We start from the raw sequence: 72,089 nt of genomic DNA on the forward strand, positions 1-72,089 counted from the left end.
TCTTTTATCCCAGTCAAAGTATATATCCGATCTGTTTGAGCGTGCTTGTCTTACTGATAATAGAGTCGTTGATACTCCTATTGAGACTAATGCTCGATATTCTCTATCTGATGGCTCACCTTTATCGGATCCTAGTTTGTACAGAACTATTGTTGGAAGTTTGGTTTATCTCACTGTGACTCGTCCAGATATTGCGTATGCTGTTCATGTGGTTAGTCAATTTATCGCTGCACCAACTACAATTCATTAGGCTGCTGTTCTTCGTATTCTCAGGTATCTTCGGGGCACTCAATTTTAAAACTTTTTATTTCCTTTTACTTTATCTCTTGAACCGTGTGTATACTCTGATGTGGATTAGGCCGGTGATCCTAAGGATCATAAATCTACCACTGACTTATGCATTTTTCTTAGTGATTCCCTCATTTCTTGAAGAGTAAAAAGCGAGATGTTATTTCTAGATCTTCCACAGAAGTTGAGTATCATGTCATGACCTCAAATACTTATAAGATAGTTTGGTTGCGTTGGTTGCTTACGGATATGACTATCTCTCTTCATCAGCCTACTCGGTTATATTATGATAATCAACGTGCTATTCAAATTACATACAATTTAGTTTTCTTTTGTTCCTTGAAAGGTATAGATTACAGATATGTTTACCAAGTCACATTCTGCTTCACGCTTTCGTTTCTTATCTGACAAACTCTTAATACTTCTAGTTGTCACATCATGAGTTTGAGGGGGATATTAGATTATATATATTTATTTGTTTATAACTTTTAGGTCAATTTAATTTTTTTCCTTTTTATATTTAGAATTTATTGTTTCTTAACTAAACTATATAAGACCTTATATTTTATATTTTTAATTATCAATTTTAAATTTAATAATATGACTATTTTTTTTCTTAATTTCTACGTATACGGCTACTTCTTTATAGATCTCACAAATCTATAGATCTTGAGGGTGCCAATTTCTAAGAGTTTATAAGTTCTACTTTCATTCAACGTCCCACTAAGTCTTTTTATGTCCTTTATTATTATTATTTTGCATTTCTATAGATATGCACACCAACTTTGCTCCAAGACAACTTTGAGGAGGTCCCTCCTCAATTATTTATTCGATCGATAATGTAACTAAAGCATAAGGACAATCATGTAGTGAGTTTGAACTTGGTAAAACCGCTTTACTGGTTCACAACCCTAATCCAAATGAGCAAAATGATACAAAATCCTTTCTTAAAAAAGACAATTTGTGCTAAATTAACTACTTGTTGATAATTTTTTTTTTTAAAAAAAAAACTCGATGCTCAGTCAACTTTACCAACCCTAACCCCAATGAGTAAAATGACAAAAAATTTCTTTTTTAAAAAAAAAGGCAAAGTGAGATTGTGAAACTTTGAAGATCCAAATATTAATGTTTTTTGTTTTTCATTAGGGACATCAAAGTAGTGAATCAAAGGAGAAACACCATGGATGCAATCTACCCTAAAAATTAATTTCTAAATAGTTGTTCGAAAGGGGCCGGGGGCACTGCCACTAGTCCGATGAAAGTCAAATCACGCATTCTCAGACCTAATCACGCTGGGCCTCCTCATCTCCCACTGAGCTTTCTACATGTGCTCATGCATCACGGAACAGTTGCATCCAAAACAAGGAATCGGGATTCCATGGCAGCAGTAGTGGCAGTGGAATCAATTATATACAGTAAGCACAGTGAAGAAGAAGAAGAAGAATTAGGCTCAGGTTCCTTCTTCTTCTTCTTCTTCTTTCTTCTTTCTTCTTTCTTCTTTCATCACAGGCCATCTTCCACTAGATGGTCCCCCATGGCCATCGATGAAAGAGACAACACAAGATGCTCTTTACAGCTCTACTGTTGCTATCCATCTTTGTTTACAGTTTACTGCCCAAGTTTGGATTTTAAGAAGCTAGCTGAGTGGCCACCCAATTTGCAGTTTTTCTTTCTTTCCTTTTTTTTTTTTTATCCGGATCAGGTCAATGGAAACCCTCGCCTCTTCCTTCTGGTACGTAGCTGCCGAAGCCAGCTCCTGGCTCTTGATCTCTTTGATTTCTTGATTTGTCGGGGGGAAGGAGATGGAGTTGGGGCACGGAAGATCTGACGGGTTTTCCATCACGACGAAGCAGGGAGAAGTGTGGAGGAGGCAGCGGGGCCCTTGCGAGCGGAAGGGAGGTGCAGCAGCGGGTTGCTGTTGGGGCGTGGAGATAGAGCGGATGTTCGATAAGGTCGTGACGCCGAGCGACGTGGGGAAGCTCAACCGGCTGGTGATCCCCAAGCAGCACGCCGAGAAATACTTCCCGCTGGGGGCCGGCGCCGATCGGAGCGGGGTGCTGCTCGCCTTCGAGGACTGCTCCGGCGAGTTCTGGCGCTTCAGGTACTGCTACTGGAGCAGCAGCCAGAGCTACGTGATGACCAAGGGGTGGAGCCGCTTCGTGAAGGAGAAGGGCTTGGGCACCGGGGACACCGTCTGCTTCGGCCGCGGCGTCGGGGAGTCCGGCCGCGACCGGCTTTTTATAGACTGGAAGAGGAGGCCGGATAGCCGCCCTCTCCGTGGCCTCGTCTCCTTGGGCCAATTCTTCATGCCGCATCAGCCGCCTCCGCCGCCGCCGCCCGCCGCCGTGGTACTGTACAATGTGGTCGCGCCCACCGCCAACGTGCCGCAGGTAGTTTTCTTTCCATCTCCCGCCAACGTGCTGCGGCCGGTCCAGGTGCAACCTGGCAGCATCTTCGGAGGCGCGGAACCGGCTCACGATCGCCCACCCAGCGACGGCGGCCGGCAGGCAAGGGACGAGAAGGGCGTATGGCTTTTTGGGGTAAACCTCCTCGCCAGCGGCCGAAGGGACGTCGCCGGAGGCTCTAGCGACTTCACATCGTCACTGGAATCCTCGGAGGCCGCCGCTCTCAGGCCCCACAGCGTCGAATCCTCAGAGGGCTCGTCGTCTTCGTTGTGATCGTCGCCTTGTGGATCAACTGAAACTGGAAAAAACAAACCAAAAAAAAAAACAAAATCTCGGAGAGGTTCTTTAATTTTCTCTCTCTCTCTCTTTTTTAAACAAAATTCAGCACACTTTGCATTTTGATGATGTTGTGGAAGAATATTAGAACAAAATTAAGCTCAATTACTTCTACTTAACTATGCTGAAAGACTCCATGAGATCAATACATACATGCATGCATAAGAAGAAAAGCTCTGTGGGGGTGTTTCTTACTCGCTCTCTCCTTTTCCTATCTTTCTCAACTTCCAACCAATGTTAGTTGTTCTAAAGAGCATGCAATCAGGTTTTCTCAGCTTTATCTTGCAGCAGAAAAGAAAATCATAGCAAGGCATACATGCAGTCGATTTGGATGGCAGAGAGACTAGCTAGAGCATTAATATATAAAGGTTAGTTTTAATCACTATGCATGGCCATCCATCTAGCTATTTCATGCACTTGTGATCGGTTTATCCCATCAACAACATATATGCTTATCACTAGCTTGTTCATGTCTCACAAGTGTCATTTAGTACTGGCAGTCGATCAGGGAGAACTTAATTTGCCTAGCTAGAGATGAATTGAATTTTTAATAATCTTCAAGTACATGCTTGCTGTGTTTGTTAATTGGTGCGTGTGGCATAGCTGATCACCAGCTCCTGTGAACAGCAGTACCTGTAAGCAGACTTGTTATCAACAGAACTGGCGATTTGACTTGCACTTGTTGCATTAATTCTTGGTCGGCACACACGCTACTATACGACACTTGTTTTAAGAAAGTGACATTAGGGCGGTAAATTAATCAAACAGATTGAAGTTTTACAGTATTCAAATGATTGACTTTACTTTTTTACGAGTTTGAACTTGATTACATTTAGATAATATCGAACTCTCAATTCAAGTTTGTTTGAAACTTTTATATTTTAAATTTATTTGGTTGGTTATCGAGTTTGATAATACAAATTTATTTATTTAGCAAGCACTAAGCGTATTTATGAATGTTCGATTCATTTATTTATAGGCACCTTATCTTTTTGTAAAATATTGATTGTGGATTAGAATGAGTGTTGCGGCCTACTTAGTGAAGCAATTTGTGTACAAACTGATGGATCACATAAAATTGTGTAACGAGTCATGTAACAAAGAAAACCTACAAGGTGATCAGCAGAATTTCATGAATATACACTTGCGTTCTTGAAAGTAAGTTTTGTTGTAAGCAATAGTGTTCATTTTAATTAATCAGTTCATGGTATTGAAATAGTAAGAATAGTAGTTGTATTTAGTCTAAGAGACTTTATATTTAGCTTGATTGTGATCTCCTTTGATGTGATGATAATACCCTCTCCTTTTGGTCATACAATTTATTTATTTTTGTCTCTATATATATACTTTTACTTGATTCTTTAAATGTATTTTCTCTGTACATCCTTTAATTCTCACTCCACTATATAGATGATCTTAATGAAAAATTTTCAATATTTGTCTCACCTATTTGTATAAATCCATATTTTGATCATGTGTTTCTCTTCTTTATTTCTAATTTCTTTTATTCATGTAGTGCTCATGCTCAACATGCCACCACTAATTTACTGATTCCTTTTATCCTGTAGTCACTTTTAGACTCTATTCATGAGAACATACTCACAAACTCTGAGACTCTAATAGATTTTCCTTCTAAAATAGATAATTAAATTTCTAGTCACATTATGGTCATTTTAGAAAAATGGATTAATCTCCTTTTTATATCCTCTTTTATTATCTCTCAATCTCTTTATTTCACTTGTCTTAAAAAATTATCATTTCATCATCTCAAAAGCAAAGAAATTAAGATATATCCTACGGAGAATTAAGGGAGAAGATGCATGAACAGTTGCAATTTCATTTTATGAAGAAGATATTTCTCTGGAAGAGCATGCATCATCAAGGTTATTTGTTAATTCACTACTTTTCTTTAATTACCATTTAATAATAGATAATGTTTTCACTAATTCATCATCTTCTTCTCTCTTTCTTTGTCTGAAAAATTAAATATTCTGATCGCTTGCTCTGTGATGCAAATCAACTTCATCAGGAGGGAGAAGTAAACACACCATTCAATAATCTCTGGGAGTTCAGTTTCCATGTATGCTTCCAATTAGGTATGTTTTTTTTTCTCTTGTCATCAAACAAATATAAATCAATAACTTAATGGATAAATTTACATTACTTGAAAATACATAAGTTTGTTAATCAATAAAGAAAACAACACATATATAATGAATCAAATGATACACAGACTATTTTTTGTAAACATCTCAGTAAACAAAGTTCCACTGAGAACATCATGTTCCAATTGTAGTCAGAGCTACTTTTCTTCCATCGATCAGTTGGATCTGAAATAATGAAGATTAAATAGTCAGTAATTGCACTGAGAGAATGAATGCAAGAACATGCAGTTTGAATGGAGAATTAGCTAGCTAGCTAGCTGCTTCTCCAATTAATGCAGTGTCCCATGATGATTAATGAAGAACTCTCTGTCACCCGAATACCAACTCGGCCAAGATGATTAAGCTGGGGTTTTGAGTGGGCGTAGGGAACTGACCAACTGCAGAGGAGAGGAGAGGAGAGGAGAGGAGGGGAGAGGGCAGACAAGTGGCCTGGTTTCAAGCTGCTAGCTGCAACATGCCCACAGCAAATGGTACGTACAAATATATATACAATCTGTTCTAATCTTAGCTAGTTAGCTAGAGAGCATGCCAGTGCGTGCTAGCTGCAGTGGTCCTGTTGCTACTGCAGCAGTAGCAGTGCTGATAGGTGAAGATTTTAAGTAGAGTACAATACACATCTCTAAGGCATTCTTGTGATGGCAATGGCGATGGCAATGGCAATGGCGATATGGCTGGGCACGGCACGCATCTCTAGACTGTGCTCGAGTTAATGAGAGTTGAGACCACCGGCAGTATGTACGTAGCTCCTCATGTCCCATTGTGGTGGCCACTGGCCACTATACTGGTCCATGGCAAAAATAAACAAGGACGTACATCTTTAATTATTAGAATAATTAAAAGATTGAGAACTAGTGCATGCACCTCAATCCTCCAAATTTTGACCCCTACCCTCACCTATGGTAGGTCATGGGCTACAATTATCCGTCTGCTCATTGCTACACCAAAATCTATTTATGATCATCCATCTTAAGTTTAATTTGACCTCATTATGATTATCCTCAGAGCTACAGTTCAGTGGAATGATATTAAATTATTACTTACGTATTTGTGATTCAATTTTTAGTTATGATATATATGTAGAATTTCTTTTTTTTTAAATAGAGTGTGTAACTATGACATGTTTAGCTTCTAAGCCGCTCGCTGCTAGCGTTTCCTGATTTACCCTAACGACCGGTCAAAAACTTCCGTGAGATCGGATTGATCACGTCAAGTTCGATGTTATCTGGTTCATTATTTCATGAGGTACACTTATCTTTGCTCCACTAGTTCTTGAGATCAATTCTCAGCAGGTACAAAAATTTTAATTGAGTGTCGTCTGATCTTCTCCATGCAAAGTATTACTATGCTAGGGTAAAATACTCCTATGATTTACCTGCTTATATCTAATCAGGGGACCGATAATACTATACTGATACACTTCTCTGATTCACAAAGCACCATGGTTCTAAACACAACTTAGTTTACTATGAATTTTTTGGCTATGGAGGTCGGCTAGTAGGCGAATTGCCTTAAGCATTCAAAATTTACTCGGTGACAAAACTAAGAAGGAAGATCTCTTACTTTCAAAATTAATCGGGTCCATAAAGGTTTGGATAAAAGGGTATTGCTTATCCATCTCAATGCTCTGTCAAACTCTAATAATTATCAACATTAAGTTTAACCTCAACATTAATGTTCATGAGTACAACTATATATCAATCTCTTTGGATGGGTCTAGTGGTTAACACATGAGATGTTGCCACCATAAGATCTAGGGTTCAAATCTCGACAAAGTCGAGGTAAATGCCTCCTTTATGTGCTAGTCACTTTTCCAAAGGCTAGTAGTCACCTGTGATTTACCTTCTCCGTGTTGATCCTAGGACGGATTGACGGGGGCGCCGGGGGCGAACGTATTCACCTTGTGCCACCATAAGTACAACTATATATCGCTCTCACGGACGTAACTAAATTGGTACTTGAGTAATAGATTTCTACTATAAAAGCAAGGGTCAATTCTCTTGAGGTTAATTCCCAGCCGGATTAAATGATCTTCCCACCTAGGAGGTCGCTTGTACAACTATATATGTCTCATTGCTACACCATGAGTACAACTATATATCTGTTGTCCCATCGGGATGGTATAGTGGTTAGCACATAAGGTGTTACCATCATGAGATTTGGAGTTCGAATTTCGATAAAGTCGAGGTAAATGTCTTCCTTATGTGCTAGTCGTTATTCAAAAGGCTAGTAGTCAGTCACTCATGATTTATCTCCTCTGTGTTAATCTTGAGACGGATCTGTCTTGTTGCTACACCAAAGCTACTTTGATCACCAACCCTATGTTTGACCTCACCAATGATCATGGGGGGGGGGGGGGGGGACAATTTCCGTCTCATAGCTGCACCGAAGCCAAATTACCAACCTCAAGTTTTATCGCACCCATCATCTTGACGTATGATTCGATATCATATCACCAAGATCAATATGGTCAGTGTTTCAGATTTAGTACTAGATAGCTGATCAGGAGAAAGACCCTACGTTTATTTCTAGAATTAATCGGGCGAAGTCCGAACATCTAAATTATTAAAAATTAAAAAAAAATAAAAAAAAAAACTCATAGTCTTATTGTGCATTAAATATATCAACCTTAAAATTGATCTCACCAATGATCTTAGGGTATGACTGTGTTCCTTATTCTAGTTAATTAACTTTTTAATTTGTCCTAACAACGATGGTAATAACAGATTATAGTAGGAGCCTACTTGTTTAGTTTTGAGTGAAATAGGGATAACTAGACTCTATGGAAATTCATTTTTTTTGAAATATAAGATGAAAATATTTTATTTTAGAAATATAAAAATATTTCATATATAGTAGTCTCTCCGGCGTGCTCAATTTCATAGACGGGCCTGACGTCGATAGAAGTAGAATGTATGGAAAAATTAAAGACCGGGGATGCTTTTATAAATTAAGTTTGAGAAAAACGAATATAAATTGATATAAAATTATTATAGTACCTTTATATATTTTTTAAATTTTATACATAAATTATAATTAATAAAAATTTTACGCAAAATTTTAAACATAAATTTTGTTATTATATTTTTATTTTTGTTATGTGATAATTTATATATATATATATATATATCTGACTTTTATCTCCAGAGAGAGTAATACTTAATATTAATGGATTATAAAACATAATAAATTATATTAATTAAATAAAATAATTGTTTTTCACAACCTTTATCATCAAATAATTAGTATTAATATACAATGACTTAGCTTATCAATGAAATATGAAGTGTAATTAATTTTATATGAAAAGATACAAGGATGAAATAAAAAGATAAAATTAAAAAAATATAAAACTACAAAGTGGTGTAATTTTTTGAAATGAAATAAATATAAAATTAAAGGATTAAGTTATAATTTTATATTAATGTTGTTCAAATGATAAAATGAAACAATTATGAGGGTTAAAATGAAATTCAGATAGCCAAAAACAATTAAAGATTTTCAAGGGAAAAATTATAGTTTGGTTTAAAAACATTAGGGATGAAATGGAAAATTATAATATTTTAGTGGATATAAAATATGAAAAATTTAAGGTAAGTATCAATTTGAAAACTAAGTTAAAAATTCAGAAGAACAATTAATATTTTGATTGTAGAATCATAAAGAATTGACTAGTTGAAGGGGAGAGAGGATGAGGGTAGAAAATAAGAAAAGGAAAAACTTAACTATATTATTGAATTTAAAATTTATAGTTAGAAATATAGAATTTAAATTCTTATATAGTTAAGTTAAGAAATCTTAAACCTTAAATAGAAAAGAAAAAAAATTATATTAATTTAAAAGTTATAAACAAATAAACATATATAATTTAACATCTCCCTCAAACTCACAATACTACAACTAGAAATATTAAGAAACGAAAGCGTGAAACGAAATATACCTTGATAAATATATCGGCAATCTGAAGATTTGAAGGAAGAAAAGGTAATGTGATGGTGTCAATCTAAAGATGATGATGAGTAGTGTGACAATCAATTTCAGTATGTTTCATCTGCTAATGAAAAATTAAATTACGTGTAATTCACAAAAACTGATGTCAGGACGACCCATAGTTACAAGAACAATTTGAGGCAGAAAAGGATGTCAGCGTCGAAATCGGCAGCATAGGGCGTTGGCGCCAAAATCAGTAGATAAAAAATATCGACGTCAAAATCAGCAACACAGGGCATCAACGTCGAAATCTGCAGAAAAAGATGTCGGCGCCAAAATCGACAGCAACAATAGGAATTAGCAGCGACAACAGAATGTACTAACAGACAACGTTATTGAAAAATTAGGTCAAAGAAGAAGAATCATTCTGATACCATATAAAAAATAAGAAAAGTAAAGTCATATTATTAAGTTAAGAAACCCCTAAACCCTAAATAGAAAAAGAAAAAAGATCAAATTATCCTAAAATCTATAAACAAATAAATATATATAATCTAACAATGAGTATAAATGGTTTATAAAAATCTAACGAATATAAATTCAAATCAAACAATTAGATTAAGTGCACATGCGTGATATGTAATCAAGGTGTATAAAATGTAATGGAAACTATAAATAGTAAAACAATAATAATAATAATTTTAACATGGTCCTGACACATTTCTTATTCGATGATTGTGCCATATTTGATCTGATTTTTCAAAGAAAATACTATAAAATTGATCAAGCAAAAGTGCTTTTACAAGTCTAGTGAATCTAGAATTCTAGATTACCTATATACAAAATTCACTCTTAATTGATCTTAAAGAATTACAACTTGTAGATCAATGCTATATAGAATCTATTCGATTCACCATAGATGATTACGACTTCTAGATTAACTTTAGAGGATTACAACCTCTAAAGAACCTTTGAGATCTTACAATCTCTTTCTTTTGCAAGTAATAACATAAAAGAAAATCACAAAGTTAAAAAGGTTTGGAATACATAAAAGTCCTTAGAAAAAAAAATTGATATACACGTAGAAAGGTAAGGTAAGAGTGATTTCTATGCTATTTACATTTGAAACGATCAAAGATCCTTCTTACATTTTTAATTTAAGAGTTATTTCTTGTTGTCATATATACATATATAGCAAACATTTATTTTATACAACCTATTTATTTTGTATTCTTATTATCTTTCCATAATTAGTGTGTATGAGAGAAATCAATCATGATTAATTTGTATGACTGTAAAAATATAGTGGAATCAACATTCATATATATATCCCTGTAAATCAATCTTTAATTGTTGTGTATTTATCTATTTATTCAAGGAAATAAGAGACAAAAGACATCAAGCTATTTAATCAAAATTCTATCAAGAAAAGTTATCATGGTATCAGAGCCCTAATCTTAAGAGTTTTGGAATTTATGTTTATTTTTCTTATCATTGAACTTTTATAGGTCACTACAAATTGCAAGCTTAGTTTGGTTATGTTAGTATTTTAGTTGAGATTGAGGCTACTCGATATTTGAGAAGGAGAGAAAGCTCAATATATTTGATAATTTTTTTGAGCCATAACTTGTGTTGATTTTGAATTTCTTGTTTGTTAAAATGGTTGGTAACAACTTTGAATTTTATGTTAAAACTTATTCAATATGAGAATTTCAATTTCGATTATATGTTACTGGAAAAGAGTTGTGGAGACATATTGATGACATTGATATAGCCCCTATAGATGCTACTCAATTAGTCCAATGAAAAATTAAAGATGTCAAGGGATGTCTTAGATTATTAGGTCATGTGATACTTAAATTATGCTTAACTTATGCCCCTATAAGACTGCTCATGATATAGTAATATTTTTTTTTAAAAAAAACTTTACAATCAAACAAATTCATCTAGACGATTTCAATTAAAATACGAGATTATAAATTATACACAGGGGAGCACATCTATTCATGAACATTATTCTAATTTTTAAAATTTATGGGCTAAATTTTCCGATATAGTTTGTATTAATGTGTCTAAAGATTCTACAACTTATATATTAGTTGTACATGAGATTAACAAGCATGATCAATTTTTTATAAAACTTCGATTATATTTCGAAAATGCACTTTTTAATTTGATGAACCATTATGCTCCCCCTATCTTGGATGTATGCTTCAGTGAATTACTCTATGAAAATAATATTTTCTTACACACAACTTTGAAAAAAAGAAATGACTACAACACACATGACATTTTCAGCTCAAGCAAAAGGCAAGGGCAGAGATATGAGTAAGACTTAATATTTTAGGTGCAAAAAATTATAGGCATATTGCTACAAATTGCATTAGAAAATTTTATAATAATTGTAAAAAAGAGCACATCATCAAAGAGTGTTCGATTCATCCTGAGAATTTTTATACTACTGCTTTTTAAACAACTATTGACAACTCTTCTACTAAACCAACTCAACCGAATCCCTTAATCGCGACACAATCAATTAAAATACTCAATCCATTTTTACTTCTGAAATGGGGCAACAAATAATAGTTACAACCCTCTCAGCATTGGGGCTTTAAGGTAATAGTTATTCTTTATCTAAGTCTTGGCTTGTTAATTTTACGACATCAAATCACATGACTAATTCAACTAATTTGCCAAAAAATATTTGCTCATATTATGGTTCAAAATATATTAAAGTTTCTCGGACATCTAAGGTTTAAGTCTCAGCTTCGGTGAATTAACGGATGAATTTTCCTTAATGAACGATAGACCAAGAACGCTGGGTTGATAAGTCATCTACTATGAGCGCTTTTCAATTTACTTTGATCAATAGTGGAAAACTTCCGTGAACCTGGGTCAATCATCCCAAGATTAGTCAGCGTAAGCTAAATATTTGGTGTCAACTAAAAAAAAGAGAATATATTAGAATTGCTAATGGAAATAATTTACCCATTACTGTTATTTGTGATATAACTTCAATTTCTAACAATGTTTTTGTAGCAATGTTCGGAAACCATAATAGAGGAAATCTAGTTCAACACAATATCAATCATCGGGCAAACTCAGATGTGGAGGTGTGTGACGATGAGGAGGACGTTTATGATGAGGATCGGAGGTTTCCCTTATGCATCATAGAGTAGTAGTGGAGGAGGATTGCAGGTGTTGGGAGACAAGTATGAGAACTAAATTTATTGAGTTTCATGGCAACATAGAACTAGAGGAGTTTCTGGGCTGGTCAGCCTCAATAGAGGAAATTCTAGATTTTAAAGAGGTGTTAAAAGGCAAGTATGTGCCTTTAGTTGCAGTGACAACAATTGAAATTGTCTCAAAATAGATTGGGTAAGAGAAAAATTATCAATTGGGAGAAGATAAAGAAGCACATGAAGACAACTTTTGTGTTGTACAATTTTCAGTGATTAATGTATAAAGGTTGTAGAACTTGAAGCAATGCACTCAATCAGTGGATGATTATACCACTTATTTTTTTTCAAGTAATTGTTAGGAACGAAATTCAAGAAACTAAAGATCAGTTGGTAGCACGGTATATTGGGGGTTTGAACTATCAAATTCAAGATATTGTGAATATGTTTGACCTCATTTCTATATTTATTGCACACCAAAGAGCGTTGTTGGTGGGAAAATAGCATGGCGTAATAGTGGTTTTTTCCCTATAAACACTATGATTGGAGGGCCTAGTGGCGTGATTGCTGGGATTAGTAAGGATGTCTATCAGTTTAATATAGGAAGGGGTAACAGTGATGGTATCAGGTGTTTCTTCTATGCAGAGATTGAGCATAGACAGTTAGAGTGAAAAAAGACTTCAAGAAAGAAAACACTATTTGTTAAGAATGATGACTGTGAAGAAGGCGTAGTTGAATTCATCGGAGACTCATCGTATGATAAGGATGTCATAAACGAAGTGCTATTGGAAGGAAATATTGGGAAGCTATTAGTAGTTCAGTGTTCTTGTTTGACGCAAAAATCAGTAGTGGATGATGATTGGTTGTGGAGTAATATGTTTCAATCGACATGTATCATCCTTGGCAAGGTATGTCATTTTGTGATCGATGCTGGAAGTTGTGAAAATATTATGTCAACTAAAGCCATGGAAAAATTAAATATGCAGATTGCAAATCATCCTAAGGCTTACAAATTGGTGTTGCTTAAGAAGGGTGGTGAGGTATCAATGTTTAAGAGGGCTCTCGTTTCATTTTTTATTAGTTTGAAATATAAAGATATGGTTTGGTGTTATATAGTAGCTATGGATGCTTATCACCTATTGTTAGACAAACCTTGGTAGTATGATAGAACTGTGCATCATGATGGACAAGACAATACTTATAGTTTTATTTTTGAGGGAGCTAAAATTATGCTACTACCTTGTAGACAGGTAGTGGAACAACCTAATCTTGCAGGTTAAGTTTCAACTTTATTATCTATAGCTCAATTTGACTAGGACAAGCATACTACAGACCAAAAGCACTGACACTTGGAGTTTGATGTTGAAGATTTTGTGTGGGGCAGTTTTAATTAAGGATTATTTTACCATTGAGGAGTACACCAAATTGTTAGCCAAAAGTGATCGATCCTGTCGAGATTGTTGAGAAGATAAATTCCAATGTCTATCATTTGAAGATACCTAGCCATATTTGCACTGCTGATGTTTTAATATGAAGCATTTAATCCTTTTCCAAGATGAGTCTTTTGATGATGATGTGGCCAGCAATTCGAGGATAAATTTTCTCTATTATGGGGAGAATGATACAGAAAAACAGAGCACGCTTATAGATGTCATAACTTTTGATTCAAGTGAATCACGGGATGTACAATATATCAAATTGAAGCTCATTTAGAGACATATAGTTGGTTAAAGCTTTTTCGGAGATCCAAAAGAATTTTTAGTCTTCTTTTGTTATCTTTTTCCAAGTTAGAGTTTGAGGGCATTTTATCTTTTGTATATTTAGAGTTTGAGTTGATTAACATTTGTTTAGTTAGGTTTTTTAGCAATAAGATTTTGGTTGTCTTTTCCCCAAAACTTTGAGTTATGAATCAACAGATTTTTAGAAGATTGTTTTTGATATTCGTGTTCGAATTAACGAAATCAATAGTTTCAGCTACATCACAAGCTTATTAGGTGTAAGTGAGTGCACTCGATAAAATTTCATTCTGACGACTCTAGAATGCTATAAGGTGAGGTTCGTTGCTCTAGGTAATCAACAAGAGTATGGTGTTAACTATAAGGAGACATATTCTCCCGTGGCTAAAATGACTATTGTGTGAATAATCTTTACCTTTTTAAAAGAGAAGGTGACCAACTCGGCTTCACAGAAGTTTTCCACCGATCATTAAGGTAAATCTGGAAGTGTATGTGGTAGTTTACACAATGACCCGACAATCCTAATGGTTCAAATATGGGAGGTGAATTTCTTGTGCTCCTTAGGTTTTGAACCCTCGATGCATGGGAAACCCCAATGTGTGCTAACCACTACACCATAGCCTAGGGGCCTGAATATCCTTACCATTATTGCTTCTCAAGGTTGATCAATTTATCAAATAGATATAAAAAAATATATATTTCTTCATGGTGATCTCTAAGAAGCTATCAACATGACACTTCCTCCTATTTTGTTTTCCTCTTCCACTTCAAAAGTGTGTAAGTTAAGACACTCATTATGTGGTTTAAAATAAGCTATCCGTGCTTAGTTTGAGAAGTTTCATTCTGTTGGTGCGAGAAGCATCAGACGATCGAACATGAGTTTTGATTATGTCAAAGTTGTTGGTGCAATCATGCCCTGGAAGTTTCAATGTATTGACAATTATTTAAGTTTAGGTTAATACGTTGGATTTGACATGCATTGTGAGTTTGCAGGAGGAGTTTCTTGCAGGTCGGAAGACCAGATGCAAGAGAAGTCCAAGAAGGTCGAGGACTGGATTCTTGGCAAAAGGAAGTTCTTGCAGGTCAGAAGACCAGATGCAAGGCAAGAGAAGTCCAAGAAGGTCGGGGACCGGATTCTTGGCAAGAGAAGCTCCTGCAAGTCAGAAGATTGGATGTGTGTTAAGCTCACTGTCAGAAATTGATTTGTAAATCGATTCAGACATAACTGTGAGGCAGAATGCCTCTGAATCGATCAGCCAATCGATTGAAGGGAAGTCAATCGATCGGCCGATCGATCAATAAGGTTCTGTGCGAAGCACATAATCCTCCTGAATCGATTAGCCGATAGATTCAAGGTATATCGGTGAACGATTTGTGCGAAGCACAGATTCCTCCTGAATCGATCAGCCGATCCATTCAAGGTATTGAATCCCATGCATGATTAGGAATCATAACTTTGATAAAGCTTTTTGTGATCTAGGAGCTAGTGTCAATCTTATTCCATTTTCACTGTGTAAGAAATTAAACTTGGGTGAATTGAAAATTACAACACTAGCTTTGCAACTTGCTGATCGCTCTGTGAGATATCCTTTAGGTATATTGGAAAATGAACCTGTCACGGTTGGGAAATTTGTCGTTCCTGCAAATTTTGTTGTTCTAGAAATGGATGAAGATCCATACATACCTATTATACTAGGAAGACCTTTCTTGGCCACTGCAGGAGCCGTAATTGATGTTAAAAATCACAAGCTGTCGTTAGCCGTAGGTAGCGAAAAAATTGAGTTTGATTTGTCTAAAGCTATTAAACAACCCTTCCTGCAGAATGTGTGTTGCAGGATTGATGAGGTGCAGATGGTTGAAGAAGAGGAAGAACCGTTTCTCGGATTCAGCGATACACTGGATGCATACTCGGATGATGAAGACGTTGCAAAGAGCAGTGAAGATGGAGGACAAATCAACCTTGTGCGGCATATGACTGAAGAAGCGAGGTTAGAACAAAAATCATTGGAAAGTGAAAACCATGAATCACCGCAGGTAGAACTTAAACCTCTTCCATCAACCCTCAGGTATGAATTTCTTGGTGATAATTCTACATTCCCCGTGATTGTAAATGCGAGTTTAAATGAAGTAGATACTGAAAAGCTGCTCCATGTGCTTAGAATGCATATTAAAGCCATAGGATATACCATTGAAGACATAAAAGGGATTAGCCCTTCATTATGCATGCATAGAATTTTGCTCGAGAAAGATTTTAAACCTTCAGTTGAGAGACAGAGGAGGCTTAATCCTAACATGAAAGAAGTGGTCAAGAAAGAGGTTTTGAAATTACTAGATGCAGGAATAATTTATCCAATCTCTGATAGTGAATGGGTAAGTCCGGTTCATGTTGTGCCAAAGAAAGGTGGGATGACAGTAGTTAGAAATTCAAATAATGAGTTGATTCCCACTAGGACGGTTACGGGGTGGAGAATGTGTATTGACTATCGGAAATTAAACAAAGAAACTAGGAAAGATCACTTCCCACTTCCATTCATTGATCAGATGTTAGAAAGGTTGGCAAAACACTCCTATTTCTGTTTTCTAGATGGGTATTCTGGTTTTTATCAAATCCCTATACATCCAAATGACCAGGAAAAAACCACGTTTACATGTCCTTATGGTACCTTTGCCTATAGGAGAATGCCTTTTGGTCTTTGCAATGCACCAGCTACCTTTCAACGTTGTATGATGGCTATTTTTTCTGATATGATTGAGAATATTATGGAAGTTTTTATGGATGATTTTTCAGTCTATGGTACTAACTTTGATACTTGCTTGTCCAATTTGGTTAATGTTCTGCAGAGATGCGAAGAAACAAACTTGGTTTTAAACTGGGAAAAATGCCACTTTATGGTAAGAGAAGGCATTGTGCTAGGACATTTGGTTTCAGAGCGAGGAATTGAAGTAGACACGGCAAAGGTGGAAGTAATTGAAAATCTACCTCCACCGACAAACGTTAAGGGAGTGCGAAGTTTTTTAGGACATGCAGGATTCTACCGGCGTTTCATCAAAGATTTTTCAAAGATCTCTAAACCTTTGACAAATTTGTTAATTAAGGAAACTGAATTTCTTTTTGATGAAAATTGTTTGGATGCTTTTTCCAGGTTGAAGGAAGCTTTGATCTCAGCTCCGATAATGCAAGTTCCCGATTGGACCTTACCTTTTGAAATCATGTGTGATGCGAGTGACTATGCAGTGGGAGCAGTCTTGGGACAAAGAAGAGACCGGAAGGTACATGCGATCTATTATGCTAGCCGAACTCTGGATGATGCTCAGATGAACTACGCAACTACGGAGAAGGAACTCTTAGCAATTGTTTTTGCCTTGGATAAATTCAGATCATACCTCGTTGGCTCTAAGGTTATTGTTTACACAGATCACGCGGCCATAAGATATCTATTGAGCAAAAAGGATGCTAAGCCAAGGCTCATAAGATGGATTCTTCTTTTGCAAGAATTTGATTTAGAAATAAAGGATAAGCAGGGAACTGAGAATGTGGTAGCGGATCACCTATCAAGACTATATCAGGGACAGAGTGGGACCAAGGAGGAAGATCTTCCAATTGATGACTGTTTTATAGATGAACATCTCCTTGCTATAAAAAGGATTGATTCTCCATGGTACGCAGACTACGCAAATTTTCTTGCTTGTGGAATTTTACCTCATCAGATGAGTTACCAACAGAGAAAGAAGTTTTTTGGCGATATCAAGAGCTATGTATGGGATGATCCACTGCTTTTCAAGAAGTGTGCTGATACTATTTACAGGAGATGTGTACCGGAGGATGAAATAAAAGATATACTTTATCATTGTCATTCTTCATCATATGGCGGTCATGCAAGTACTTCGAAGACAGCTGCTAAAGTCTTTCATGCAGGATTTTATTGGCCACATATTTTCAGAGATGCTCGTGATTATGTATTGACTTGTGATAGATGCCAAAGGACGGGGAACATTTCCAAGAGACATGAGATGCCACTGAATTCAATTCTAGAAGTTGAACTTTTCGATGTTTGGGGGATTGATTACATGGGACCATTTCCCCCGTCTCATAACAATATCTACATTCTGGTAGCAGTGGACTACGTATCAAAGTGGGTTGAAGCTATACCATCTCCAACGAATGACGCGAAGACTGTGATAAAACTTTTTAAGAAAATCTTATTTCCTAGATTTGGAATTCCTCGAGCGGTGATTAGCGATGGAGGTTCACACTTCATTGAAAGACAATTTGAAAATCTTCTCAAAAAGTTTGGAGTAACTCATAAGATTGCCTCTCCGTATCACCCCCAAACCAGTGGACAAGTGGAAGTATCAAATAGAGAAATCAAAAGCATTTTAGAGAAAACTGTGAAGCATTCACGAACAGATTGGTCAGAAAAATTGGATGACGCTCTATGGGCATATCGGACAGCTTACAAGACTCCTATTGGTATGACGCCGTTTCGCTTGGTGTATGGGAAATCTTGTCATCTTCCTGTAGAGTTGGAACACAAGGCTTTCTGGGCAATACAATTATTGAATTTCGATCTAAAGAATGCCGGAGAGAAAAGAAGGCTTCAGGTTGATGAACTAGAAGAACTCCGACTTGACGCTTATGAGCATGCAAAATCCTATAAAGAAAGGACTAAGCGTTGGCATGATCAACACATTATGCGTAGGGAATTCCAAGAGGGTGATCTTGTATTATTGTTCAACTCTCGATTGAAACTCTTTCCAGGAAAGCTTAAATCCAGATGGTCGGGTCCTTTTGAAGTGAAGAAAGTTTATCCTTATGGAGCTGTGGATATATCGAATGAAACCACCGGAGTCTTCAAAGTGAATGGGCAAAGGCTAAAAAAATATCTGAGCGAACCAACTCCTAAGGGAGGAGAGCAGAACCTCCTCGAGTCCACTTGAGTAACATCATATTGGTCAAGCTAATGACCGTAAACAAGCGCTAGTTGGGAGGCAACCCAATTTCTTACCTTATACTTTTATCTTTTATTTTCTTTTTCATTTTATTTGCAGAACAACTGCCCAGGTAACAGAGGAGAACACGGCCGTGCAAATTTCAAACACGCCCGTGTTGGTTGCTGTCAGGTATGTTGGTGGCTGTCGGGTTTTCCAGAAGACAGCACGCCCAGGGCGTGTCGGGAAACGCGGGCGTGGAGATGTTTTCAGCGACCAACACACTCAAGGCGTGTCAGGAGACATGGGCGTGCCGTAGGGTTTTTAAATAGACGCGACGGGTTTTAGGTCAGAACACGCCTGTGACTCTTCGAAGTTTTCGCCGTTGGTTCCAGAGCAGTTTCCGATCGTCTGCGTTCTTCTCATTCAATTCTAAAACGTGCACCGGTGAAGATTTTCCTCCGGCAAAGATGAGCAAGCGTGTGAAAACGGGGAAGGCACCCTCTTCTTCAAAAGACAAAGGAAAACGGAAAGCGCAAGACCAAGGTGATCGGTCTGATAACCCTTTTGGTTTAATCTTTCGTGATGATATTCATAAATCTCGTTTTGACAAGCTTGAAAAACGAAAAATAGTTTCCACTAGATATATGGACTCTTATAGAATTGCTGCGCTAGGTATTAAGGAAGATATATATTGGATGGCAAATAGGATGGGATGGGGACAATTTTTGACTAGCCATTACCCTACCTACCCTAGTATAACTTTAGAATTCCTTAGTTCCATGTCGGCCGAAATAATCCAAGGAAGAAATTGTGAGGAAGGATTGATTAAGTTTCGGTTGAGGAATATCGATTATAGGATGGATTTGAAGGAGTTTAATGAAATTTTCGATTTTCCTGTTGGAGGGGAGAGGCAAATACATCGAAATTTTTGTGTGTATACATTTTGGAGAGAAATTGCCTTAGACTCTATGCCCTATGATGCCTCTAGATCCAAATCATCTAATATCCCTAATCCAATTTTTCGCTATCTTCATAGATTCATGGCGAATACTATTTTGGGAGAGGGGACAGTGTTGGGGTAGCCAGGCTAAGTGAATTGCAGTTTTTATGGGCCATGATTAATGATGTTAAAATTGATTCTGGAGCTCACCTAGTTAGACATTTTGTGAAAATTGGGAATAGCTCGACTGGAGTAATTGTTATTGGAGGACTTTTGACTAAGATTGCATTAGCTTTAGGGTGTGAGTTGGATGGATTGGAGACTTGCCCGGTTAGTCCGCGATTGGATTTGGATGCATGTTTAAATATGAAGATGATTGGGAGATTAGAGGAGGGATATTGTTTGATGTTACAAAATGATATTAAAATCCCTCTTCCAAATAATAGCCTTACAACCATTCGCAATACACGTAATTGGCTTTTTAAGGATGTTAGGACCCAAGATCTACCCACAGTAGGAGAGCCATCTATTCCACCGCATGTACCGGTACCCCAGGTTTCTTCCTTCATACCAGAGTCCCCTAGGACTATTACTGATGATGTTTCTGCAGGACCTTCTGTTTTTGATTTTTCAGGATTCCGTACATCGTTTGAGGATTTCAGAGAAAAGCATACTGCGGATAGAAACATGTGGGAGCAGTTTGCTCATACTTCAGAGGAGCATTATGAGCGAGTCGACAGGTATATGGAAGGGGCTAACTGTTTTTTTTCTAATACTGAGAAGTATTTTGTAGTTGAGGCCGCTAGAAGAGAGCGTGAGGAAAAATTTTGGCAAGAAGAAAGTGAATTTCGTGCAGAGCAAAGGAGAAGATGGCAAGAGGAAGATGATCGCAGATCTTAGGCTTTACCTTGCCATAACTATTAGGTGACCTCTTTTCTAGTTATTTTTCTTTATCTTTGGTTGTTCGTTTTTAAGTTTTTGCATTCCTGTTTTGGATTCGGTTTCAGTTTTATATATTTTTTTTTATATATACCTCTTGTTTTGATTGATATAGACACTATGTGTTCAAGAGTCATTGATACTTTGTTGCCCTCTCATCTCTTGTAGTATAACTTGATTATTAGTTGGATCTAGGAAATTCTTTGTGGCTTATTCATTAAGAACCCTGTTTCACTTTTCACACAACCCCTAAGGTGGCGGCATTTGAAAAGGATTTAAATTTCTTTACCGGTTTAGTACTCAATTTTCTATGGTGACTTTCATGAGCATTTTGGTTACTGGATAAACACTTCTCCTAGGAGTTTTTGTAAAAAAAAAAAAAAAAAAAAAAAGATGGAATTTCTTTTGGCTCACCCCTTTGAGATTAGGTAGCTACTAGGGAAACACCTAAAGAAGGTGCCCTTTTGAGGTCAACTAGTTACTGGGGAAATGACCACTGCTAATTCCTTCTTTCTTTTCTTCTCGAGGGTGGTCCTTTGAGACCTTGTGTGATATTGAGGGGATGAACCAAGTGTTAGGGCAGGTAAGTGCCTCTACACTAGAAAGGAGAGGAACACGGTAATAGGGGTGATGAATCTAGATTGGTATCCAAAACCTTGGGGAGTTGATTTCTTCACATGCACTAAACGGGGATCTTTTGAGCTAAGCTGCAGGGAATGACTTGAGAAAATTAAGACCAATTTTATACCTTGGGATGAATTGCCAATAACTGTTTTCATGATTTCCACACATAGATTGTCTTTATTTTTCTTTGCTCGAGGACAAGCAAATGTTCAAGTGTGGGGATTTTTGATGTGTGCAACTCATGTACAGTTTTGAGCATAAAACATATATGCATTTCATCTCATTTTATCTTGTTAGAAGCATATTTGTTAGTTTTTATTTGGTTTAACATATTTGGACGAAGGATACTGCTTTGCGTTGAATTCTGATGATAGGATGCACAAAACCAGCCGAATTACCCAGGGTATCAGAACAACACGGCCGTGTTGTTGATAAACACGGGCGTGTCGAGGTTTTCAGCGACCAACACGCTCAAGGCGTGTTGTTGAACACGGGCGTGGCGGAGATGTTGAAGAGCGACGCAGGAAGCAGAGGAGGACATGATCGGGCCGTGTAATGAGATTGCTATTATTGCGGCAATGATTTTAAAAGATGGAAAGGGTCAATCCAATGGTGATACCGACTATCAAGGAGAGGAGGCTCTATAAAAGGGTAGAAAACCTAAAACCAGGGGGGGCGGCGGCAATTGAGACTTGGAGATAGACGACATCAGCAAGGACGATTAGTAATGTCTTTTCCTTATCTTATTGTCGAATTCTCTGGTGTAATGGAGTAGTTGTTTGAATCTTAGGTTAAGGGAGTAGCCCCTAACTATGTTCATGATTTGTTGTTAACTCTGGTTTTGATTATGCATATTTTCGTTGGTTGTTTAAATTGTTGAATGATGCTTTGATTGGTTTCTGTGAAAGTGGTAATTGACTAGATAGGCTTTGCGGGATTTATGTGACAGGATCCTATGCAAGTAAGAGTCATCTGTGTACGTATGCCATAAGATTGGGGACGGATCAAAGTAGATACATCAGCGTGATCACCAAAAGTGGCCGTTGGTATTTTAGGAATCAACTTACGAATCTGGTGGACGTATAGATAGGTTTGCAGGAATCTAGTGACAGGATTTCAAAGCATGAAAGATCATCTAATTCGGATACCTTGATAAAGAAAGTTGCATTCAAACAAAAGAAGCCAACCTAGGTATAAGTAGTCATTATCGGAGAACCGTCATGATAATAGTTAGAGTGGTGAAACCGTAATCCTAGGATTGTTTTTATCTCTTAATATTTTCGTTGATTTTCGTTCGCTTGAATTGTTGATTTAGAGTAAAATTTCTCATTAGATCATTCGTTTGGATAATTGAAACTCGTACATTTCTAATACTTGACCCAGTCCCTGTGGGATCGATATTTTATTACTTGACGATAAACCGTGCACTTGCGGATTTAAGCAATCAAGTTTTTGGCGCCGTTGCCGGGGACTGTGTCAATATTAGAATATTGCAGTTTGATTAATCCAGATTTCTATGTAATTTTTCTTATTCATTTTCCATAATTGTGTTTTCCAATTTTGCAACTCGATTTTCTATATTTGGAAGTATTCCTTTCTCGTTGAATGCTTAGGTCAGGTCAAGGAGGAGTCCTTCTTAAAGTTGATCCTGAAATAGAACGAACCTTTCACACTCAGAGACGACTTCAAAAACAACGAGAAATGGCCAATCAAGAAGAGAACAATCAGGTAGAGAACAAGCTGTTGAGAGACTATGCTGCGCCAAGTGCTAGAGGCCTGAGATCTAGTATTAGAAGGCCTCCAATTGAAGCAAATAACTTTGAACTGAAGCCTGCTTTACTGAATATGATCCAACAACATCAGTTTGGAGGAGCACCTACGGAGGATCCAAATCTTCATATGGAAGTGTTTCTGGAATTCTGTGAAACTCTTAAATATAATGGAGCCTCTGCAGATGCGATCAGATTGCGACTTTTCCCTTTCTCTTTAAGGGACAAAGCACGAGCTTGGTTACATTCGCTTCCATCGGACTGTATCACAACATGGGAGAAACTCGAGCAGAAATTTTTAGATAAGTATTTTCCACCAAGCAAGACTGCTTCACTCCGTCACCAAATCACAAATTTTACGCAAAAAGATGGAGAATCTCTTTTCGAAGCTTGGGACCGATTTAAAGGACTACTGCAGCAATGCCCACATCACGGACTGGAGAAATGGCTCGTAATCCATACCTTTTATAACGGAATTTCCTACTCTACTAAAGTCTCTTTAGACTCTGCTGCAGGTGGTGCGCTCATGAACAAAACCTTAGAGGAGGCATTCGATATTATCGAAAGCGTGGCATTGAATCATCACCAATGGGCGATAGAGAGAGAGAATCCTGTTCGATTGGCAGGTAAGTATGAGGTGAGCGCTTTAGATAGTCTTGCGGCAAAAGTTGATGCATTAACCTATAAATTTGAGAATTTTAATGTTAATGCTGTTTCTAGTATCATCTGTGAGATTTGTGGAGTGACAGGACATTCAGCTATGAATTGCCAAATAATGGTCACGCAACCTACTGGAGCGCAGGTAGAACAAGTTGATGCGATAAATAACTATGCTCAAAAGCCAAACAACAATCCGTATTCAAATACCTACAATCCGGGATGGAGAAATCATCCAAATTTTTCCTACAGAAATAGTCAAAATCAATCCGGGCAGAATAATTATGGAGCGTCTGGAGGATTTCAGCAAGAGAAGAAGTCTAACTTGGAAGTTATGATGGAAAACTTCATTGCTACCCAATCGAAACAAAATGATGAATATCGACAACACATGGTGGAATCTAATCGGAAGCATTCAGAGACAGCCGAAGCAATCTCCCAGATATCCGGTAAGATAGATAATTTAGCGAATCATACTAAAATGTTGGAAAATCAACTTGCGCAGGTCGCCGATTCGCCCTCGAGAGTACCAGGGAGATTTTCGGGAAGACCAGAAACAAATCCTGCGGAGCATTGTAATGCGATTACCTTGAGGAGTGGAAAGAGAGTAAATGAGCTCAAGGATAACCCAAAGCTATTTCCGGACAGAGAAGAACACGACCAGGACGTGGTGATTAGCACGCCCGTGCCAATCACCGAGAGATCCTCCAGCGAACAGCACGCCCGTGTCGGAATGAACAGCACGCCCGTGTCATTCTCTACTTCTGAAAAAAAAAAATATCTGAAGGCCAAAAATCCCCACACTTAGAAAAATACGAACCACCGATTCCATTCCCTCAGAGGATAATTAAGGCCAAACTTGATGAACAATTTGGTAAGTTTCTTGATGTCCTAAGGAAGTTGTATATTAACATTCCATTCACAGAAGCCTTGCAGCAAATGCCCACATACTCAAAATTTCTGAAAGACATATTGACAAACAAAAGGAAAATTGAGGAGAGCGTAACGGTGGCACTGACGGAGGAATGTAGTGCTTTAATTCAAAACAGGTTACCTCCTAAACTCAAGGATCCAGGTAGTTTTTCAATCCCATGCATGATTAGGAATCATAACTTTGATAAAGCTTTTTGTGATCTAGGAGCTAGTGTCAATCTTATTCCATTTTCACTGTGTAAGAAATTAAACTTGGGTGAATTGAAAATTACAACACTAGCTTTGCAACTTGCTGATCGCTCTGTGAGATATCCTTTAGGTATATTGGAAAATGTACCTGTCACGGTTGGGAAATTTGTCGTTCCTGCAAATTTTGTTGTTCTAGAAATGGATGAAGATCCATACATACCTATTATACTAGGAAGACCTTTCTTGGCCACTGCAGGAGCCGTAATTGATGTTAAAAATCACAAGCTGTCGTTAGCCGTAGGTAGCGAAAAAATTGAGTTTGATTTGTCTAAAGCTATTAAACAACCCTTCCTGCAGAATGTGTGTTGCAGGATTGATGAGGTGCAGATGGTTGAAGAAGAGGAAGAACCGTTTCTCGGATTCAGCGATACACTGGATGCATACTCGGATGATGAAGACGTTGCAAAGAGCAGTGAAGATGGAGGACAAATCAACCTTGTGCGGCATATGACTGAAGAAGCGAGGTTAGAACAAAAATCATTGGAAAGTGAAAACCATGAATCACCGCAGGTAGAACTTAAACCTCTTCCATCAACCCTCAGGTATGAATTTCTTGGTGATAATTCTACATTCCCCGTGATTGTAAATGCGAGTTTAAATGAAGTAGATACTGAAAAGCTGCTCCATGTGCTTAGAATGCATATTAAAGCCATAGGATATACCATTGAAGACATAAAAGGGATTAGCCCTTCATTATGCATGCATAGAATTTTGCTCGAGAAAGATTTTAAACCTTCAGTTGAGAGACAGAGGAGGCTTAATCCTAACATGAAAGAAGTGGTCAAGAAAGAGGTTTTGAAATTACTAGATGCAGGAATAATTTATCCAATCTCTGATAGTGAATGGGTAAGTCCGGTTCATGTTGTGCCAAAGAAAGGTGGGATGACAGTAGTTAGAAATTCAAATAATGAGTTGATTCCCACTAGGACGGTTACGGGGTGGAGAATGTGTATTGACTATCGGAAATTAAACAAAGAAACTAGGAAAGATCACTTCCCACTTCCATTCATTGATCAGATGTTAGAAAGGTTGGCAAAACACTCCTATTTCTGTTTTCTAGATGGGTATTCTGGTTTTTATCAAATCCCTATACATCCAAATGACCAGGAAAAAACCACGTTTACATGTCCTTATGGTACCTTTGCCTATAGGAGAATGCCTTTTGGTCTTTGCAATGCACCAGCTACCTTTCAACGTTGTATGATGGCTATTTTTTCTGATATGATTGAGAATATTATGGAAGTTTTTATGGATGATTTTTCAGTCTATGGTACTAACTTTGATACTTGCTTGTCCAATTTGGTTAATGTTCTGCAGAGATGCGAAGAAACAAACTTGGTTTTAAACTGGGAAAAATGCCACTTTATGGTAAGAGAAGGCATTGTGCTAGGACATTTGGTTTCAGAGCGAGGAATTGAAGTAGACACGGCAAAGGTGGAAGTAATTGAAAATCTAGCTCCACCGACAAACGTTAAGGGAGTGCGAAGTTTTTTAGGACATGCAGGATTCTACCGGCGTTTCATCAAAGATTTTTCAAAGATCTCTAAACCTTTGACAAATTTGTTAATTAAGGAAACTGAATTTCTTTTTGATGAAAATTGTTTGGATGCTTTTTCCAGGTTGAAGGAAGCTTTGATCTCAGCTCCGATAATGCAAGTTCCCGATTGGACCTTACCTTTTGAAATCATGTGTGATGCGAGTGACTATGCAGTGGGAGCAGTCTTGGGACAAAGAAGAGACCGGAAGGTACATGCGATCTATTATGCTAGCCGAACTCTGGATGATGCTCAGATGAACTACGCAACTACGGAGAAGGAACTCTTAGCAATTGTTTTTGCCTTGGATAAATTCAGATCATACCTCGTTGGCTCTAAGGTTATTGTTTACACAGATCACGCGGCCATAAGATATCTATTGAGCAAAAAGGATGCTAAGCCAAGGCTCATAAGATGGATTCTTCTTTTGCAAGAATTTGATTTAGAAATAAAGGATAAGCAGGGAACTGAGAATGTGGTAGCGGATCACCTATCAAGACTATATCAGGGACAGAGTGGGACCAAGGAGGAAGATCTTCCAATTGATGACTGTTTTATAGATGAACATCTCCTTGCTATAAAAAGGATTGATTCTCCATGGTACGCAGACTACGCAAATTTTCTTGCTTGTGGAATTTTACCTCATCAGATGAGTTACCAACAGAGAAAGAAGTTTTTTGGCGATATCAAGAGCTATGTATGGGATGATCCACTGCTTTTCAAGAAGTGTGCTGATACTATTTACAGGAGATGTGTACCGGAGGATGAAATAAAAGATATACTTTATCATTGTCATTCTTCATCATATGGCGGTCATGCAAGTACTTCGAAGACAGCTGCTAAAGTCTTTCATGCAGGATTTTATTGGCCACATATTTTCAGAGATGCTCGTGATTATGTATTGACTTGTGATAGATGCCAAAGGACGGGGAACATTTCCAAGAGACATGAGATGCCACTGAATTCAATTCTAGAAGTTGAACTTTTCGATGTTTGGGGGATTGATTACATGGGACCATTTCCCCCGTCTCATAACAATATCTACATTCTGGTAGCAGTGGACTACGTATCAAAGTGGGTTGAAGCTATACCATCTCCAACGAATGACGCGAAGACTGTGATAAAACTTTTTAAGAAAATCTTATTTCCTAGATTTGGAATTCCTCGAGCGGTGATTAGCGATGGAGGTTCACACTTCATTGAAAGACAATTTGAAAATCTTCTCAAAAAGTTTGGAGTAACTCATAAGATTGCCTCTCCGTATCACCCCCAAACCAGTGGACAAGTGGAAGTATCAAATAGAGAAATCAAAAGCATTTTAGAGAAAACTGTGAAGCATTCACGAACAGATTGGTCAGAAAAATTGGATGACGCTCTATGGGCATATCGGACAGCTTACAAGACTCCTATTGGTATGACGCCGTTTCGCTTGGTGTATGGGAAATCTTGTCATCTTCCTGTAGAGTTGGAACACAAGGCTTTCTGGGCAATACAATTATTGAATTTCGATCTAAAGAATGCCGGAGAGAAAAGAAGGCTTCAGGTTGATGAACTAGAAGAACTCCGACTTGACGCTTATGAGCATGCAAAATCCTATAAAGAAAGGACTAAGCGTTGGCATGATCAACACATTATGCGTAGGGAATTCCAAGAGGGTGATCTTGTATTATTGTTCAACTCTCGATTGAAACTCTTTCCAGGAAAGCTTAAATCCAGATGGTCGGGTCCTTTTGAAGTGAAGAAAGTTTATCCTTATGGAGCTGTGGATATATCGAATGAAACCACCGGAGTCTTCAAAGTGAATGGGCAAAGGCTAAAAAAATATCTGAGCGAACCAACTCCTAAGGGAGGAGAGCAGAACCTCCTCGAGTCCACTTGAGTAACATCATATTGGTCAAGCTAATGACCGTAAACAAGCGCTAGTTGGGAGGCAACCCAATTTCTTACCTTATACTTTTATCTTTTATTTTCTTTTTCATTTTATTTGCAGAACAACTGCCCAGGTAACAGAGGAGAACACGGCCGTGCAAATTTCAAACACGCCCGTGTTGGTTGCTGTCAGGTATGTTGGTGGCTGTCGGGTTTTCCAGAAGACAGCACGCCCAGGGCGTGTCGGGAAACGCGGGCGTGGAGATGTTTTCAGCGACCAACACACTCAAGGCGTGTCAGGAGACATGGGCGTGCCGTAGGGTTTTTAAATAGACGCGACGGGTTTTAGGTCAGAACACGCCTGTGACTCTTCGAAGTTTTCGCCGTTGGTTCCAGAGCAGTTTCCGATCGTCTGCGTTCTTCTCATTCAATTCTAAAACGTGCACCGGTGAAGATTTTCCTCCGGCAAAGATGAGCAAGCGTGTGAAAACGGGGAAGGCACCCTCTTCTTCAAAAGACAAAGGAAAACGGAAAGCGCAAGACCAAGGTGATCGGTCTGATAACCCTTTTGGTTTAATCTTTCGTGATGATATTCATAAATCTCGTTTTGACAAGCTTGAAAAACGAAAAATAGTTTCCACTAGATATATGGACTCTTATAGAATTGCTGCGCTAGGTATTAAGGAAGATATATATTGGATGGCAAATAGGATGGGATGGGGACAATTTTTGACTAGCCATTACCCTACCTACCCTAGTATAACTTTAGAATTCCTTAGTTCCATGTCGGCCGAAATAATCCAAGGAAGAAATTGTGAGGAAGGATTGATTAAGTTTCGGTTGAGGAATATCGATTATAGGATGGATTTGAAGGAGTTTAATGAAATTTTCGATTTTCCTGTTGGAGGGGAGAGGCAAATACATCGAAATTTTTGTGTGTATACATTTTGGAGAGAAATTGCCTTAGACTCTATGCCCTATGATGCCTCTAGATCCAAATCATCTAATATCCCTAATCCAATTTTTCGCTATCTTCATAGATTCATGGCGAATACTATTTTTGGGAGAGGGGACAGTGTTGGGGTAGCCAGGCTAAGTGAATTGCAGTTTTTATGGGCCATGATTAATGATGTTAAAATTGATTCTGGAGCTCACCTAGTTAGACATTTTGTGAAAATTGGGAATAGCTCGATTGGAGTAATTGTTATTGGAGGACTTTTGACTAAGATTGCATTAGCTTTAGGGTGTGAGTTGGATGGATTGGAGACTTGCCCGGTTAGTCCACGATTGGATTTGGATGCATGTTTAAATATGAAGATGATTGGGAGATTAGAGGAGGGATATTGTTTGATGTTACAAAATGATATTAAAATCCCTCTTCCAAATAATAGCCTTACAACCATTCGCAATACACGTAATTGGCTTTTTAAGGATGTTAGGACCCAAGATCTACCCACAGTAGGAGAGCCATCTATTCCACCGCATGTACCGGTACCCCAGGTTTCTTCCTTCATACCGGAGTCCCCTAGGACTATTACTGATGATGTTTCTGCAGGACCTTCTGTTTTTGATTTTTCAGGATTCCGTACATCGTTTGAGGATTTCAGAGAAAAGCATACTGCGGATAGAAACATGTGGGAGCAGTTTGCTCATACTTCAGAGGAGCATTATGAGCGAGTCGACAGGTATATGGAAGGGGCTAACTATTTTTTTTCTAATACTGAGAAGTATTTTGTAGTTGAGGCCGCTAGAAGAGAGCGTGAGGAAAAATTTTGGCAAGAAGAAAGTGAATTTCGTGCAGAGCAAAGGAGAAGATGGAAAGAGGAAGATGATCGCAGATCTTAGGCTTTACCTTGCCATAACTATTAGGTGACCTCTTTTCTAGTTATTTTTCTTTATCTTTGGTTGTTCGTTTTTAAGTTTTTGCATTCCTGTTTTGGATTCGGTTTCAGTTTTATATATTTTTTTTTTATATATACCTCTTGTTTTGATTGATATAGACACTATGTGTTCAAGAGTCATTGATACTTTGTTGCCCTCTCATCTCTTGTAGTATAACTTGATTATTAGTTGGATCTAGGAAATTCTTTGTGGCTTATTCATTAAGAACCCTGTTTCACTTTTCACACAACCCCTAAGGTGGCGGCATTTGAAAAGGATTTAAATTTCTTTACCGGTTTAGTACTCAATTTTCTATGGTGACTTTCATGAGCATTTTGATTACTGGATAAACACTTCTCCTAGGAGTTTTTGTAAAAAAAAAAAAAAAATGGAATTTCTTTTGGCGCACCCCTTTGAGATTAGGTAGCTACTAGGGAAACACCTAAAGAAGGTGCCCTTTTGAGGTCAACTAGTTACTGGGGAAATGACCACTGCTAATTCCTTCTTTCTTTTCTTCTCGAGGGTGGTCCTTTGAGACCTTGTGTGATATTGAGGGGATGAACCAAGTGTTAGGGCAGGTAAGTGCCTCTACACTAGAAAGGAGAGGAACACGGTAATAGGGGTGATGAATCTAGATTGGTATCCAAAACCTTGGGGAGTTGATTTCTTCACATGCACTAAACGGGGATCTTTTGAGCTAAGCTGCAGGGAATGACTTGAGAAAATTAAGACCAATTTTATACCTTGGGATGAATTGCCAATAACTGTTTTCATGATTTCCACACATAGATTGTCTTTATTTTTCTTTGCTCGAGGACAAGCAAATGTTCAAGTGTGGGGATTTTTGATGTGTGCAACTCATGTACAGTTTTGAGCATAAAACATATATGCATTTCATCTCATTTTATCTTGTTAGAAGCATATTTGTTAGTTTTTATTTGGTTTAACATATTTGGACGAAGGATACTGCTTTGCGTTGAATTCTGATGATAGGATGCACAAAACCAGCCGAATTACCCAGGGTATCAGAACAACACGGCCGTGTTGTTGATAAACACGGGCGTGTCGAGGTTTTCAGCGACCAACACGCTCAAGGCGTGTTGTTGAACACGGGCGTGGCGGAGATGTTGAAGAGCGACGCAGGAAGCAGAGGAGGACATGATCGGGCCGTGTAATGAGATTGCTATTATTGCGGCAATGATTTTAAAAGATGGAAAGGGTCAATCCAATGGTGATACCGACTATCAAGGAGAGGAGGCTCTATAAAAGGGTAGAAAACCTAAAACTAGGGGGCGGCAATTGAGACTTGGAGATAGACGACATCAGCAAGGACGATTAGTAATGTCTTTTCCTTATCTTATTGTCGAATTCTCTGGTGTAATGGAGTAGTTGTTTGAATCTTAGGTTAAGGGAGTAGCCCCTAACTATGTTCATGATTTGTTGTTAACTCTGGTTTTTGATTATGCATATTTTCGTTGGTTGTTTAAATTGTTGAATGATGCTTTGATTGGTTTCTGTGAAAGTGGTAATTGACTAGATAGGCTTTGCGGGATTTATGTGACAGGATCCTATGCAAGTAAGAGTCATCTGTGTACGTATGCCATAAGATTGGGGACGGATCAAAGTAGATACATCAGCGTGATCACCAAAAGTGGCCGTTGGTATTTTAGGAATCAACTTACGAATCTGGTGGACGTATAGATAGGTTTGCAGGAATCTAGTGACAGAATTTCAAAGCATGAAAGATCATCTAATTCGGATACCTTGATAAAGAAAGTTGCATTCAAACAAAAGAAGCCAACCTAGGTATAAGTAGTCATTATCGGAGAACCGTCATGATAATAGTTAGAGTGGTGAAACCGTAATCCTAGGATTGTTTTTATCTCTTAATATTTTCGTTGATTTTCGTTCGCTTGAATTGTTGATTTAGAGTAAAATTTCTCATTAGATCATTCGTTTGGATAATTGAAACTCGTACATTTCTAGTACTTGACCCAGTCCCTGTGGGATCGATATTTTATTACTTGACGATAAACCGTGCACTTGCGGATTTAAGCAATCAAGTTTTTGGCGCCGTTGCCGGGGACTGTGTCAATATTAGAATATTGCAGTTTGATTAATCCAGATTTCTATGTAATTTTTCTTATTCATTTTCCATAATTGTGTTTTCCAATTTTGCAACTCGATTTTCTATATTTGGAAGTATTCCTTTCTCGTTGAATGCTTAGGTCAGATCAAGGAGGAGTCCTTCTTAAAGTTGATCCTGAAATAGAACGAACCTTTCACACTCAGAGACGACTTCAAAAACAACGAGAAATGGCCAATCAAGAAGAGAACAATCAGGTAGAGAACAAGCTGTTGAGAGACTATGCTGCGCCAAGTGCTAGAGGCCTGAGATCTAGTATTAGAAGGCCTCCAATTGAAGCAAATAACTTTGAACTGAAGCCTACTTTACTGAATATGATCCAACAACATCAGTTTGGAGGAGCACCTACGGAGGATCCAAATCTTCATATGGAAGTGTTTCTGGAATTCTGTGAAACTCTTAAATATAATGGAGCCTCTGCAGATGCGATCAGATTGCGACTTTTCCCTTTCTCTTTAAGGGACAAAGCACGAGCTTGGTTACATTCGCTTCCATCGGACTGTATCACAACATGGGAGCAACTCGAGCAGAAATTTTTAGATAAGTATTTTCCACCAAGCAAGACTGCTTCACTCCGTCACCAAATCACAAATTTTACGCAAAAAGATGGAGAATCTCTTTTCGAAGCTTGGGACCGATTTAAAGGACTACTGCAGCAATGCCCACATCACGGACTGGAGAAATGGCTCGTAATCCATACCTTTTATAACGGAATTTCCTACTCTACTAAAGTCTCTTTAGACTCTGCTGCAGGTGGTGCGCTCATGAACAAAACCTTAGAGGAGGCATTCGATATTATCGAAAGCGTGGCATTGAATCATCACCAATGGGCGATAGAGAGAGAGAATCCTGTTCGATTGGCAGGTAAGTATGAGGTGAGCGCTTTAGATAGTCTTGCGGCAAAAGTTGATGCATTAACCTATAAATTTGAGAATTTTAATGTTAATGCTGTTTCTAGTATCATCTGTGAGATTTGTGGAGTGACAGGACATTCAGCTATGAATTGCCAAATAATGGTCACGCAACCTACCGGAGCGCAGGTAGAACAAGTTGATGCGATAAATAACTATGCTCAAAAGCCAAACAACAATCCGTATTCAAATACCTACAATCCGGGATGGAGAAATCATCCAAATTTTTCCTACAGAAATAGTCAAAATCAATCCGGGCAGAATAATTATGGAGCGTCTGGAGGATTTCAGCAAGAGAAGAAGTCTAACTTGGAAGTTATGATGAAAAACTTCATTGCTACCCAATCGAAACAAAATGATGAATATCGACAACACATGGTGGAATCTAATCGGAAGCATTCAGAGACGGCCGAAGCAATCTCCCAGATATCCGGTAAGATAGATAATTTAGCGAATCATACTAAAATGTTGGAAAATCAACTTGCGCAGGTCGCCGATTCGCCCTCAAGAGTACCAGGGAGATTTTCGGGAAGACCAGAAACAAATCCTGCGGAGCATTGTAATGCGATTACCTTGAGGAGTGGAAAGAGAGTAAATGAGCTCAAGGATAACCCAAAGCTATTTCCGGACAGAGAAGAACACGACCAGGACGTGGTGATTAGCACGCCCGTGCCAATCACCGAGAGATCCTCCAGCGAACAGCACGCCCGTGTCGGAATGAACAGCACGCCCGTGTCATTCTCTACTTCTGAAAAAAAAAAAAATATCTGAAGGCCAAAAATCCCCACACTTAGAAAAATACGAACCACCGATTCCATTCCCTCAGAGGATAATTAAGGCCAAACTTGATGAACAATTTGGTAAGTTTCTTGATGTCCTAAGGAAGTTGTATATTAACATTCCATTCATAGAAGCCTTGCAGCAAATGCCCACATACTCAAAATTTCTGAAAGACATATTGACAAACAAAAGGAAAATTGAGGAGAGCGTAACGGTGGCACTGACGGAGGAATGTAGTGCTTTAATTCAAAACAGGTTACCTCCTAAACTCAAGGATCCAGGTAGTTTTTCAATCCCATGCATGATTAGGAATCATAACTTTGATAAAGCTTTTTGTGATCTAGGAGCTAGTGTCAATCTTATTCCATTTTCACTGTGTAAGAAATTAAACTTGGGTGAATTGAAAATTACAACACTAGCTTTGCAACTTGCTGATCGCTCTGTGAGATATCCTTTAGGTATATTGGAAAATGTACCTGTCACGGTTGGGAAATTTGTCGTTCCTGCAAATTTTGTTGTTCTAGAAATGGATGAAGATCCATACATACCTATTATACTAGGAAGACCTTTCTTGGCCACTGCAGGAGCCGTAATTGATGTTAAAAATCACAAGCTGTCGTTAGCCGTAGGTAGCGAAAAAATTGAGTTTGATTTGTCTAAAGCTATTAAACAACCCTTCCTGCAGAATGTGTGTTGCAGGATTGATGAGGTGCAGATGGTTGAAGAAGAGGAAGAACCGTTTCTCGGATTCAGCGATACACTGGATGCATACTCGGATGATGAAGACGTTGCAAAGAGCAGTGAAGATGGAGGACAAATCAACCTTGTGCGGCATATGACTGAAGAAGCGAGGTTAGAACAAAAATCATTGGAAAGTGAAAACCATGAATCACCGCAGGTAGAACTTAAACCTCTTCCATCAACCCTCAGGTATGAATTTCTTGGTGATAATTCTACATTCCCCGTGATTGTAAATGCGAGTTTAAATGAAGTAGATACTGAAAAGCTGCTCCATGTGCTTAGAATGCATATTAAAGCCATAGGATATACCATTGAAGACATAAAAGGGATTAGCCCTTCATTATGCATGCATAGAATTTTGCTCGAGAAAGATTTTAAACCTTCAGTTGAGAGACAGAGGAGGCTTAATCCTAACATGAAAGAAGTGGTCAAGAAAGAGGTTTTGAAATTACTAGATGCAGGAATAATTTATCTAATCTCTGATAGTGAATGGGTAAGTCCGGTTCATGTTGTGCCAAAGAAAGGTGGGATGACAGTAGTTAGAAATTCAAATAATGAGTTGATTCCCACTAGGACGGTTACGGGGTGGAGAATGTGTATTGACTATCGGAAATTAAACAAAGAAACTAGGAAAGATCACTTCCCACTTCCATTCATTGATCAGATGTTAGAAAGGTTGGCAAAACACTCCTATTTCTGTTTTCTAGATGGGTATTCTGGTTTTTATCAAATCCCTATACATCCAAATGACCAGGAAAAAACCACGTTTACATGTCCTTATGGTACCTTTGCCTATAGGAGAATGCCTTTTGGTCTTTGCAATGCACCAGCTACCTTTCAACGTTGTATGATGGCTATTTTTTCTGATATGATTGAGAATATTATGGAAGTTTTTATGGATGATTTTTCAGTCTATGGTACTAACTTTGATACTTGCTTGTCCAATTTGGTTAATGTTCTGCAGAGATGCGAAGAAACAAACTTGGTTTTAAACTGGGAAAAATGCCACTTTATGGTAAGAGAAGGCATTGTGCTAGGACATTTGGTTTCAGAACGAGGAATTGAAGTAGACACGGCAAAGGTGGAAGTAATTGAAAATCTACCTCCACCGACAAACGTTAAGGGAGTGCGAAGTTTTTTAGGACATGCAGGATTCTACCGGCGTTTCATCAAAGATTTTTCAAAGATCTCTAAACCTTTGACAAATTTGTTAATTAAGGAAACTGAATTTCTTTTTGATGAAAATTGTTTGGATGCTTTTTCCAGGTTGAAGGAAGCTTTGATCTCAGCTCCGATAATGCAAGTTCCCGATTGGACCTTACCTTTTGAAATCATGTGTGATGCGAGTGACTATGCAGTGGGAGCAGTCTTGGGACAAAGAAGAGACCGGAAGGTACATGCGATCTATTATGCTAGCCGAACTCTGGATGATGCTCAAATGAACTACGCAACTACGGAGAAGGAACTCTTAGCAATTGTTTTTGCCTTGGATAAATTCAGATCATACCTCGTTGGCTCTAAGGTTATTGTTTACACAGATCACGCGGCCATAAGATATCTATTGAGCAAAAAGGATGCTAAGCCAAGGCTCATAAGATGGATTCTTCTTTTGCAAGAATTTGATTTAGAAATAAAGGATAAGCAGGGAACTGAGAATGTGGTAGCGGATCACCTATCAAGACTATATCAGGGACAGAGTGGGACCAAGGAGGAAGATCTTCCAATTGATGACTGTTTTATAGATGAACATCTCCTTGCTATAAAAAGGATTGATTCTCCATGGTACGCAGACTACGCAAATTTTCTTGCTTGTGGAATTTTACCTCATCAGATGAGTTACCAACAGAGAAAGAAGTTTTTTGGCGATATCAAGAGCTATGTATGGGATGATCCACTGCTTTTCAAGAAGTGTGCTGATACTATTTACAGGAGATGTGTACCGGAGGATGAAATAAAAGATATACTTTATCATTGTCATTCTTCATCATATGGCGGTCATGCAAGTACTTCGAAGACAGCTGCTAAAGTCTTTCATGCAGGATTTTATTGGCCACATATTTTCAGAGATGCTCGTGATTATGTATTGACTTGTGATAGATGCCAAAGGACGGGAACATTTCCAAGAGACATGAGATGCCACTGAATTCAATTCTAGAAGTTGAACTTTTCGATGTTTGGGGGATTGATTACATGGGACCATTTCCCCCGTCTCATAACAATATCTACATTCTGGTAGCAGTGGACTACGTATCAAAGTGGGTTGAAGCTATACCATCTCCAACGAATGACGCGAAGACTGTGATAAAACTTTTTAAGAAAATCTTATTTCCTAGATTTGGAATTCCTCGAGCGGTGATTAGCGATGGAGGTTCACACTTCATTGAAAGACAATTTGAAAATCTTCTCAAAAAGTTTGGAGTAACTCATAAGATTGCCTCTCCGTATCACCCCCAAACCAGTGGACAAGTGGAAGTATCAAATAGAGAAATCAAAAGCATTTTAGAGAAAACTGTGAAGCATTCACGAACAGATTGGTCAGAAAAATTGGATGACGCTCTATGGGCATATCGGACAGCTTACAAGACTCCTATTGGTATGACGCCGTTTCGCTTGGTGTATGGGAAATCTTGTCATCTTCCTGTAGAGTTGGAACACAAGGCTTTCTGGGCAATACAATTATTGAATTTCGATCTAAAGAATGCCGGAGAGAAAAGAAGGCTTCAGGTTGATGAACTAGAAGAACTCCGACTTGACGCTTATGAGCATGCAAAATCCTATAAAGAAAGGACTAAGCGTTGGCATGATCAACACATTATGCGTAGGGAATTCCAAGAGGGTGATCTTGTATTATTGTTCAACTCTCGATTGAAACTCTTTCCAGGAAAGCTTAAATCCAGATGGTCGGGTCCTTTTGAAGTGAAGAAAGTTTATCCTTATGGAGCTGTGGATATATCGAATGAAACCACCGGAGTCTTCAAAGTGAATGGGCAAAGGCTAAAAAAATATCTGAGCGAACCAACTCCTAAGGGAGGAGAGCAGAACCTCCTCGAGTCCACTTGAGTAACATCATATTGGTCAAGCTAATGACCGTAAACAAGCGCTAGTTGGGAGGCAACCCAATTTCTTACCTTATACTTTTATCTTTTATTTTCTTTTTCATTTTATTTGCAGAACAACTGCCCAGGTAACAGAGGAGAACACGGCCGTGCAAATTTCAAACACGCCCGTGTTGGTTGCTGTCAGGTATGTTGGTGGCTGTCGGGTTTTCCAGAAGACAGCACGCCCAGGGCGTGTCGGGAAACGCGGGCGTGGAGATGTTTTCAGCGACCAACACACTCAAGGCGTGTCAGGAGACATGGGCGTGCCGTAGGGTTTTTAAATAGACGCGACGGGTTTTAGGTCAGAACACGCCCGTGACTCTTCGAAGTTTTCGCCGTTGGTTCCAGAGCAGTTTCCGATCGTCTGCGTTCTTCTCATTCAATTCTAAAACGTGCACCGGTGAAGATTTTCCTCCGGCAAAGATGAGCAAGCGTGTGAAAACGGGGAAGGCACCCTCTTCTTCAAAAGACAAAGGAAAACGGAAAGCGCAAGACCAAGGTGATCGGTCTGATAACCCTTTTGGTTTAATCTTTCGTGATGATATTCATAAATCTCGTTTTGACAAGCTTGAAAAACGAAAAATAGTTTCCACTAGATATATGGACTCTTATACAATTGCTGCGCTAGGTATTAAGGAAGATATATATTGGATGGCAAATAGGATGGGATGGGGACAATTTTTGACTAGCCATTACCCTACCTACCCTAGTATAACTTTAGAATTCCTTAGTTCCATGTCGGCCGAAATAATCCAAGGAAGAAATTGTGAGGAAGGATTGATTAAGTTTCGGTTGAGGAATATCGATTATAGGATGGATTTGAAGGAGTTTAATGAAATTTTCGATTTTCCTGTTGGAGGGGAGAGGCAAATACATCGAAATTTTTGTGTGTATACATTTTGGAGAGAAATTGCCTTAGACTCTATGCCCTATGATGCCTCTAGATCCAAATCATCTAATATCCCTAATCCAATTTTTCGCTATCTTCATAGATTCATGGCGAATACTATTTTTGGGAGAGGGGACAGTGTTGGGGTAGCCAGGCTAAGTGAATTGCAGTTTTTATGGGCCATGATTAATGATGTTAAAATTGATTCTGGAGCTCACCTAGTTAGACATTTTGTGAAAATTGGGAATAGCTCGACTGGAGTAATTGTTATTGGAGGACTTTTGACTAAGATTGCATTAGCTTTAGGGTGTGAGTTGGATGGATTGGAGACTTGCCCGGTTAGTCCACGATTGGATTTGGATGCATGTTTAAATATGAAGATGATTGGGAGATTAGAGGAGGGATATTGTTTGATGTTACAAAATGATATTAAAATCCCTCTTCCAAATAATAGCCTTACAACCATTCGCAATACACGTAATTGGCTTTTTAAGGATGTTAGGACCCAAGATCTACCCACAGTAGGAGAGCCATCTATTCCACCGCATGTACCGGTACCCCAGGTTTCTTCCTTCATACCGGAGTCCCCTAGGACTATTACTGATGATGTTTCTGCAGGACCTTCTGTTTTTGATTTTTCAGGATTCCGTACATCGTTTGAGGATTTCAGAGAAAAGCATACTGCGGATAGAAACATGTGGGAGCAGTTTGCTCATACTTCAGAGGAGCATTATGAGCGAGTCGACAGGTATATGGAAGGGGCTAACTGTTTTTTTTCTAATACTGAGAAGTATTTTGTAGTTGAGGCCGCTAGAAGAGAGCGTGAGGAAAAATTTTGGCAAGAAGAAAGTGAATTTCGTGCAGAGCAAAGGAGAAGATGGCAAGAGGAAGATGATCGCAGATCTTAGGCTTTACCTTGCCATAACTATTAGGTGACCTCTTTTCTAGTTATTTTTCTTTATCTTTGGTTGTTCGTTTTTAAGTTTTTGCATTCCTGTTTTGGATTCGGTTTCAGTTTTATATTTTTTTTATATATACCTCTTGTTTTGATTGATATAGACACTATGTGTTCAAGAGTCTTTGATACTTTGTTGCCCTCTCATCTCTTGTAGTATAACTTGATTATTAGTTGGATCTAGGAAATTCTTTGTGGCTTATTCATTAAGAACCCTGTTTCACTTTTCACACAACCCCTAAGGTGGCGGCATTTGAAAAGGATTTAAATTTCTTTACCGGTTTAGTACTCAATTTTCTATGGTGACTTTCATGAGCATTTTGGTTACTGGATAAACACTTCTCCTAGGAGTTTTTGTAAAAAAAAAAAAAAAAAAAAAAAAAAAAGAGATGGAATTTCTTTTGGCGCACCCCTTTGAGATTAGGTAGCTACTAGGGAAACACCTAAAGAAGGTGCCCTTTTGAGGTCAACTAGTTACTGGGGAAATGACCACTGCTAATTCCTTCTTTCTTTTCTTCTCGAGGGTGGTCCTTTGAGACCTTGTGTGATATTGAGGGGATGAACCAAGTGTTAGGGCAGGTAAGTGCCTCTACACTAGAAAGGAGAGGAACACGGTAATAGGGGTGATGAATCTAGATTGGTATCCAAAACCTTGGGGAGTTGATTTCTTCACATGCACTAAACGGGGATCTTTTGAGCTAAGCTGCAGGGAATGACTTGAGAAAATTAAGACCAATTTTATACCTTGGGATGAATTGCCAATAACTGTTTTCATGATTTCCACACATAGATTGTCTTTATTTTTCTTTGCTCGAGGACAAGCAAATGTTCAAGTGTGGGGATTTTTGATGTGTGCAACTCATGTACAGTTTTGAGCATAAAACATATATGCATTTCATCTCATTTTATCTTGTTAGAAGCATATTTGTTAGTTTTTATTTGGTTTAACATATTTGGACGAAGGATACTGCTTTGCGTTGAATTCTGATGATAGGATGCACAAAACCAGCCGAATTACCCAGGGTATCAGAACAACACGGCCGTGTTGTTGATAAACACGGGCGTGTCGAGGTTTTCAGCGACCAACACGCTCAAGGCGTGTTGTTGAACACGGGCGTGGCGGAGATGTTGAAGAGCGACGCAGGAAGCAGAGGAGGACATGATCGGGCCGTGTAATGAGATTGCTATTATTGCGGCAATGATTTTAAAAGATGGAAAGGGTCAATCCAATGGTGATACCGACTATCAAGGAGAGGAGGCTCTATAAAAGGGTAGAAAACCTAAAACTAGGGGGCGGCAATTGAGACTTGGAGATAGACGACATCAGCAAGGACGATTAGTAATGTCTTTTCCTTATCTTATTGTCGAATTCTCTGGTGTAATGGAGTAGTTGTTTGAATCTTAGGTTAAGGGAGTAGCCCCTAACTATGTTCATGATTTGTTGTTAACTCTGGTTTTCGATTATGCATATTTTCGTTGGTTGTTTAAATTGTTGAATGATGCTTTGATTGGTTTCTGTGAAAGTGGTAATTGACTAGATAGGCTTTGCGGGATTTATGTGACAGGATCCTATGCAAGTAAGAGTCATCTGTGTACGTATGCCATAAGATTGGGGACGGATCAAAGTAGATACATCAGCGTGATCACCAAAAGTGGCCGTTGGTATTTTAGGAATCAACTTACGAATCTGGTGGACGTATAGATAGGTTTGCAGGAATCTAGTGACAGGATTTCAAAGCATGAAAGATCATCTAATTCGGATACCTTGATAAAGAAAGTTGCATTCAAACAAAAGAAGCCAACCTAGGTATAAGTAGTCATTATCGGAGAACCGTCATGATAATAGTTAGAGTGGTGAAACCGTAATCCTAGGATTGTTTTTATCTCTTAATATTTTCGTTGATTTTCGTTCGCTTGAATTGTTGATTTAGAGTAAAATTTCTCATTAGATCATTCGTTTGGATAATTGAAACTCGTACATTTCTAGTACTTGACCCAGTCCCTGTGGGATCGATATTTTATTACTTGACGATAAACCGTGCACTTGCGGATTTAAGCAATCAAACACCTCATGAGTTGCGGTTTGGTAAACCACCTATAATTAAACATCTTAGAGTGTTTGGGTGTAAGGTCTATATTCTAAACACCAAAGATCACTTGGGAAAATTTTTCGCTAAGGCGGATGAGGGGATCCTTGTAGGTTACTCAAGTTATAGCAAGGTGTATCGAATTTACAACAAAAGATCAAAATTAGTTGAAGAATCACTAAATGTTGTCTTTGAAGAAAATCCTTCTTTGAACTCTATAAGAACAAACGATGAAGAAATACGTTTTGAGTTAGAGAAATTAACACTGGATGGAGTAGATCATCAAGGAGAAGAAAATCAAGAAAGTGATGGTGAGAAAAATGAATCTTTGACACTTAAACCCGAAATTATAATAAATCAAGAATCAAGACCTACTAGGATTCATGTAAATCATCTCTTAGATCAAGTAGTAGGAGACATCACTCAAGGAGTGAGAACTCGATCTTACTTTAGAAATGAAGGAAGCCAAGTCGCCTTGATATCTCAAATAGAAGCAAAAACCATTGATGATGCCTTGTTTGATCCCGATTGGATTTTAGCAATGCAAGATGAACTATCTCAATTTGAGAGAAGTCAAGTTTGGGATTTAGTTCCTAGGCCTACAAACAAATCGATTATTGATACAAAATGGGTCTTTAGAAACAAACTTGATGATAAGGGGATAGTTGTGAGAAACAAAGCTAGATTGGTTGCTAGGGGTTTCAATCAAATAGAAAGGTTAGACTATGATGAAACTTATGCACCCGTAGCAAGATTGGAGTCAATTAGGATGATGTTGGCATTTGCCGCCCACAAGGGGTTCAAATTGTACCAAATGGATATAAAATCAGTATTTTTGAATGGTGTTATAAAAGAAGAGGTATATGTTGAGCAACCACCGGGGTTTGAAAATTTGGAGTGTCCAAATCATGTATATAAACTTAAAAAAGCCTTATATGGGCTAAAACAAGCTCCTCGGGTTTGGTATGAACGATTGCCAACATTTCTAGTATCAAAAGGATTTCATAGAGGAAAAATTGATTCCACTTTATTCTTGAAAAATAGTGGTAATGATATGTTTGTGGCCCAAGTATCTGTAGATGACATTATTTGTGGTTCTACAAATAAAGATTATTTAAATGAATTCATTAATCACATGGAGAGTGAATTTGAAATGAGTTTAGTTGACGAATTGACATTTTTCCTAGGGTTACAAATTAAGCAAACAAAAGAAGGCATTTACATTCATCAATCTAAATATGTCAAAGAACTATTTAAGAAATTTGGAATGGAAAATGCAAAGGAAATATCTACTCCCATGACCACTAGTACTAAATTGGATAAAGACATTGAGGGGAAAGAAGTTGACTCCAAGGTGTATCGTAGTGCTATAGGGAGTCTTCTCTATCTTACGGCTAGTAGACCCGACATACTTTTTGCCGTAGGTATATGTGCACGGTATCAATCTTGTGCCAAGGAGTCACATTTGAGTATCGTTAAGCGAATTCTTCGTTATCTCAAGGGGACTCAAAATATTGGTCTTTGGTATCCTAGAACCGAAACTTTTGACCTAGTGGGCTATACCGATTCCGATTATGCCGGATGTAAATTGGATCGCAAAAGTACTAGTGGTAGTTGTCAATTTCTAGGATCTTCTTTAGTAAGTTGGTTAAGTAGAAAACAATATTGTGTAGCTCTCTCCATAACTGAAGTGGAATATATTGCCATGGGAGAGTGTGTATCACAATTATTGTGGATGACTCATACTCTAGAGGACTATCAACTTACCTATAACAATGTTCAAGTTCTTTGTGATAATGTGAGTACAATCAACTTGACCAAAAATCTCGTTCATCATTCAAGAACGAAACACATAGAGGTTAAACATCATTTTATTCGTGATCATGTAACTCGAGGTGATATCATTTTAAATTATGTTGGATCAAAATCAAACTTAGCCGATATCTTCACTAAACCTCTTCCCGAAGTTGAATTTAGCTTTTTTAGAAGGGAATTGGGAATGTGTTGTATTGATTAAATCACATCCTCCATGATCACTTTATAGGTAAAGCTATTTAAGTTCTATTCACCTTAAAATTTGTCTCTCACAAAAACATAGGATTGTCCTCTTAATGTGATTTAGATGGGGGTGAGAGGTTAGGGACATTTATCTTGGTCATAATGCTTGTTATGATGCATTATTTTGGTCAAGAAAAATGATTTTCATATGAAATATTCATTTGTCCAATCATAGGGAAAGCAAGTGTACAAATCATGTGCACTTTGCCCTACGATTATGATTGGAAATTTTAAAATTACAATATGTATAAAACTTGTTTTTAAAATCCTGGTTGACATGTGTGATTGGATACAAGATATCATTGAACAATTAGATAAGGACTTACTCAAATTATTGAAGATTTCCACAACCTTCGATTTTGTGTAAGTCTTCACTAAGATGAGTTAATTTTTGTTAAACTTTATTTTTCGTTGATAATATGAGACATATATAGTGTCTACACAAAGTTTCGTGATTTTTAGAAGAGTGTACAATTATTTATGCATTTCCAAAACTTGGATCTGAAAAGCTTTTCAAAAGTGCAGTAATATCAGACTTCCCAATCGATCGGTAGATTGATTGGGAGTCTCGCATTTCACTTCAGAAGGCATCTGAATCGATCAATGGATCGATTCAGAGAAGGTGAATCGATCAATGGATCGATTCAGAGAGGGTCAATCGATCGATGGATCGATTGGGACGCTCTTTCGATTTTCACAGAAGGCATTTTAATCGATTAATGGATCGATTCATCCCGTTTGAATTGATCATTGGATCGATTGAGACACATATCCCAATTTTCACAGAAGCTTCGTGAATCGATCGACTGATCGATTCACCTGCTCTCAATCGATCGGTCGATCAATTGGGGATTTAAAACCCATCTTAAATCCCGATTCACCTAGGTTTTCTCTCACTCCATCTCTTGTCTCTCCTGACTCTTTCCGTGCCCTAGCGTTTAGGCGACTTTCCCGGCGATTCTCCCGCTTGCATCGACCGTTCTCTCCAGCGGTTTTCTCCGACGAAGGGCGCTCTTCAACCTTCCTCCCGCTTCCTTTTTCCTCTCTCGACGACCAGGGCAGCCCCTTTTCTTCTTCTCCGCGTCGCTCGCACACAATGCGAACTCAAAACCCTAAGTACTGTCTTTACTTCTTTCTCATTTTTCTTTGGTTCTTGCTCCTATACTTGAACTAATCCACTTATGTCTTGTGTGCTTTTGTGTATTGTTTTGCATTATCCCTCATGCATTGCATTGTCTGCACTGTCCTTGCATTTTTGCATATCCTTCCTTGCATTTTTCTGTTGCCCTGCAAAATCGTGTGCCACCTCTTGTTATTTTTCATTTCCTATCACACAGAAAGAAACAAAAAGTTCATGAATCGGGCGAAGGATCGTCCGTACCTCCATCACGTCCTCAACCTCCTACTGATCCGAGATTCCCTAATACTGCTATGCAGCAAGCCTTTAGCAAACACACCTTCAAACTCATAACCCTTAGGTCTGTTGATTTTTAATACTATAGGACGTCTTGTTTTGATACCTATAACCGGTTCAAGCACTATAAACTTGACTCATTGTTAACCTGTGAGAGGGATGTCAATGTAAGTCTTGTCTCCGAATTCTATAATAATTTGCACACTTCTGATGGTGTAAATTATCGCACTTGCGTTGCGAAACGGAGCTTGGACTTCTCCTATGAGATTCTTCGATCTTTTCTCGGCTGTCTACCATCCAACAATGACTTTGCTTTTTATCCCACTCTTCCTGATGAGTTGCCTCCACCTTTTGAGCATCTCAGCATTGCATCCATGCATCAATTCCTTTTTGGTCGTCCTCGTCCGGATGAGCCAAATGCTCAAATCACTAAATTTTCTTCGCTTGAGTTATCGGCCGAGAACGCGGCCTTGTTTAAGGTGATCATTAACTCCCTTTTTCCCATTGTTTCTCGTGCATTAGCCGCTCTGCGACCCCTTTATATGTTTGCCCTATATGTCATTCGTCATTCCCTTGACATCAACATCGCTCTGAACATTTTTCATTTCATCATTCATTTTACCTAGCCAGTGCAACAGACGGTCCACATGCCTTTCGGGCATCTTATCACAGGCTGGCTAGAGTCCATGAAGATAGATGTCTCCCAGGGACGGCTGGAGCCCATGACTGTTGCTTATTCTCGGATTTCTTCCCGTTCCTTCACGAAGACGGGCTTAGTTGGTGGTCCAGCGGGAGTTCGATGATGCGATGGACGTGCTTTTGGTGAGGGACCCAGGGCTCGCTGCAAGGGGGATGCACAGGCATTGGTTCCTACGGCGGATGATGTTGAGGAGGATATCCCCCAGCCAGCTTCTCCGACATTCGAGGAGACTGTCGACACTCGCCTGGAGGAGCTGACCATGGAGGTAGCCGACCTGCATTCCACGATGGATACCATGGTCCATCGACAGACTTTGATGCAGGCGACTATGGATACATTAGTGGATTTAGTGAGCTCCTGGGTGACGGGTCATCCATCTCAGTCTGTTCCATCCACAGCTCCTGTTCCCCATGCTGAGGATGCTGCTGGTGCTGACTCTGCGGCAGTTCCTGCTCCAGCTACTACGTCTGCTCCTCCTGCTGCTACTGATCCCCCTCCTTTGGGCGATGATCTTATTGAGTTTTATGTCCCTTTCTGACGTGTTATTGTCCGTTATGTGGATGGTTGTTATGGAGTCCCTCTGTGAACTCTATTTTATTTTAGATATATGCTATGCTACTTGTTCTACCTTTTATTTTGTTTCTACGATCACCGTTGTTATATTATGTTGATATCTGTGTGTTTTAGGGGGAGTACCCCTTGGACAGATTGTGTTTTGTTTAGTGTAGATTTTGAGGGGGAGTTTGTTTTTTTGATATTTGACAAAGGGGGAGATATATGTTGAAGTTCATGCTTAATCAAATTTAAATTGAAATTCAAGTTTACTTGCTTACTGCTTATGCTTAATTCAGATGATTTTCAGCGTAGTTGCAATCATTATTTATCATTGTATTATTATGATATGTTGAAAATTAGCCTAAACATAAATAGATTGTCAAACATCAAAAAGGGGGAGATTGTTGGTGCAATCATGCCCTGGAAGTTTCAATGTATTGACAATTATTTAAGTTTAGGTTAATACGTTGGATTTAACATGCATTGTGAGTTTGCAGGAGGAGTTTCTTGCAGGTCGGAAGACTAGATGCAAGAGAAGTCCAAGAAGGTCGAGGACTAAATTCTTGGCAAAAGGAAGTTCTTGCAGGTCAGAAGACCAGATGCAAGGCAAGAGAAGTCCAAGAAGGTTGGGAACCAGATTCTTGGCAAGAGAAGCTCTTGCAAGTCAAAAGATTGGATGTGTGTTAAGCTCACTGTCAGAAATTGATTTGTAAATCGATTCAGACATAACTGTGAGGCAGAATGTCTCTGAATTGATCAACCGATCGATTGAAGGGAAGTCAATCGATCGGCCGATCAATCAGTAAGGTTCTGTGCGAAGCACAGAATCCACCTTAATCGATCAGCCGATCGATTCAAGGTATATCGGTGAACGATCTGTGGTCAGACAAGAGAAATGAATATCTCTCAAGTTGACGATGGATCCTATCAGATCTGCGTAGAGCTTGTGCTACTTGAACAAGTTGTTGTTCCACAACTTCTTGTGGTGTAACAAGATCCTGATCCACAACATCTTATGGTACCTATTCAATTTCCATCACAGTGTCAGTGCTAGTATCTTGAACTTCTTCAAGATCGATTTCACTCCCACTAGTTTTTCTAGAAATCAATTCCCTTTCTAGAAATACACCAGTTTTGGCAACAAACACCTTGCCATGTGTGGGATTATAGAAGTAATATCCCTTTATTTTCTTGGGATATCCAACAAAGTAGCACTTATCTGATTTGGGTCCTAGTTTATCAGAAACTTATCGTCGAACGTAAGCCTCACAATCCCAAATCTTCATAAAAGACATATTGGGACTCCTCTCTGTCCATATCGTATATGGTGTCTTTATGACGGCCTTGGATAGAACTCGGTTAAGTGTGAAAGTGGCTGTCTCTAGAGCATGCCCCAAAAGGAAGTAGGAAGATCAGTATAACTCATCATCGATCGTACCATATCTAATAAATTACGGTTTCTCTTTTTTGATACTCCATTCCATTGTGGTGTTCCAGGTGGAGTGAGTTGAGATATTATCCCACACTCAACGAGATGGTCATGAAACTCTTGGCTAAGGTATTCCCCACCTCGATCTGATCCAAGCATCTTAATACTCTTACCAAGTTGATTTTGTACTTTATTCTTAAATTCTTTGAACTTTTCAATGGATTCTGACTTATGTCTCATCAGATACACATAGCTGTATCTACTGAAATCATCAGTGAATGTAATGAAGTAATTATAGCCTTCTCTAGTTGCTATTCTGAAAGGGCCACATACATCAGTATGTATGAGTTCTAACAGATCATTAGCCCTTTTGCCATGTCCACTAAATGGAGTCTTTGTCATCTTGCCTCGAAGACAAGATTCGCATACCTCATATGATTCAAAATCAAATGAGTCCAAAAATCCATCCTTATGGAGTTGGGATATGCGACTCTCATGTTGGTGCGGGAAGCATCCGATGATCGAACCTTAGTTTTTGATAATGGCAAAGGAATTCAAAGTGGGCTTATCAAGACCAATAAGCTCTACATCACCGTGGTCAGACAAGAGAAATGAATATCTCTCAGGTTGATGACGGATCCTATCAGATCTGCGTAGAGCTTGTGCTACTTGAACAGGTTGTTGTTCCACAACTTCTTGTGGTGTAACAAGATCCTGTTCCACAACATCTTGTGGTACCTATTCAATTTCCATCACAGTGTCAGTGCTAGTATCTTGAACTTCTTCAAAATCGATTTCACTCCCACTAATTTTTCTAGAAATCAATGTTAGGATCCATGATCGCGGCTAGAGAGGGGGGGTGTGAATAGCCGACCCCAAATTCTCGTTTCTTCCTACGAATTAGGTTAGCGCAGCGGAAATAAACACAAGAAACGAAAACAAGAAGATCAAACCTCAACGCGTCGATGTAACGAGGTTCGGAGATGATACTCCTACTCCTCGGCGTGTCCGTAAGGTGGACGAAGCCTACCAATCCGTCGGTGGATGAGTCCCCGGAGAACCGGCTAATAACTACTCCTTGTGGGTGGAGAAACCTCGCCACAATACTTGCAACAACAAGAAAGGAGTACAACAGATACAAGAAAGCAAAAGACAATATGAAACACTTGCTTGCCTTTCTTGTTGACTGGAGTGAAGAAGCAGCAACCTCACACTAGCAGCAGCTGACGAGAATCCAGTCGAGAAGCTCATGCGAAGCTTCAGCAGCGAGGAGCTCAGCAAAGCTCTGATAGCAGGTAAGAGCAGAAGCTCTAGAGCACCAGAACAGAAGTTCTAATAAAAGAAGCAGCACTCAGCAGCAGCCCTTCACCTAGATTTATACCTGCGAAGAACCTGCAACGAAGACAGAAGACGCAGAACCTAGCCGTTGTCACTCACAACGGCTAGATCCAGACCGATCAGGCTTCACCCTGATCGGTCTGGGGCTTGCCTGATCGGTCGTGGGGACCGATCAGGCCCTGTGCTGATCGGTCCCCAGACCGATCAGAAGGCTTCACAGAGAGTTGTCCAACTCTCTGTGTGGAATCTGATCGGTCCCCGGACCGATCCCACCTCAGGTGGTAGCGTCCCTGATCGGTCCCGGGGACCGATCAGGCTCCATGCTGATCGGTCCCCAGACCGATTAGTAAGCCCACAGAACCATGATCGCCTTCTGTTTGTTATCTGATCGGTCACCAGACCGATCAGATACACAAACATATCACTGGATCGGTCTGCAGACCGATCCAGAGCTTGGTTTTTGCCCAAACCAAGTCCCAAACCTTCCAAACCAATATCTGGTCAACCTTGACCTATTGGTACATCATGCTTAACATCCGGTCACTCCCTTGACCTGCTAAGACTCCCCACCAAGTGTCCGGTCAATCCCTTTGACCCACTTGGACTTTCCTCTTCGTGCCAAGTATCCGATCACTCCCTTGATCTACTTAGACTTCCCAACACCAGATGTCCGATCACCCTTGATCTATCTGGATTTTCCCTTGCCCGGCTTAACTCACCAGGACTTTCACCTAGCTTCACTCACTAGGGTTTTCACCTGGCTTCACTCACTAGGATTTCCAATCTGCCTGACTTCACTCACCAGGACTTTCCCTTGCCTGGCTTCACTCACTAGGACTTTCTCGAATGCCTGGCTTCACTCACCAGGACTTTCACCTTCACCTAGCTTCACTCACTAGGATTTTCACCTGGCTTCACTCACCAGGATTTCCCGACTGCCTGGCTTCACTCACCAGGACTTCTCCGACTGCCTGGCTTCACTTACCAGGACTTTTCCCCGTGCCAAACTCCCTGTTTGGACTTTCCCTGTGCCAAGTCTCCATACTTGGACTTTCCGCGTGCCAAGCTACCTACTTGGACTTTTCCCGAATCAGGTCAACCAGGTCAACCTTGACCTAAGGTTGCACCTACAATCTCCCAAACACCTATTCTTGTCAAAAATCAAGAATACAACTCTCTTCTTGTCAAACATCGTCAAACATCAAAACACAACTCAAGTCAGGTCAACTCGAGTCAGGTCAACCAGGTCAACCTTGACCTAAGGTTGCACCAACAATCAATTCCCTTTTAGAAATACACCAATTTTGGCAACAAACACCTTGCCATGTGTGGGGTTATAGAAGTAATATCCCTTTGTTTTCTTGGGATATCCAACAAAGTAGCACTTATCTGATTTGGGTCCTAGTTTATCAGAGACTTATCGTCGAACGTAAGCCTCACAACCCCAAATCTTCATAAAAGACATATTGGGACTCCTCCCTGTCTATATCGTATATGGTGTCTTTATGACGGCCTTGGATGGAACTCGGTTAAGTGTGAAAGTGGCTGTCTCTAGAGCATGCCCCAGAAGGAAGTAGGAAGATCTGTATGACTCATCATCGATCGTACTATATCTAATAAAGTACGGTTCTACTTTTCTGATACACCATTCCATTGTCGTGTTCCAGGTGGAGTGAGTTGAGATATTATCACACACTCAACGAGATGGTCATGAAACTCTTGGCTAAGGTATTCCCCACCTCGATCTGATCCAAGCATCTTAATACTCTTATCAAGTTGGTTTTGTACTTCATTCTTGAATTCTTTGAACTTTTCAAAGGATTCTGACTTATGTCTCAGCAGATACACATAGCCGTATCTACTGAAATCATTAGTGAAGGTAATGAAGTAATTATAGCCTTCTCTAGTTGCTATTCTGAAAGGGCCACATACATCAGTTTGTATGAGTTCTAACAGATCATTAGCCCTTTTGCCATGTCCACTAAATGGAGTCTTTGTCATCTTGCCTCGAAGACAAGATTCGCATACCTCATATGATTCAAAATCAAATGAGTCCAAAAGTCCATCCTTATGGAGTTGGGATATGCGACTCTCATGTTGGTGCGGGAAGCATCCAATGATCGAACCTTAGTTTTTGATAATGGCAAAGGGATTCAAAGTGGGCTCATCAAGACCAATAAGTTCTACATCACTGTGGTCAGACAAGAGAAATGAATATCTCTCAGGTTGACGACGGATCCTATCAGATCTACGTAGAGCTTATGCTACTTGAACAGGTTGTTGTTCCACAACTTCTTGTGGTGTAACAAGATCCTGATCCACAACATCTTGTGGTACCTATTCAATTTCCATTACAGTGTCAGTGCTAGTATCTTGAACTTCTTCAAGATCAATTTCACTCCCACTAGTTTTTCTAGAATTCAATTCCCTTTCTAGAAATATACCAGTTTTGACAACAAACACCTTGCAATGTGTGAGATTATAAAAGTAATATCCCTTTATTTTCTTGAGATATCCAACAAAGTAGCACTTATCTGATTTGGGTCCTAGTTTATCAGATACTTATCGTCGAACGTAAGCCTCACGACCCCAAATCTTCATAAAAGACATATTGGGACTCCTCTCTGTCCATATCGTATATGGTGTCTTTATGACGACCTTGGATGGAACTCAGTTAAGTGTGAAAGTGGCTGTCTCTAGAGCATGCCTGGTGTTAGCCATTTTCATGTCACTTGGCTCATCAAATTAATTAAGATTGAAACTCATTAAAATTAAAATAAGCGTTGTAGCAACGAGTCCCAAGTCGTATTTTTTCCAAGGTTAACTAGTAAATGTGTGTGAATTCTAGAATTGATTCAAATCAAATTGTTTTCTCCACAAGATAGGTTCAGCCATCTCTAGAATAGAATTTAAACAAGGTTGACTTCCTCAAAACATCATCATCTTCATTTCATCAAACTAGCACCAATCTATCATCAATGACTCAAATTCTTCAACTAGTAAACCATCCAATCTCACATTTGATCATTAACATATTATTCAAGTAACAATCGAAATCTCAAGTAAGAATTTATCATTAAAGTTTCACTGCAACCATCACAATTCTAATTCAGAGAACAAAATTAACAATTAACAAGTATACTTAAGATTTCAAACAGCCTTGTAAAGCCAAAGTATCATCCAATCCTCATTCTCACTAGATACAACCATTTAATTCAAATGCTTTCTTGCATTACCTTGAACAGAGAAGCATAATCAACATCTCAAGTTAAGTATCCACAATTTCAACATGTTAACAACCACAACAAAATCCAATGAATCAAATAAGAGTTTCCGAAATTCATTAATTGAAACTACCTCTAACTTATTGAAACCTAACAAAGAATTCCAAGTAAAATTCAAATCAAATTAGAAATCAGGATAGGAATGTTAAACAAGTTAGAATAGAACTGGGGTTTGCTAAACAGTAAATCAACAAAACCAGAACATGAAAGGAACAAAATGCAGAAACAATAAATTGCAGAATTTAAATCTAAACCATCTCTACCCAAATCTACTCTTCTAATGAGTCTTTCCTTGCCGTCACACAAGGAACATGAATGAAGAAGAAGCTCTCGTCCACTTAACTCAGTTCAGACTTCTCCAGCACCGAAGAAAATCTTCCCGGAAAAGCTGGTGAAGAATGAATCTGCCAAGCTCGAAATTTTGCAGATCTGAAGTATGAAGTCTCTGAATCGATGCTCTCTGATGGAGGGCGAGCCACTGTCACCAAGGAATTCCTCCGATAATGGCTGAAACAGAGGGAACTTCACGAACAGATCTGAGCTCCGGAGAGATGTTCGCCGGCGCTTGCAGATGATCAAGATTTGGAAGCCAACGGATGGAAGCTCCAACGCAAACAAGACTCACTGAGAAGTGGATCTGGAAGAGGATGGTGGTCGGAATCCACTGGAAAACTCGCGGGACGCGGCGCTGTGCGCGGAGGAGTCGACGAAGGATCTGTACTGTAGCTTCTCAGATTTAAAACAGATCTGGATCTGATCGGACGGCTGAGATGATTCTGGGCTAAATCAACGGTGAAAGGTCATCCAAAATATGATCCGAAGGTACTGATGTTGATCTAGGCTCTGGATCTACCCTCCCGTAGGTCGGATCGTCCAGATCATCACTGGATGGCCCGAATCTGCACAGTCTTCAATGAACGGCCCAGATTAATTAAACTGGATCAATGGCTGGATGAACTCAAATCTGGATCAAAACTTCTGGATCTTCATCAATGGCTCAGATCTGCTCCCCATTAGGTTGGATTGGCCAGATCTTCAACGGATGGTTCAGATCGGCTTGATTGTAGATGAACGGTCCAAATTGATCCAAAGCTTGATCTTCTCGTTTGAACTCCGATTCGAGCCCAATTTCAGTCCAAATAGATCCGAATCCAAGATCCTTTGATGTCTACAAAATAAGAATCAAATATTAGCATCAAATAATATAAAAATAAGATAATTTGCAATTAAGTCCAAAAATACACATTATGCACAAAATGTGATGTAACCATGATTTAAACTATGAAATCAACATCAAACCATGCATATATGAATCAAAATAATGCAATGAAATCATGGTTATCAATGCCCCAAAAGGAAGTAGGAAGATTTGTATGACTCATCATCGATCGTACCATATCTAATAAAGTACAGTTTCTCTTTTCTGATACACCATTCCATTGTGGTGTTCCAGGTGGAGTGAGTTGAGATATTATCCCACACTCAACGAGATGGTCATGAAACTCTTGGCTAAGGTATTCCCCACCTCAATCTGATCCAAGCATTTTAATACTCTTACCAAGTTGGTTTTGTACTTTATTCTTGAATTCTTTGAACTTTTCAAAGGATTCTGACTTATGTCTCATCAGATACACATAACCGTATCTACTGAAATCATCAGTGAAGTTAATGAAATAATTATAGCCTTCTCTAGTTGCTATTCTGAAAGGGCCACATACATCAGTATGTATGAGTTCTAACAGATCATTATCCCTTTCGTCATATCCACTAAATGGAGTCTTTGCCATCTTGCCTCGAAGACAAGATTCGCATACCTCATATGATTCAAAATCAAATGAGTCCAAAAGTCCATCCTTATGGAGTTGGGATATGCGACTCTCATGTTGGTGCGGGAAGCATCCGATGATCGAACCTTAGTTTTTGATAATGGCAAAGGGATTCAAACTGGGCTCATCAAGACTAATAAGCTCTACATCACCGTGGTCAGACAAGAGAAATGAATATCTCTCAGGTTGACGATGGATCCTATCAGATCTGCGTAGAGCTTGTGCTACTTGAACAGGTTGTTGTTCCACAACTTCTTGTGGTGTAACAAGATCCTGTTCCACAACATCTTGTGGTACCTATTCAATTTCCATCACAGTGTCAGTGCTAGTATCTTGAACTTCTTCAAAATCGATTTCACTCCCACTAATTTTTCTAGAAATCAATTCCCTTTTAGAAATACACCAGTTTTGGCAACAAACACCTTGCCATGTGTGGGGTTATAGAAGTAATATCCCTTTGTTTTCTTGGGATATCCAACAAAGTAGCACTTATCTGATTTGGGTCCTAGTTTATCAGATACTTATCGTCGAACGTAAGCCTCACAACCCCAAATCTTCATAAAAGACATATTGGGACTCCTCCCTGTCCATATCGTATATGGTGTCTTTATGACGACCTTGGATGGAACTCGGTTAAGTGTGAAAGTGGCTGTCTCTAGAGCATGCCCCAGAAGGAAGTAGGAAGATCTGTATGACTCATCATCGATCGTACTATATCTAATAAAGTACGGTTCTTCTTTTCTGATACACTATTCCATTGTGGTGTTCCAGGTGGAGTGAGTTGAGATATTATCACACACTCAACGAGATGATCATGAAACTCTTGGCTAAGGTATTCCCCACCTCGATCTGATCCAAGCATCTTATACTCTTATCAAGTTGGTTTTGTACTTCATTCTTGAATTCTTTGAATTTTTCAAAGGATTCTGACTTATGTCTCAGCAGATACACATAGCCGTATCTACTGAAATCATCAGTGAAGGTAATGAAGTAATTATAGCCTTCTCTAGTTGCTATTCTGAAAGGGCCACATACATCAGTATGTATGAGTTCTAACAGATCATTAGCCCTTTTGCCATGTCCACTAAATGGAGTCTTTGTCATCTTGCCTCGAAGACAAGATTCGCATACCTCATATGATTCAAAATCAAATGAGTCCAAAAGTCCATCCTTATGGAGTTGGGATATGCGACTCTCATGTTGGTGCGGGAAGCATCCAATGATCGAACCTTAGTTTTTGATAATGGCAAAGGGATTCAAAGTGGGCTCATCAAGACCAATAAGTTCTACATCACTGTGATCAGACAAGAGAAATGAATATCTCTCAGGTTGACGACGGATCCTATCAGATCTGCGTAGAACTTATGCTACTTGAACAGGTTGTTGTTCCACAACTTCTTGTGGTGTAACAAGATCCTGATCCACAACATCTTGTGGTACCTATTCAATTTCCATCACATTGTCAGTGCTAGTATCTTGAACTTCTTCAAGATCAATTTCACTCCCACTAGTTTTTCTAGAATTCAATTCCCTTTCTAGAAATATACCAGTTTTGGCAACAAACACCTTGCCATGTGTGAGATTATAAAAGTAATATCCCTTTATTTTCTTGAGATATCCAACAAAGTAGCACTTATCTGATTTGGGTCCTAGTTTATCAGATACTTATCGTCGAACGTAAGCCTCACGACCCCAAATCTTCATAAAAGACATATTGGGACTCCTCCCTGTCCATATCGTATATGGTGTCTTTATGACGGCCTTGGATGGAACTCGGTTAAGTGTGAAAGTGGTTGTCTCTAGAGCATGCCCCAAAAGGAAGTAGGAAGATCTATATGACTCATCATCGATCGTACCATATCTAATAAAGTACGGTTTTTCTTTTCTGATACACCATTCCATTGTAGTGTTCCAGGTGGAGTGAGTTTAGATATTATCCCACACTCAACGAGATGGTCATGAAACTCTTGGCTAAGGTATTCCCCACCTCGATCTGATCCAAGCATCTTAATACTCTTACCAAGTTGGTTTTGTACTTTATTCTTAAATTCTTTGAACTTTTCAAAGGATTCTGACTTATGTCTCATCAGATACACATAACCGTATCTACTGAAATCATCAGTGAAGGTAATGAAGTAATTATAGCCTTCTGTAGTTGCTATTCTGAAAGGGCCACATACATCAGTATGTATGAGTTCTAACAGATCATTAGGCCTTTCGTCATGTCCACTAAATGGAGTCTTTGTCATCTTGCCTCTAAGACAAGATTCGCATACCTCATATGATTCAAAATCAAATGAGTCCAAAAGTCCATCCTTATAGAGTTGGGATATGCGACTCTCATGTTGGTGCGGGAAGCATCCGATGATCGAACCTTAGTTTTTGATAATGGCAAAGGGATTCAAACTGGGCTCATCAAGACTAATAAGCTCTACATCACCGTGGTCAGACAAGAGAAATGAATATCTCTCAGGTTGACGACGGATCCTATCAGATCTGCGTAGAGCTTGTGCTACTTGAACAGGTTGTTGTTCCACAACTTCTTGTGGTGTAACAAGATCCTGTTCCACAACATCTTGTGGTACCTATTCAATTTCCATCACAGTGTCAGTGCTAGTATCTTGAATTTCTTCAAAATCGATTTCACTCCCACTAATTTGTCTAGAAATCAATTCCCTTTTAGAAATACACCAGTTTTGGCAACAAACACCTTGCCATGTGTGGGGTTATAGAAGTAATATCCCTTTGTTTTCTTGGGATATCCAACAAAGTAGCACTTATCTGATTTGAGTACTAGTTTATCATAGACTTATCGTCGAACGTAAGCCTCACAACCCCAAATCTTCATAAAAGACATATTGGGACTCCTCCCTGTCCATATCGTATATGGTGTCTTTATGACGGCCTTAGATGGAACTCGGTTAAGTGTGAAAGTGGCTGTCTCTAGAGCATGCCCCAGAAGGAAGTAGGAAGATCTGCATGCCCCAAATCTTCATAAAGTACGATTTCTCTTTTCTGATACACCATTCCATTGTGGTGTTCCAGGTGGAGTGAGTTGAGATATTATCCCACACTCAACGAGATGGTCATGAAACTCTTGGCTAAGGTATTCCCCACCTCGATCTGATCCAAGAATCTTAATACTCTTACCTGTAGGTGCAGCGGAGGCCGGCAAGAGGGGGGTGAATTGCTGAAATAAAAAGTAAACTATACCCTCCTCGGATTTAAACTCAGAAATAAATCAGCAATAAAATAACAACTAAATTAAGGAGACAGAAAAAGAAACAGAAACAGAATTTAACCTGGTTACAAGCAAGGAGGTTGTTAATCTAGGGCGATGAAAAGCTCTACTAGCAGAATCTCCTTTACTGTAGGCGGAGAAGCCTTTTTACACTTAGAACGCTCACTTAGTTGCCAGGAATTGATTACAAGTGAAAGGGTTTTGTACTTCATTCTTGAATTCTTTGAACTTTTCAAAGGATTCTGACTTATGTCTCATCAGATACACATAGTCCTATCTACTGAAATCATCAGTGAAGGTAATGAAATAATTATAGCCTCCTCTAGTTGCTATTCTGAAAGGGCCACATACATCAGTATGTATGAGTTCTAACAGATCATTAGCCCTTTCACCATGTCCACTAAATGGAGTCTTTGTCATCTTGCCTCGAAGACAAGATTTGCATACCTCATATGATTGAAAATCAAATGAGTCTAAAAGTCCATCCTTATGGAGTTGGGATATCCGACTCTCATGTTGGTGCGGGAAGCATCCGATGATCGAACCTTAGTTTTTGATAATGACAAAGGGATTCAAAGTTAAGTTTAATTGTTATTTAATGTGTATGATTGAGTGTTTCAGGAAAGTCCTAGCTGCGGTTAGGCAAGGGGAAAACCCTAGGGGGTGGTAACCCTAGGTCATAGGGGGTGGTAACCCTATGCGAGAAGTCTTGGCGGTTCGGAGCTTCGGGCAAAAATCCTAGGGGCGGTAACCCTAGGTTAAAATCCTGGTGTCGCAAACCAGGTAGAAGTCTGGATGGGTCGAGGATCGGACATCCAGTATGAAGACCGGAAGTTTAGGACACTGAGCAAAAGTCCAGTCGGTTTGGAGGACCAAACTGGCAAAAGGTAAATCTCCTGAGTGGAGTAGGTGAGGACGCGTTCCCCGTAGAGGGAACAATAGGCGTCGGTTTGACCTAGGATTTCCGGTAGGAAATCCGAAGTCAGATCCGGAGAGTCCAGAGATTGTCAAATATTATTTTTATCATATTCATGTGTACTAATTTTGTCTTGCAAGGTATGTGTATATTTTGTAGACTAACACATTTTGCAAGGACAAAAGAGTACACTTGGCCTCGGATGAATAGTGTCTGAGGTGCCTCCATGGAGCTTGGAGGCACCTCGGGTGCAAGCCAGCAGAAGCCAGCGCAACAGGCTTGGAGGCGCCTCAGACCAGGCTGGAGGCACCTTGAACCAGGCGTTGGAGGCGCCTTGGACCAGCCTTGGAGGCTCCTCCAATGGGATAAGGTGCGAATTCTTTAGCGCTTATCTCCGTGGCGGACTCAGGGCTTGGAGGCACCTCGGAGAGGCTTGGAGGCGCCTCCAGCACAATATAAAAGGGGACTTTGAGGCAGCTCTCAGTACATCTGATTCCAAGCAACCTTCGAGCAACGAGCTGCTAACGAGACGTCCCGGACAAGTTACGACAAGCCCCCGACAACTCGGCACTCCGATTCTATTGATTTTGTTGTCGGTATAATTTTCGTTACATTCTTTTGTAATCAATCCTGTAAACCTTTTTTCGAGCTTATAGTTGTTGCCCATCGGAAGCGATCAAAGATCGCGGGCCTTGGAGTAGGAGTCGTCACAGGCTCCGAACCAAGTAACTACTTGTGTTCATCTGTGTGATTATTTTTCCGCTGCGTTTATTACTCGTTGAAGTTTTTCTAAACGAACGAAATAGCCATGAGCGCTATTCACGCCCCCTCTAGCGCTTCTCGATCCAATATCTCATTTATGTTACCTAAATGACAATGTCATAGATATGTTTGGTTCAAATCATTAGACTTGAACCGTTTGATATTTATGTTATAGATTAGGTTTTCAAAGTCTAGAACATAGAGTCCATTTATCAGAAGTGCACTACAATAAAACATGTCATTTAAATGAATAGAACAACATTTGTCCTTTATTATAAATGAGAACCCCTTCTTGTTTAAACAAGAAATAGAGATTATGTTTTTGGTTAAAGCAGGCACATAACAACATTCTTCTAGTTCTAAAACAAGCCCAGTAGGCAAAGATAAGGAATAGGTCCCTACAGCGATGGCAGCAACTCTTGCACCATTGCCTACTCGTAGGTCCACTTCGCCCTTTGTCAATAATCTACTATTTCTCAGCGTCTGCACATTAGTACAAATGTGAGATGCACATCCGGTATCTAATACCCATGAAGAAGAAATAGATAGATTGACTTCTATAACATATATACCTGAGGGAGAAGTCTCACTTCACTTCCTTTTCAATTCCTCTAGGTACACCCTGCAATTCCTCTTCCAGTGGCCGGTCTCACCGCATTGGAAGCAGGTTCCTTCCTTAGCAACCCCACCTTTGGGTTTCAGTGCATGAGCCTTGCCCTTGCCTTTGGCTTGGGTCTTACCCTTACCTTTAGGCTTTCACTTGCCTTTGCCCTTAGACACCATCAAAATGGAACCAGACTTTGCCTTCTTAAGGTTGAGTTCAGCAGTTCTCAACATGCTCAACATCTTAGGCAGTGGTTTGTCAATTTCATTCATGTTGTAGTTCACGACAAATTGACTATAACTATCAGGCAACGACTACAAGATAAGATCAGTGGCAAATTCTTGGCCAAGTGGAAATCCCAACCTTTGTAGATTCTCCACATTCCCAATCATTTTGAGCACATATGGCCCTACGGGACTACCTTCTTGTATTCTGCATTGAAACAGTGCTTTAGAGATCTCAAATTTCTTATGCCTTGCTTGTTCTTGATATAATTTTCTAAGGTGTTCAACCATTTCATAAGCATTTATGTTCTCATGTTGCTTCTGAAGCTCAGAGTTCATGGTGGCAAGCATAAGGCATGATACATCTAATGCATCATCTTGATGCTTCTTGTAAACATCCCTATCAGCTCTAGTGGCAGTAGCAGGGGGCACTTCAGGAATAGGCTGCTCTAGGACGTACAGTTTTCTTTCTCTCTTGAGAACTATTCTTATGTTTCTATACCAGTCTAGAAATTAGCTCCATTGAGCTTATTCTTATCAAGGACAGATCATAGAGATAGTGGCTTCTACTTACTAGACGACATGGTGGTCTACAACAATAAAATGCAGAGAAGTATCATACTCAGATCATTTAATTAGGCCATTAATTAAATGATTCTCTCACTGAATTCTAAAGCTTGATAGAAGCAAGTCACTACTAGCTCTAAGCTCAAAGGCAAAGACATTCTAGTGAGACAAGATCCACATTATACCTCATCTTGAGTTAGCATTGGCTAATCGCCCAAGACTTGTACAAATTAGGTAGACAACGTGTACCAATTGAACAAGATCCATATTATACTTTTCTTGAGTTAGCTTTGGCTAATCACCCAAGACTTGTATAAATTAGGTAGACAACGTTTACCAATTACATCCTATGTAACTCTTGTATCCTTAGGTGAACAACACTGTTTGCTCGTTTTCCCATCTTATGAAATCCATATTATAATTCATCTTGAGTTAGCTTTGGCTAATTACCCAAGACTAGTATAATATGATTTACATCTTATGGGATATGCCTTTAAGTTCTCAATTCAATTGAGGTAACTTAATTAAGTCATACTCAAAGTTCAATAGTCAGACATCACAATTGTCCAATAGCACTCTACCAAGATAAAACGAGCCACTTTGCTTTGGCAAACCGGACTACAGATGATCGAGGTAGTAGTGAGTACCAAACTTTGATAGGCATATGTAAATGACCTAATACGATAGCTACACATGCATCACATACATCATGGCATATCATGACATATATCAACATATACACAAGTTTAAATGTGACATGGTTATGGCCCCCATAAACTACGATCTTCTCAAGCCAATGAGAAGAGCGATAAGTCAACCTAGGTCTAAGCCGCTTCTCTAAGCACTTCCTTGGTTGTCGTGTGTTGTTGTCCTTCCTTCCTTTTCACCCGTCTTCCAGAAGACTAACTCTTTCTAATTTTGTACATTACAAAATCTAAAGAAACTCAAGTTACATTCGAGTGTAATCTAATTACAACAAGAATAAAAGGGATGAAGGCACGACACACAGGTCGTATTATGAATTACAACATTACACAATCCAATCACATTGGGGTCAAAGGGCCATAACCATGTACCATGTCATACATATTCACAATATTCTTATGATATAAATTTACTATGATTTCAGCAAATAAATTATGAGCCGCAACGCCACGGCGGTCCCACTATCCGGTTAGCGGGCGGGGTCAAGGGGCAGCGCCCCCGAAGCAAAATTTATTTTGCATACTCATTGTATGAGTTGATGCTTTACCCGAGACCCTACTACCTACAATACCAACTACGTTTTGTTCTAAACAAAACATCTCTAGCCGAGACTTTGTTGGTCACACACCAACTATGTTTTGTTCCCAACAAAACACCCCTGGCCGTAGGATTTGGCCGAGACACAAAATCTAGCCAAGACTCATAGTCTGGCCGAGATTTACTCTCTTGGCCGAAACCTTGTTTGGCCGAGACTCATAAATTTTTGTAAATCACAGTAAACCCTATCAAGTAATTTCTATATCATATATAAAAATTCTAACTTAGCATAGCCCTTCGCAAGTGGCTCTGATACCACTGTTGGGATTTAGCGTGCCCAAAGACGCAGAAACACAGCGAAAATATTCTAGATCCTCTTCCAGCAGATCCATGCAAAGGGAAGAAACATTTTCTGAAAACTATACTAAGCTACATGATAGGATTATACCTTTGTTGCGTGCCCTTCGCAATCCCGATAGCAATCTTTTTCTCTGGATCCAGATCTCAGCGCGTTCAAGCGTCCGCGCCTCTATGGTATCCACACGAACATATCCTTCGTTCGTCGCACGAACGAAGCCTTCAAAGAAGAACCATCTTCTTGTACTAGCAAGAAATATGATTCGGCCAAACATCAAGAATCGGCCATGGAAGAAGGAGGAAGAAGATGGAATCTCAAGAAACACCTTTTCTCATCTAATTCATCTCTTCAAAAATAAATGACAAAAACCTATTTATATTTATACCATGAATACCAAGGGTATTTTGTCTCTTTGTATTCCTCTTAATTGGTTGGATTTATTATATTGGATTAACCATTAATTCAATAACCCAATAAGTCTAACCCATTGAGTGTAACCTATTGAGTCTAACCCATTAATCCAATCAACGTGTCTAATTTGGATTGAACTCAATCCAATGAGTAAGTTCATTTGAGTCTAACTCAATTAGTAACCAAAAGACTTAATCATCTCATGATTAATTTTTAGGGCTAATTACTAACACTTCTTATGGTCTATGTTTATGTTGATAACATAGTTATAATAAGAACATATTTTTTTTATCGATTTATCAACTTTAATAACACTTTTGAGTTTTGTTTTATACAAAGGATTTTAGTAATCTAATATATTTCCTAAGGTTTAAAGTCCACTCTGACTCTTATGGTATATTCCTATATAAACATAAATATATTCAAGATTTAATTGCTTTAGTTGGACTTCAAGACTCTTTATTTATTAATGGTCTTCTAGAAGTGAATGTTAAGCATCACATGGAGGAAGGAGATCAATTTCCTGACCCATCTTTGTGTCCCTAATTAGTAAGAAGTTTGAACTACTTAATTAACTATTACTAGACATGACCTCTCATTTGTTATCCAATAAGTTAGTCAATTTATGCACTCTTCTCTCCATCTTTATTTGGATGTAAGTCATCGCATCATAAGTTATTTTTAAAGTACTTCATATGATGGTTTATTCTTTTTTACTGAATCTTCTATGTGTCTTAATGCTTTTAGCGATGCTATTTAGCCAGATTGTCTAAACACTCGTCACTCTATTACAAGTTGGTGTACGTCTCTTGGAGATTCTTTAGAATCATGGAACAAAATAAGATTGGGTCTCCAAGTCTTCCATTAATGAATCTAAATATCGTGCTATATTTGTTGTATGCTTTGAGATTACTTAGCTTAGGAGATTGTTATTTGAGCTTAGATTTTTTCAGTCTAAACTTAGACTTCTCCGTGTTGATAATATAAGTGTTATTCAAATTGTTACTAATATAGTCTATCAAGAGCACTCCAAGTATATTAAGATAGATTGTCACTATAGTTTAGAAGTCACCGTGTCATTTCTCTTTTACATATTTCCATAACTTTACATATTACTAATGTGTTTACTAAATCTTTACTAAATCTTATATTTCATGAATTTCTGATTGGCAAATTGAAAGACTTGGGCAATGGTTGATCAAGAGGCAGCAACTAACAATTCATTATAAGCTAGATGAATTTAAGATAGAGCAATGATATGCACAAGGAAAAAACTCAATGAAATCTCAAGGATAGACACATAAAGTCATGGTCCACCATTTCACTTTTTGTGAGTCTCATTACTTTATGTGTTTATCCTTGAGATTTTCATTGAGTTTTTTCCTTGTGCATATCATTTTTCTTTAAGATAAGGCTATTCTGAGCTCTAGCCCAATCCCAAAGAATTGATGTATTCTTTTTTTTTTTCTTTCTCTTTATTCATTTTATTTTAGTGTTTTAGTCCATCCCATTCATATCAAAGATTTTTATATCACCTCTAATTTCTGGATTAGTCCCTGATTATACTGTTTTTTTTTTTTATATATCAAAGATCTTTTAGTTCTGGGGAGAAATTTAACTATATAGAACTCTCTGATCTCAACAATCTCAGTTTTAACGGGTAATCACCGAGCACTAATATAATTATTTATCCTTATATTACAATTCCAACACTAAAATAAGTATTTATTTAAATTTTCAATCTCACCTTCCTATTTTATGGAGATTGCTGCTGCTCTCGTCGACGGAGAGGTTCTCCGCAGAGTCATCGGCAAAGGCAAAAGGCTCTTCCGCCTTGGACAAAGTGTAAGCCACCTCGACCATGCTCGGCCTCCTCGTCGGATTCTTCCGCAGGCACTCCCTCGCCAAGTCCACCACCGCCACCACGCTCTCCAATGCGCACGTACTCGCCGCCAACGCCGAGTCCATCCATGCCGCCACCGCCTCCTTCCCTCTGCCGAAAACCGTTCGCTCAGCCTCCGCCCACAGCGCCCGCCCGCCCGCCCCCGCCGCCTCCCTCCCCGACACCAGCTCCAACAGCACCACCCCGTACGCGAACACGTCCATCTTGGTGGTGACAAGGCCATCCGCCAAGTACTCCGGCGCGACATATCCCTGTGACATATATATATAAGAAATAAATATATTCTTTGAGAAATCTAAAAAACTAAATGTACTTTTGAACATTTTCATAATTTTAAATGCGTTTTTATCCATTGTTGGCTTGGCTCTACCTGCGTGCCAACGATGTGGGTGGTGACGGCATTGAAGCCGGCGCGGGCCAGGCCGAAGTTGGCGACCTTGGCACGGAGGCGGTGGTCCAGGAGCACGTTGCTGGTCTTGACGTCCTTGTGGACCACGCGCGGCCAAGTGTGCTCGTGGATGTACTGCAGGCCGTTGGCCAGGTCTAGCGCGATCCGGACTCGGACTCGCCAGTCCAGCTTTCGGGCCAGGCCTGGCTCGCGCAGCCACCGGTCCAGGGAGCCATTTTCCAAGTACTCGTACACCAGGTAGCACCCGCCGCCGCTGCTGTCGTCTATGCAGAACCCCTCGAGCTTCACCAGGTTGATGTGGTTCACCTATTTTGGAATCATCGGAGTGCTCAATTAATTCAGGGGCTAGGCATCCATTTTTGTCAGCGAAAATTGAACGCTCGCATTTAAAATTTAGAATTATGAAATTCTCAAAATATTTTTCATTTTATTCCTTCCCCTCCATTGTTAATTTTCATGAACACCATCGTTATAGTATTAATTTTCAAAGATCAATAAAAAATAATATTGCATAAATCCTAGATCAGTACCACAATAATATTATTCTTGAAAATAACACCACAATAATGATGGTGTTGATTTTCAAAATTCATCAGCAGAGTAGTATTGTATTTAAAAATTAACACCGTAATGGTACTCTTATTTGAAATTAATATTATAGTTAGATTATAATAAGTCAAGTCGAATCGAGTCTAAAATAAATTGAGTTATTAAAATGATTGGTTAAATTTGACTTAATTTTTTTTTTATGAACTTAAATTTGATCATTTAGATATTATCGAACTCTCGATTCAAGTTACCTATTTAAAATTTTTATATTTTAAACTTGTTTGTTTGATTAATTATTGATTTTGATTATATAAATTTATTAGTTCAATTTAAAATTTTTGCAACTTCAAGTACTCCTTTGGGTCAATTATCAAAAAGTCATATTTAAAGTTGTGAACTTTTAAAAATAGCCTACCTAACTTTTAAATTTTCTAAAAGATGCATTTATTTTTCCATTTTATTCCTCCTATTAATAATTACAGTGTTAATTTTCAATAACTCATCCGAGTGTAGCGTTGATTCTAAGAAGTAGTCTTAATTTTCAAAAATTCACACTATTATGGTGTTGATTTTTAAAAATAAATACCAAATGATGTATAAATTTTAAAATAAGCATCACAAGTGTTGTTCTTGAAAATAAATACCAAAATGATGTTGATTTTCAAAATGTAACACTATATATATTTGAAAATAGTATTATTTTTTAAAATCAGTATCAAATGATTAACCGGAGGACTAAAATGAGAAATAAATTTAAAAGTGAGATGTGCCGTTTAAAAATTACTCAATTTTAAATGTTCTCTCTAGACGATGGCTTGAAATTGAATGAAGCTCTTTCCATTTGGTACTAAGTCTTTCTATAGATTATGTGGACTAATTGCTTTAAAACTAAATAGAAATAAATATTAAAAATGCAAATAATAGAAGACAGAACAGAGAGTAATTACCTTCTGCAGGATCTTGAGCTCGTCCCTGGCGTTCCACTTCATCTTCTTGATAGCAAACGCTTCTCCGTGCATGATTCCCTTGTACACCGACCCCATAACGCGGCAGCTCGCCCCGAAATCGCACGTCGATCGCTTCAACTCCTCGATCGAGTACACCTTGTACTTATCCAACCACTCCGAGATCTCGCCGATCAGCTTATCCTCCTCCGACGATCTCACGGCGAACTCCATTTTGCCAGCGTTAGTCGTCGCCGATGCCAATTCATTATTACTGGAACTACTTTTTCCATCTTTCGATGTCGAAATCCAAAGCGATATTACGGATAGCAGAAGAAGAAATCCAGTGATGCCCAATCCGATTGCTAGCCCTGTGATCACTCCGTCTCTGTCATTTTCCACGTCCGGAGAAGACGCCGGAGCAGGCGAGGAGTCGGAGAGAAGCAGAGGCGGTGGTATTTGATACAGAGGCACAAATATTACCGAAAAGGTGCCGTTTTGGGGACCATTCAGAGCGATCAAAGTCGGTACGTCGGTCGCAAAGCTCGCAGCCACCGAAGCGTAGGTGTCGGACGGCTGGAGCACGTACGTGACGAGGCCGAGCGGCCGCCGGGTCATGTTGATGTCGAGGCAGCGGCAGAAGATGGGGAAAACGGCGGTGACTCCGATAGAGAGATTCGTTGGGATGAGCGTCGGGTTGTCCAGCTCGACGGCGGGGTAGGAGGTGAGGTTGCCGAACTTGAAGGTGGAGACCTGGTAAAAGGTGTCGCCGGCCGCGATCTGGTAGGGGATAGCAGCGGAGGAGCGGTTGGAATTGCAGGAGCAGGTCAACGGGACGAGAAGGGGTTGGTATGGGCGGAGGGCGGCGCCGGTGGCCGAGAGGTTGTTGGAGCGGGCGACGGAGAGGCGGCTGGCGCCGAAGAGGTCGCCGACGGACGCGAGGTCGAGGGCAGGGAGCTGGTCAGCGGCCGCGCGGTAGAGCGCGTAGGCTGAGCACGGGTAGATGCTGCGGTTGGCGGCGCAGGGGACGCCGTCGGATAGGGGCGGCGTTTGACCGTCAACGGATTGGAGAAGAAGGTCAAGTGCGAGAAGGAGGAAGAAGGAAAAACTCATCATTAATTGTCTGCCTCGCTGAGTTGTGTTCCTCGCAGGTTAAGGACTAACTCTGCACACTAAACAAGATACTAAATAAATAAATAAATATTAAAAATTATTAATAGAATTTCAACATTCAATTATTCTTAAAGAATTAGGTTTGTATATTGTTTGGTGATGGGTTAACAAAAAATAACCTGATAATAGGACATTGATCCATCATTTAAAAACTAGTAAAGCCGGTGGACTTGTCGAAAGGCATCACTTTAAAAATATATATTTATCAAAGGCATCAGAGTGAATATATAAGATATTTGATCAGTCACTGTTTACTTGGGTCCAGATCGTCATACGTGACGTGGTTTGGAAAATTTGCAAGTGACATTGATGGGACTCTTGCAATGCTAACAGGGTTTCAGGGATCATTGTGGAAGGAACTTAGACATTAAACTTTTGGTACTTCCTACTCGTTGAATGATCTCAGGTTTGAGAATTAGATAGATTAAAAAGCCATTTGATGGAGGCAGATTTTGTTCCTGTTGTGGTTTACAAGGAAAAAAGAGAAGGTAGAGTAAGAGAATGAGGAAGAGTGGATTCATTTGGTCCAATAGCATAAGCAACCAAAAGGTCAACCATACTTCAAGGGCCCTAATGACTATACAAGCATAAGCCAAGTCAAGCCAAGCAAGTGAGGTATTTAGACAAGTTATTCTTAGCTCAAACAAGTTGGATGGATTAATTAGCTCAAACAAGTTGTTCTTATGTTGATGTCATTAAACTAGATGAGTTGGAGAACCAATTAAGTCATATGAATTAATTAATATTAGTGTTGATCATGTCCGAAAGCGTGAAGTTGGAACGTCGGAGAGGTGGCAGTTTCACTGACTGGATGATGACCTCGCTTCTCTCTGTAAAACAAAATTAAAACCATGGACAGGGTCCCTGACGTTGGTCCTTCGACGCTCAAGTTAGAAACAGAGGAAGGAAAATGGAAAATGGTAGAGATCGAGACTTATTTTTCTTGTCTTTTCCTCATACTTGACATGCCCTTTTATACCTTTCTTAGTGACCTTCCATCTTCTCCTGTTTAATGATATTAATTATCTACAGAAGACATCTTTGTCTTGACTTCTGTGTATTTAATGATAGATGGAGTGTTCTGCTTTGCTTTCTCTTCCTCAAGACCTTTAGTCTTCTCCTTTATTATTTCGCGTGAATGATACCACTGCCCTATCAAACCGGACAGGTGGTTCGCTCGGATTGATTTCCTGCCGACCGGGCAGCATCATTCCGGTCGACTGATGTAGTCACTCTTGCTCAGACTAGTCTTGTTTGAACCCTGGTGTTGACCTCTTTGACTTTAACTTACACCGTGACTATTACCCTATTCCATGTAAACTCTTATCTCCGCATTAAGTGCAATTGTAGCTTAAGTGGTAAAACTTGGAGCATTGAGGTGGCAACTTAGCTTGAGTACGATGACTGAGTTCTTAAGGGTTGTCGGGAGACATTGAGGTTTTTGACCTTGGTAATGCTAAAGGTTAACCAAAGGATGTTGCAGTATGAGGCTATAACAGTTGTCGTCTCTAGCTGACAGAGGGGATAAACAACAATCATGCCTACAAATTGCTTCATAAAATAGCTCAGTGATCCTATCTAAAATATAAGTCAGATAGAGGCCGACGAAGGTGGCGCTGTTAACGGAAAGACGACTTTGACACACCCTGTATATGTGCATCGGGGAAGCGAACCCACATGTGGAACCAAAGGTCTATAGTAACAGACCTGGTGGTACTTGGATCCTACACACACTCAGACAAGCACACAGAGCGTTAGAGACTAGAAACCAGGGAAAAGGTCCCCGACACAGGTCCTTCTACACTGAAGTCAGGTTATTTTTCCTCGACAAAGTAGTGTACAAAGGAAGGAGAAAATAATTGTTGAAAATATGTGCGGATGTGCGTGTACCTGGACAATGAAGAGGACCTCCCTTTTTATACGACTCTGCCTGCGTTTTAAGCCTAATCGTTTCTAGAGAATGTCAGGTGTTAGGGGCATATCGGGTGAGAGAGGATGTCTGGCGGCCTCCAATTGGTAGGAGGAAGGTTCCACTTACAGTGTGAGGCAGAACATTAGAATATTTCCTGACTTACAACAGTTATTCTCTGACAAGAGGTTACGATTCTCTGGCACTATTGTCGCTTAGCGTTATCCATCCCGCCCGGGTCAATATTGTAGACAGCTCGAAATGATTGCTCAGATGTGTCGCAAGGACTGATCCTTGATGAAGAGGATGAGCTGTGCCTAATTGGTCGGGGCTCATCTGAGACTGTGAACAGGAACCCCGCCTTCATGACTTGATTGCTGAAGAGTCGGTCGGGGGCTGTCTGGTAAAGGTATCAGGGCCATATGTAAAGCCTGAGCTGGGGAGATCCAATCAGTAGGGGGTAGGCTAGGAACTAGTCCAAACCTCATGCCAGGGCTTAGACCCCCGGTCTCGCCTGCTTATGACCGACCAGAAATTATACGGCTGGTAACACGAGGAGGCCTAACTCCTGTCTTCTCTTGACTATTGACCGCCACGTTCTCTTGACCATTGACCGCCACTCCCTCTTGACTATTGACTTTCTGGCCTTATCGGACCCCTCATTTACAAACCATATCACTCAGTGTTTATGTATTTTTATCTTTTATCCATTTAGAGATGGTTGATTCAATCTCAGGTTAGTTTTCTATTGGTTACTAGATAAATCCAAAAAACATAGATCGACCATTAGGATGCTCTGCACCATGAATGGTTTGAATACCATAGACGTTTATTTAGGCTACATGGAAATTAAACCCTCAGTATTTGGGGAAAATGTCCATCCTCTTACCATGACATGAAGTTTGGGTCGATGAGCCTTGAATGTTGGTGGACTTTAACTTCTAGATAAAAAACGGGATTGTCCAATACAAATTGTGTTGGCCAATTTGCCGGATATTTGGGGAATTAGTCGAATTTAATTACATTGAATCAAATTTAACTTATCTGTCGAGATGACCTATGCAGATAATCTCAGGCTGCTAGCAGGAGTTGGTTTCTGCTAATTGCTGATTGCAGATTGTGCAGTGGCTGAGCGGGTAAAGCGTGCAGCCGGCCAGACGTACGACCAGGTGGGCAGAGAGGTTGAGCAGCTGAGCGAATGAGCAGAGTGGATAAGCGGATGAGTAGATGAGTGAGCAACGCAGATGAGCGAGTGAGTAGAACGGATGAGCGAATGAGCGAGTGAGCAGAGTGGATGAGCGGATGGACGAGTGAGAAGAGTGGATGAGCGGATGAACGAGTGAGCAGAGCGGATGAGCGGGTGAGCGAATGAGTGAGCAGAGCGGATGAGCAGATAAGTGGATGAGCGAGTAAGCAGAGCGGATGAGTGAGCAGAGTGCTGATGCCTCCTCTAGGTCCCATCTTGGAAGACTTAGGGTTCTTTTGTTTCGAGTTTTGACTGTGCTCGACCATGTTAGTTTTCACAATAGCTTGAGAGAACAGTTTCCTTTATGAACTCTTGTTATCTTCTTCGATACGAAGTGTAACAATGAATTCCTTCACATTCATCTCCTTCCTCTTGTGTTTCAGGTAGTTCTTGAAGTCCTTTCAACCGGGAGGCAGTTTCTCAATGATAGCAGCTACCTGGAAGGTTTCACTTAGAATTATCCCTTCTGAGTGGATCTCGTGCAAGATTACTTGAAGTTCTTGGACTTAGCTGATCATCATCTTGAAGTCAACCATCTTGTAATCCAGGAATAGACCTATGATGAACTTTTTAGCCCCTACATCATCCATCTTGTACTTCTTATCCAGGGGCTCCCACAATTCCTTAGCGTTCTTCATGTTATACATAACATACAGCAAGTCAGCAAGACAGTTGAGGATGTAGTTTCAACAATGGAACTCAGAATAAGTTTATGCCACCACTACACTAACGGTCTGTGCATCAGCATCCTCAGCATGCTTTGGAGGGTCTTTGGTCAAGAACCGAGCCAGATTGAGCATGGTCAAGTAGAAAACATCTCTGGCTATATCTTGAAGTTCACTCCAGTGAACTTCTCTGGCCTTTCCCCATGGTTGATTGACACAGTTCCAATCAGGGCAGAGGGGGCTTTCAGGTGTTGAGTCTGTTACACCTTAACACTTTGTTCTATGGCCATCTCAACTGAACTCGATTTTGTTTCAAGATTGTTGACTCCAAGATATTGATCAGCCAAGTCAAGGAGTTTCAGGTGATCTTGCATAAGATCCACTCAGAAGA

The 72,089-nt window shown here is 39.4% G+C and overlaps 3 protein-coding genes and 2 non-coding genes across 5 annotated transcripts; 2 read left to right on the forward strand and 3 right to left on the reverse strand.

Annotated features, from left to right (window-relative positions):
- Nucleotides 1-2,090: 2,090 nt before the first annotated feature.
- On the forward strand, nucleotides 2,091-2,966 carry LOC122048624 (B3 domain-containing protein Os03g0120900-like). The gene has a single exon (XM_042610169.1). It carries the CDS (start codon nucleotides 2,091-2,093, stop codon nucleotides 2,964-2,966), a length of 876 nt encoding a protein of 291 aa, XP_042466103.1.
- A 12,507-nt stretch (nucleotides 2,967-15,473) lies between these two features.
- On the forward strand, nucleotides 15,474-46,681 carry LOC122048625. Its single transcript, XM_042610170.1, has 10 exons — nucleotides 15,474-16,340; nucleotides 16,434-17,863; nucleotides 17,999-18,750; nucleotides 26,140-26,847; nucleotides 35,650-36,968; nucleotides 37,040-37,929; nucleotides 38,114-38,185; nucleotides 39,033-39,267; nucleotides 39,424-39,677; nucleotides 46,279-46,681. Exons 1-10 carry the CDS (start codon nucleotides 15,474-15,476, stop codon nucleotides 46,679-46,681), a joined length of 6,930 nt encoding a protein of 2,309 aa, XP_042466104.1.
- Nucleotides 23,572-23,678, reverse strand: LOC122049802. The gene has a single exon (XR_006131058.1). It is a non-coding gene; the product is annotated as a small nucleolar RNA R71 (small nucleolar RNA).
- LOC122049803 lies at nucleotides 33,080-33,186 on the reverse strand. Its single transcript, XR_006131059.1, has one exon. It is a non-coding gene; the product is annotated as a small nucleolar RNA R71 (small nucleolar RNA).
- Nucleotides 46,682-64,515: 17,834 nt separating the features above from the next.
- LOC122049491 (serine/threonine receptor-like kinase NFP) lies at nucleotides 64,516-67,859 on the reverse strand. The gene is made up of 3 exons (XM_042610866.1): nucleotides 66,709-67,859; nucleotides 65,174-65,518; nucleotides 64,516-65,054 (listed from the first exon to the last, which is right to left on the reverse strand). The coding sequence occupies exons 1-3, from the start codon at nucleotides 67,819-67,821 to the stop codon at nucleotides 64,644-64,646; spliced, it is 1,869 nt and encodes a 622-aa protein (XP_042466800.1). The 5' UTR covers nucleotides 67,822-67,859; the 3' UTR covers nucleotides 64,516-64,643.
- Nucleotides 67,860-72,089: the final 4,230 nt, after the last annotated feature.

This window comes from Zingiber officinale, chromosome 2B (assembly GCF_018446385.1).
Source record: "Zingiber officinale cultivar Zhangliang chromosome 2B, Zo_v1.1, whole genome shotgun sequence".
Taxonomy (NCBI): domain Eukaryota; kingdom Viridiplantae; phylum Streptophyta; class Magnoliopsida; order Zingiberales; family Zingiberaceae; genus Zingiber; species Zingiber officinale.

Bases quoted from the DNA above. Each gene is read 5' to 3' on its own strand.
- LOC122048624 (XM_042610169.1), top strand. From the start codon at position 2,091: ATGGAGTTGGGGCACGGAAGATCTGACGGGTTTTCCATCACGACGAAG.
- LOC122048625 (XM_042610170.1), top strand. From the start codon at position 15,474: ATGATTAGGAATCATAACTTTGATAAAGCTTTTTGTGATCTAGGAGCT. The intron at 17,864-17,998 runs AATAAAAGATAT...TGATTATGTATT, and splicing joins AGATGTGTACCGGAGGATGA to GACTTGTGATAGATGCCAAA. The intron at 39,678-46,278 runs GTATATGGAAGG...TGAGGGACCCAG, and splicing joins CATTATGAGCGAGTCGACAG to GGCTCGCTGCAAGGGGGATG.
- LOC122049491 (XM_042610866.1), bottom strand. From the start codon at position 67,821: ATGATGAGTTTTTCCTTCTTCCTCCTTCTCGCACTTGACCTTCTTCTC. The intron at 65,519-66,708 runs GTAATTACTCTC...ATTCCAAAATAG, and splicing joins AGCTCAAGATCCTGCAGAAG to GTGAACCACATCAACCTGGT. The intron at 65,055-65,173 runs GTAGAGCCAAGC...TATATGTCACAG, and splicing joins CCCACATCGTTGGCACGCAG to GGATATGTCGCGCCGGAGTA.